The sequence below is a fragment of the Dermacentor albipictus genome, unplaced genomic scaffold (assembly GCF_038994185.2).
Source record: "Dermacentor albipictus isolate Rhodes 1998 colony unplaced genomic scaffold, USDA_Dalb.pri_finalv2 scaffold_22, whole genome shotgun sequence".
In the NCBI taxonomy this organism is placed as follows: domain Eukaryota; kingdom Metazoa; phylum Arthropoda; class Arachnida; order Ixodida; family Ixodidae; genus Dermacentor; species Dermacentor albipictus.
The window spans coordinates 1,344,086-1,412,896 of NW_027225576.1; the positions used below are offsets into that span (position 1 = coordinate 1,344,086).

The 68,811-nt window shown below is 45.5% G+C and overlaps 1 protein-coding gene and 1 long non-coding RNA gene across 2 annotated transcripts; one reads left to right on the forward strand and one right to left on the reverse strand.

Moving 5' to 3' along the window:
* The first annotated feature begins 48,950 nt into the window (after positions 1-48,950).
* Positions 48,951-52,269, forward strand: LOC139052406 (uncharacterized). The gene is made up of 2 exons (XR_011509895.1): positions 48,951-49,071; positions 52,099-52,269. It is a non-coding gene; the product is annotated as an uncharacterized lncRNA (long non-coding RNA).
* Positions 52,270-56,205: 3,936 nt separating this feature from the next.
* Positions 56,206-57,284, reverse strand: LOC139052415 (putative nuclease HARBI1). The gene is made up of 2 exons (XM_070529509.1): positions 57,158-57,284; positions 56,206-56,696 (listed from the first exon to the last, which is right to left on the reverse strand). Exons 1-2 carry the CDS (start codon positions 57,282-57,284, stop codon positions 56,206-56,208), a joined length of 618 nt encoding a protein of 205 aa, XP_070385610.1.
* Between the last annotated feature and the right edge of the window lie 11,527 nt (positions 57,285-68,811).

Consider the following 68,811-nt stretch of genomic DNA (forward strand, 5'->3'; position numbering starts at 1 on the left):
AGATCACGCCGTTCAAGCTGGTTTAGGGCAGTCACCCGACGATGACCCTCGACTCCATGTCTGCCGGACGTCACCAACGAATACATATGCTTGACGTCGCCACATATCACCAGCGCGCCGAAGGAGCCCAACAGCTCGCCCGCCTGCACATCAAATACTATCAGAGGACCGACAGCCGACGCTATAACCTTCGACGACGCAACGTCAATTACCAACCAGGCGACTGTGTTTGCGTTTGGACCCCGATACGCCAACGAGGACTCAGTGAGAAACTATTACGCCGCTATTTCGGACCTTACAAGATCATCCGGTGCATTGGCTCACTCGACTATGAGGTCATGCCAGACAGCATTTCGCTATCACAGAGGCGCTGCTCACGACCTGAAATGGTCCATGTTGTCCGGCTTAAGCCGTTCTACCAGTTCTAATGAACTTTAGGACTTAACATAGCTGTAAGGGGGGGGGGGGGACTTTGCACTTTTTTTTAACTGTTTTACTTTGGACTTCACTTTGTTGTTTTATTGGTTTTACCTGCCGTGGTTGCTCAGTGCCTGTGGTGTTGGGCAGCTGAGCACGAGGTAGCGGGATCGAATCGCGGCCACGGCGGCCGCGTTTCGATGGGGGTGTAACGCGAAAACACCCGTGGTACTTGGATTTAGGTGCACGTTAAATAACCCCAGGTGGTCGAAATTTCCGTAGTCCTCCACTACGGCGTGCCTCATAATCAGAAAGTGGTTTTGGCACGCAAAACCCCGTAATCTGGTTTATTGGTTTTGTTTATTAAGTGTCCTTCTTGTTTTTAGGTCTCCTGTGTTCTTTGCAGCATCAGGACTATTATTTTTGAGAAGGGGGCATTCACACGTGTACTTGTCTTTTCCGGGTAACCGATTTTCAATGTCTAACAAATGTCGCACAGCGCAGGACGCGCCTGCATGTATTGGAAGTTTCTCGAATGTTACCGATAGTTCATTTTACTGTTTGGTGTCACTGAACCTTGTGTAATCTGATTTCATGTGCGCGCGACGCGAATGGTGTAGAACTTTCTGGAAGACGCTCGGGCACCAGCGATTACTCTAGAACTTTCGACGACTCATTATTAAAAGCCGACGCGCTTGATCCGCAGATCAGATTTTCCACGATCGCCGACTCTGTTCGTCGCTTTCTTAGAGCTTTGAGTGTAGCCTGTTTTTTGGTCGCAGGTTCGCCGAATAAAGTTAGTTTCGCCGTTCACAGTTTTATTGCTGTGTCCTCGACCGTCACTACTACGTGAAAATTTATTCTGAAAAATCAGGAAATAATGTCAAAGTCATGTCACTTTCGTTGTTGCGAGAAGCCTAAGTGATTCTATAGACCTAGGTTACAAAACTACGAAGCCAGTAAGTGGTGACAGTCTCTTCGAACTGCAGTATAAAAAGCCCTGTGAAAAGCAAACGAACCTTGTCTCTTCTGTAGGACATTCCAGCTCCCGTGACGCCACACTGAACTACGAACGCCATCAGAGCCGTTATTTTAGATGACGATCTGGTGGGGGTGACAGATTCCGAACTACTGGACGGTTCGAAAGATGAAAATGTGGTCAATGTGAAACGAAGTAGGGGGGGGGGGGGAGGATGAGGCGCGATGGGAAATAAATCCAGACAAAGGACCTTATTCTCACCTTCGGCTCAAGTGTGTTCCCCGATACAATCGAGGCCAGGTACGTCAAGATCCGGGTCAGAACGTATGTTTAGAACCCTCTGCCATGCTTTAGGTGCCAGTGACTGGACCGCAGATCACAGAACTAGCGAGGCCGCCAAACGTTTGAGCAATGCAGTACTAACGAACACTCCTCTAAAAATCGTGAAAACACACTCCACTGTATGAACTGTGATGGGGAAGACGCCGCATAGTCGCGGTGTATATATGTGAACTATCAAAGAGAAAGACACTTTTTCATTTCACGAGGCACGAAGGCGGTTGTCATAACTGCTGAAGAACCGCTTTGCCGAAGTGGTGGTGCATCACAACGGCTACCGGCGGCTTTCCGGCCCACACGCAGTGTGAGCCGGTGGTGATTCCATTGGCCTCCTCGGCGGCCGCAGCTAACGGTGCTCCGCCATCCAAGAGAGACCCAGCAACCTCCGGGCTGGTCGCTTCTAGCGCTTCGTCTGTCGACAAGAGGTATTCACCGCAAATGCCAGCCTAACGGCGCAGCTAGCGCATATCGAGCGGGGCGAATCTTTCCAGCGCTCCAAAACCGACCAACCTCGCATCGCGGCGCCCGGAAAGGACACTGTGAGCTAACTCCTCTCTCTCAAAGAACACGAAATCAACCGTGGACATGGATACAAAAATATAACAGTGGAATGTCAGAGGTCTCCTCCACACTCTCGATGACGGAAAAGAACGCCTACATGAGTATAATCCAAAGTTGCTGTGTTTTCATGATATACATTCAAAAACCACGCAAAGAAACGTTTTCCGGCAATAGGCCATTTTCCGAAAATATCGTGATAATGCTAACGCCCGGTCAGGCTGCATGGGAATAACTTTGGACAGCAGCTTGTCAGCCATTAGCCCTGCAGATGCCCCTCGACGTGGTATCAGTACGAGCAATGCTATTCAGTAAATGGGTTACTGCGCCCTTTACCTGCATTCCACCAGATTATCACCTCAGCACGACAGAATTGTACAGTCTATCTATACAGTTCCGTGAACTTTACGTTGTCATTGGCGACTTCAGTGCCTACAACAGTCTTTTAGGAGACTTCCGGTATGACTCGAAGGGTCGACTAATGGAAAACTTTCTAGTGGCTTCTGGTGTTCGCCTATTCAGTTAGAACGAGCAAGCTTACTACACCATCTAATTCCTATTCTCCGATAGCCTTAGCGATTGGCTCGCCGGTTCTTTTCATCCACTTGGAGTGGAGCGTCATTAACAATCATTTTGGAAGTGACCACTTCCCTGTGATGCTAAACTGCTTAAAATAAACAAACCGTCCTGCGCCCCAGTCAAGAAACCCAACAGGCTCTCGGCTATACGTTACTTTGGTCTGTTGGCTTGTAAGCCTGTCGGTATGTAGGCCTGTCGGTTTGTGGGGCTGCCGGCCTGTAAGTCTGTCGGCCTGTAAGCCTGTCGGTTTGTGAGTCTGTTAGTACATATTATTGGCTGCTGCCGCCGCCTGGGGCAACCTTTTCCGACGATCACATTAAGCGATAGCTTCACTTTCGTGAGATTTCAAGACTCAGCCGTCAAGATTCTCGCATTTGCCCGACGCTTGTGTGCAGCTGTCCAGTGTTGATGCTCGCGAAAATGAAACTACCTCTGAAAGTGATCTTTTCAGAATACATCCCTATAGTGGTCTGCGTACCAAGCATGGTTGACTACGCTGACAGTTGCTGTATAGAAAATAGACCTTCGATTGATCGCTTAAAAGTTTTATTACACTGTTATACACCCGGCCATAATAGAACTACCGTATTCATATATATATATATATATATATATATATATATATATATATATATATATATATATATATATATATATGTATATATATATATATATATATATATATATATATATAATACAGTTGAATCCCACCGCAACGAATACCGCTACACCGAAATTTCAGGGACAACGCATAATTCTTATTTCCCCGTCAGTATCCCATAGAAATTAATGCCCTAAGTTTCTCTGCACAACGAGCCATTTTTGGTGAGCGTTTCCGCTTCAACGAAATTTTTGCAGCTAAAATGGAAACCACAAGTGTTATTGGCAAAAAGGTAAGTTCAAGTCAAATCCAAAAACCATAGTAAGCATGAAGTCATGAGAATACAGTTTCGTTATTTTGGCTTTCTTTAGTGGTCGCGTCACCCGCAGCGTGCCTCTTTGAGGACGACGAGCTTTCATTCGTGCGTGGGACAAGATGTCAACGCAAGTGAAGAAACGCAAAACCCTTTCCCTCGAGCAGAAAGCTGAAATCATCGCCCAAGCTGACAGTGGAAGGAAGAAAGCGACAATCGCTGAAGACTTTGGGATTCCGGCCAGTTCGCTCTCTACGATTCTAGGAAATAAGGACAGCGTAAAAAAGGCACTTGCTTCAGGCACATCTTCTAAGCAGGAAAAGGTGACGCGGTCCCTCCATGATGAGCAGGACGAAGCGGTGCATGCGTGGTTTGTTGAAGTACGAGCCAAAAACGTACCCTTCACCGTAAGCATCGTCCAGCAAAAAGCCTTGAACTATGCGTGCCTACTCGGCATTGACGATTTTAAAGCCAGCGTTGGCTGGCTGAACCGTTTCAAGGCCCGCGCCATAACATCATCGGAAAAGTGTTGTGGGGCGAATCGATGTGCGCAGACGTTGACAGAGCAACTGCTTCGACGGTGAGCAACGTGGCCGGCACTTTAGGTAACTTTGCGCCGGCAGATATCTACAACGCCGATGAGACCGGGCTATTCTACGAGATGTTGCCGGCCAGGACGCTCTACTTCAAGGGGCAGCGCTGTCACGGCGGCAAACACAGCAAAAAACGTGTGACTGTGCTGCTTTCCACCAACATGGATGGCTCTGACAAGCGTGCGCCATTAGTCCCTGGAAAAAGTGCCAAGCCGCGCTGTTTCAAGGGATCCCGTAGCCTACCTGTGCAGTACAAGGCGAACAACAAGTCATGGATGACCCGTGCTATTTTCACAAAGCGGATGGTGGCATTCGACCGCGACATGAAGTGGCAGGACTGTAAAGTTTGCTTGCTTCTGTACAATTGTTCAGCCCATCACTCCGAAGAAGCTAAACCCACTAACACGTAGCTGAGGTTTTTCCCTCCAAAGTTCACATCTGTCCCACGGCCTCTCAACCAAGGTGTGATTCTGAGCCTGAAGCGCACTTACCGCGGGAGGTTAATTCAGCGGCTGCTCTTCAACAGTGAAACTGGCCGAGACACGAAGGTGGACATGTACGTGGCGCTGCAAATTATGTCTGCTGCCTGGAACACACTAGGTCACTCGATAATTGCGAACTGCTTCAGGCACGCCGGATTTACCGAAGATATATCTGTAGACTCTGCTGGCGCAACACCGACGAAGAGCCGTCAGCGGCATCGGGGATCACGGCCGCCTGGAAAACGCTGGAAAAAATGGGAAACGCGCCGCCTAATCTCGAGCATGACGAATACGTATGTGCTGACGATTGTGTTTTAGTTCATGAAGAGGTGAGTGATGAGCAGGTTATCAAAGCCGCCCGGAATGATGTGGACTCTTCCGATGTCGAACATGACGTACAGGACGTGCCTGCTGAGGCAACTGCCTCACAGGTGATGGACGCTTTCGATGTAATCAGGAATTTGTTTCTCTCCGTGATGACGATGTCGCGGTGGGTCTGCTGACTGAATGTGAAAATCGCGTGACGGCGTTGCTCGCCGTGAAGCGCAAGCAAGCCCAAGCTTACAGAGTTTTGGCATGAAAAGTTTTTGCTACTGCTTGAGCAATTATTTCTGCGTTTGATATCAAATTTTTGTAATGAAGTTCCGCGAGAACGAATTTTTTTTCGGGCACCGTGAATTTCGTTGTAGCGGGATTTAACTGTATATATAAGTCCCCCCCCCCCTTTTTTTTGATGCGGTTGCAAGTACGGGCTCTCACGTACCAAGGTGTGAAATAAGCTTTACTTCGCTGGCTGCAGAAAGCAAACGCAGCCCACCTTCCCGTCAATGGAACTATACTGCGGGAGAAGGCCAACGACTTCGCTCTACAACTTCGGCATGCAGAGTTCAAGTGCAGCAATGGATAGTTTAGCCGTTTTGAAGAGCCCAATAATTTGACCTCCGTACCAGTCTGTGGCGAGAGCGGCAGCGCAAACGAGAGGGTCATCCACGCCTGGAAGAAACACACGTTGGCTACATTGCTTAGCGTGTACGGTGCAGACGATATGTACGACCTTGACGAGGGAGCCCTTTTTTACAAAATGGTGCCCAAAAAACGTTCGCAGCGAAGGACACTGCGGTCAAGGGTCAAAAGCAGGGCAAGGAAAGAATTACTGTTCTGTTCGGCGCAAACGTGTGGTAAACACAAGCTGATGATGATGATGTGTGGTGTTTTATGGCGCAAGGGCCAGGTTTGGCCAAAGAGCGCCATGTTAAGTGGTAATGTTGACGATGTATTATGGATTGCGTGCACATTGAACTCCTCATGGTAGATGTGACATGGCTGTAAGAGGGCCTAAAACCTGTAGCTGTAAGTGGCGTAGAATATACAGGTGCTAAAATAATGACGGTGACTAGGCTGATGTAAGCTATGGCAATGGGCTCTCGTTAAAACATGATGCAATGAAACATAACACTGACACCAGAGTTTCAAGAGAGCCCTTGAATGCGGGGCTGTTAGTCATGTACTAAAAGTGGCCTGGCCAATGATTTTTAGGGTGTCAGTTTCGGCTAAAAAATCGAAGACTGTTTGAAGATAAAAAATCGGTTCATCGCTAAGAAAAAATGCAGGGTGAAGGGGTATATTCTCGCGATATGCAGCAGGGAAATACTTTTTCCTCTCTGTTTGTATGGCAGGGCACTGAATAAGATCATGGTTGACTGCGAGACTATTGCCGCACTTAATACATGTTGGAAGATCGCTCCCTGTCAAGAGATAAGAGTGAGTACCGTATGTGTGGCCTGTGCTTAATCGGCTGTGAAGTACTTCCTTGTACCATGCTGTTTTTCCGCTTATCCAGTTCTCAAGTTTTGGTTTTACAATGTGAAGCTTACTCATTGCTTGTGTATCCCACTCGCCTTGCCAATGATTCCTCAATTTACGGCGCAGAAAAGGCTTTAGGTATGCGGCAGGGATGGGGTTATTTCCATCTTTGTCGCTAAAACTCACTGACGTAGTCATTTCGTCAGCAGCCGCATTGCCTTCTATACCCCTGTGGCCAGGTACCCAGCATAAGACGATCACTTGATTGCACATATTTGCAGAGCACAACACGGTATATAGTTCATTCAAAACCGAGTTCTTATGTTTTCGTAGGCTAATTAGGGCTCTCACTACACTTAATGAGTGTGTGAAGAGAAACAGCCTTAGCGACGTTTGTGAGCCTTATGTGCTTAATGGCATGGAGTATAGCGAATGCTTCCGCTGTAAAGATGCTTGTGTGTGGGTTTAGTGCCCCAGATGTGGAAAATGAGCGTCCGAGAGCTGCATAAGCAAAAACGCCAGCAGACTTCGAAGCATCTGTCTAAAATTCAGCACAGGAACGCTTCTCTTTAAGTTCAAGAAAATGTGATCATATGTGAGCCTCAGGCGGTCGTTTCGATATTTTTAAGAACGAGATGTCACATTGGAAAGTTTGCCACTCCCAAGGCGGTGGAAGCCGAGTAGGAGCCATTAGGACATTCTCTGAAACAGGGATGCCTGTTTCTTCTGACAGTGCTTCCAAACGGAGAGACAGAGAAGGCCTGGTGGCTGGGTGGTTACGGAATAGCCTGGCAGTGGACAAGTCGCTAATTGTAAAATGACATGGATGCTGAATATCTGATTTACCTTTTGGGGCGTAAGAGAAAGTTAAATATGGTTTTTGTAGATGCAGATACCATTCGTTGGATTCAACGTACAGGCTCTACAGGACTAGTCCTGAAAGCACCTGTAACAAGACGGATACCCAAGTGGTGAATCGAATCTAGCATCTTCAAGGCACTAGGCCTAGCAGAGTTCTACATTACAGCACCGTAATCTGTAGCACCATAAACTTTTATACAAGCTCAAAAGGCACTTTCTGTCACTTCCCCAGGATGTACGGGACAAGAGTTTCAGAAGATTCATTGTCTTCATGCACTTCGCTTTCAGATATCTCAAGTGGGGGAAAAATGTTTATTTATAGTCTAAAATGAGGCCCAAAAAATTTTGTTCATGGCTCACAGGGAGCTGTTGTCGATAAGGTAAATAGCGGGTTCAGGTACTATACCTCTCTTGTTCGAGAAGAGAACACACGTGCTTTTTTGCGGTTTTAACTTAAACCCATTCTCGTCAGCCCACTTTGACAATTTGTTTAGCCCAAGCTGTGCATGTCGCTCACAGATGGAAATACATGATTTAAAACCTATTAGTGCGTCATCTACGTAAACTCAATAAAACATTGTACGTGGTATGATGGTATCAAGCGAGTTCATTTTTACAACGAATAGAGTGGTGCTCAGCACGCCACCTTGTGGTACACCTGTTTCTTGTGTAAATAGACGAGATAGCGCATTACCAACTCTGACGCGGAACGTGCGGTTAGATAAGTAACTCTGGATGACATTCAGCAAATTGCCTCGTACTCCCATTTAAGCCATGTCACGGAGAATTCCGAAACGCCACGTGGTGTCATACGCCTTCTCCATGTCAATAAATACTGACAAAAAGAACTGCTTATGCACAAAAGCATCGCGAATATTTGTCTCAATGCGGACAAGGTGATCGATTGTGGATCTAGCTTCCCTGAAGCCACACTGTAGGGGATCTAATAGTTTGTTACTTTCAAGAAAATGAAGGAGACGCCGGTTAACCATTTTCTCAAACAGTTTGCATAGGCAACTTGTCAACGCTATAGGCCTATAGCTGTTGACCGAAGTTGGATCCTTGCCGTCTTTTAGTATTGGAATGATTATTGCTTCCTTCCAGGCGCATGAAATGCAGCCGGCAGAAAAAAACAGAGTTGAAAAATGACAGTAGTGTTTTGTGAGTTTCAGGGTGTAGGTGTTTGATCATTTCATACAATATTCTGTCACTTCCTGGAGCGGACATGTTACAGCCATTTAGTGCAGCTTGGAATTCCGCCATGTTAAATGGACGGTTGTAAGGTTGTTTACTATTTCCTTTCCGACCCAGAGGCAGTCGTTCCGCTTGTTGCCGGTATCTGAGAAATGTATCTGAGTAGTGGGATGAACTAGAAATCTGTTCAAAATGTACCCCTAGAGAAGCAGCTCGGTCAATAAGTGTGTCTCCTTGTGTATTTACCAAGGGTAGATGATGAGTTTCGCAGCCTTTTATTTTGTTTACGCTGTTCCAGGTTTTTCTTTCATCTGTACATAAATTAATATTAGAGATGTATTTTTGCCAGCTTTCCCTTTTGGCTAGGCGGCGCGTTTTTCTACCTTCGGACTTTGTTTTCTTGAAGCTAATCAAGTTCTCAGTAGTTGGACAGTCGCGAACGCGACTCCAAGCCTTATTTTGATTTTTGCGAGCTTCCTTACACTGCTCATTCCACCAAGGAATACGCCGTTTAGAGGGTGATCCATTCGTTTGAGGGATACATATTGATGCAGCATCAGTTATAAATGCCGTCAAATATGATACTCTATCATCGATTGAGAGGGTACAGATGTCATCCCAGGTCAAATGTGACAGCTCTCTGTATCGTTTTCAGTCAGCACAGTCGACCTTCCAACGTGGCAGATGTGGGGAACACTTATCGCCTTTTGATTTCAAGACAATTGCGAAATGGTCACTCCCATATGGATTTTTGATCACATTCGACTCCAGGTATGGCACTAGTGTAGTTGATGCTATACTTGAGTCAATAGATGAGAACATTTCGTTCGCCACGCTGTGGAATGTGGGTTCTTGCATATTTCGGAAGCATGCATCGGAAGGTAAAAGGAAGTTTTCTAATAGGTGCCCTCTCGTGTCACAACGAGAACCTCCCCAGAGGGTGTTGTGTGCATTTAAATCGCCTACTACAATGTAAGTTTCGGGGAGTTCTACCATAAAGCTCTCGAGTTCTGTTCTGGAAAGTTGATGGCTCAGAGGGATGTAGAGAGAGCTAACTGTAAGCAGCTTATCAAATAGCATGGCTCTAATTACCACTGCCTCAGGGGGCGTTTGCAGATGTAAATGCTTGCAGGCGATACCCTTATCAACTATAATAGCAGCACCACCTGACGAGGCGTACGCGTCACTGCGATATTTGCGGTAAATGGCATATTGTTTGAGAAAGTTAGTACGTGAAGGATTGAGGTGTGTCTCTTGCACACACAGCACCCTTGGATTAAACTTGCGAAGGAGTTCCTTATTGTCAAGATTGCTTATTAGACCTCTCACATTCGATGCATTATCTGTGTGGCTATATTACAAGTGTTTTATGGTGTGCGTCAAGAGATATCAATTAGGTTGGCTCCAGAGGCTTTCCAGGCCCCTTAATGCGGGGTACTTCTTTTGTGTTGGCGCACACCAGGAAGCAACGCCGTTCCTACGGCGTCTGAGACGCCGGCGAAGTTTTTGTTACATCCATCGCCTCGTCAGAGGCGCTGGATGACGCCCGCTCAGCGGGCACTCTCGGGAGTTTGTCGGGCCTGTCTGCACGAGCAGTGGTTCTGGGACCGGCAGGCTCAGAGGTCTGCTGGTCCTTCGTGGTAGGGGGCAGAAGAGCAGTGGCTGCTCCCGCCAGGGGGACTAATGGTGTAACCGCCGTCAAACTGTGTGTGACTTGCGCGGCCGCCAGGAGATGTGGCACTGCCCCCCGGCGCGTCACATCACTGTAGGACGGATTCCATTGGTTGTGGACCCTGAAACGCTTGCGCGCTTCGGGAAAAGAAATGTTTAGTTTGACAATTCAGTTCGATTATTTGTTTTTCTTTCGTCCATGACGGGCACGATCGCGAATAGGCAGGGTGGTCTCCGTCACAGTTAGCGCAATAGGTTGTGGAATAACAGTTGTCTGATGTGTGGTCTTTAGATGCACATTTTGCACAAGTAGCACGCCCTCGGCAGCTCTGAGACCCATGCCCAAAACGCTGACACTTAAAGCATTGGCGCGGATTGGGAACGTACAATCGTACGCGTAGTTTACAATATCCCGTCTCTAATGAATCAGGTAGTTCACTTGTTCCAAATGTTATTATTAGATGCTTGGTTGGAATTTCCTTGTCGTCGCGCCTTAACTTATTTCGTTGCACCTTTACCACGTTTTGGTCTTGCCATCCTTCGAACAGCTCGCTCTCACTAAGTTCAAGGAGGTCGTCATCAGAAATGACACCACGCACAGTGTTCAAAGACCGGTGGGGGCCCACAGAGACAGGAGTGTCACCAAACGTAACACGTTTAGTTCATTTGCTGTATTGAAACTTGTCACGCACTTCGAGAAGAAGGTCGCCACTTCCCATTTTAGTTACTTTGTAGCCAGGGCCGATTGCTTCTGTCAAATATTTTCCGACAACAACTGGGGATATTGTGCGGAGTGTCTTGGGTTCATGCTATTTATTTCATGGTATTTAGGAAAAATTTCTTTCGGTTCAAAGAGAAAGTTAAAGGTTGCATCGGTGTGCCCCCTCTTCAGGGAGCGATCAGGGAGTGGGGGGAAACTAGAAGCCATATATGTGATTACTGTATTCGGCAGGAATGCCAGCCACCCACCTCGGAGCCCAACCTGGGGACGTCACAGGATTAGAAATATTCCATTCTGCATACGCCAGCGGTACATTCCTACTATAACGTAATATATATATACCCAAGACTGGATATATTACACAAGGTTAACCCTTGCCGCCTAGAAAATAGGAAATTAAAAGAAATGAATAGAAGACAGGAAAGGTGAAAAAGGCGAAATAGAAAGACGAAGATCGGAGAGGAGGACAGGAAACGGCGACTACCGATTTACCCTGGGTGGGTCAGATCGAGGGTGCCGCCTACGTGAAGCCCAGGCCAAAGGGGTGTGTTGCCGCCACCGAGGGGCCTTAAAGGTCCGAACACCCAGCATTGGCTCAACCCCCAGGATCCCCTTTTCCCCGGACACGGCTAATACCTGTGTCACACGGGCACATTTGGAAGGCCTTCCAGTCAACGGCCTTTGAAACGCCACAACTCTATCGACTCAAAAAGAGTTGTCGCGCTGCTACAAAGCACTTTTGAAAGGCCGTTGAGTGGTTCAGACGTTTCTCGCAAAATTGTGTGGCGCTGCGGATCTTGATTTTCGTTTTCATGTCACGAAACGTTAAACAACATTTAAGCCATTTAAAAGCACTATAATTTTTTATGTTTGTTTATACATAAAAAATTTGTTTATACATTGCCATACATATGTGTATAGTTTTTAAGTTGTTGAGTACCGAAACTGCGGCAACGTTTGCGCCACTCGATGCGGCTGCCGTTGTGGTGTATTCGCACATGTCAAGTGGCTAAAACACTTTATTGAATAATGAATAACACTCATATATGGTATTTTTATAGCATTTGGTTTGATTTGTTCTTTCTAACCGTGAGTACGAGCACACTGTGAACGAAAGGGCATGTTCACGCTGTTTCCGCTTCCGTTGCTCAAAGGCCATCGAGATATCGATAGAGTTGTAGGGTGCTCCGTTGACTCGATAGACTATTGACTCGGCGGCCTTCGAAACCCCCCGTGTAGCAGCTCGAACTTGACCTTTGAGTCAACTGACTATCGGTTGGAAGGCCTTCCAAACGCCCGTGTGACACGGGTCTAAGCCACGCACGGTTACACGCGGGAGGGTCCAACCCTCGTGTGCTCGGGTACGTGGTGTCGCAACACATCAAACGCCTGCTGACGCAGACGCCCCTGCGGGGTGGTAAACACAAGCTGCCGCTACTCGTAGTTGGAAAGAGTGCGAAGCCTCGCTGCACTAAAAATGCACGGCTGCCACCAAGGGTGAGCTTATCTACAGGCACAACGAGAAAGCCTGGGTCACAGGCGCAATATTTGAAGATTACGTTCGGCAGCTTGACGGCAAGCTCCCGGCCACAGGCAGGAATGTACTCTTCTTTGTTGATAATTGCCCGGCGCATGGCGACATCCCAGACCTGAAAGTAATGCGGATGGTATTTCTTCCTCCGAACACCACGTCGATCTCGCTGCCAATGGACCAAGGCTTCATTCACCACATGAGGAAGATTTACCGCCACCACCTTCTCAAGCGCATGGGCCTTTGCTACGATAACGGCAAGGAGTACTCCATCGACCTCCTCGGGGCCATACGTCTTATTGTGTATGCATGGAAGCAAGTGGAACCCGCTTTGGTCATGCGATGCTTTGAACACGCTGGTTTCTCGAAGGAAAGCACCGTCGATGCTGATGCTGACTGTTGATGTGCACTTGATGAAGAAGGAGCCGAATATTGCGACCGCATCAATGCACTCTGCGCAGAGGATACCGAATCCGGTGCAGTTGGCTTCGCCGAGAATGTGAACTTTGAAAAGGATCAACAAACATGCTACTCAGACTTGAAGTGTGAAGCTACCACTGATGCGGCCATGTGCGATCACAGCGACGACGACGGCGCTAACGAGCCCTTCCGAGCACCCGCTCTTGGGGAAGTTATCGGATTGCTGAACGTTATCCGCAGTTTTGTTGAGTGCTAGAGTGGAGAGAGAGAGAGAGAGAGCAAATGATAAATGAAAGGTAGGGAGGTTAACCAGGACTGAGCCCGGTTGGCTACCCTACACTGGGGAAAGGGAAATGGGGACGGAAAGATTAAAGAAAGAAGAGAAAGTCCACCGGGGATATCGTCCAGTCACTCAGTCCGGATTACAGACGCTCACTCAATCCTGTATCTTTCAAATATCGCAGCAGCGCTTTTGTGGCCTTTTGTAGCTGCGATATACGAGGCCATGGTCCCAAGATCTTGTTCAAGGTGAACGGTTTGCTATCTAACTTGTTGAGAGCTGTGCAGAGATCTTGTCTTTCATTTTCAAATGATGGGCAGTAGCACAGTAGATGGTCGATAGTTTCTTCGACACCGCAGGCATTGCACTCGGCGCTATCAGCCATGCCAATCAAAAACGTATATGCATTCGTGAATGCGACGCCCAAGCGTAAGCGGCACAACATTGTTTCCTCATTACGCGGAAGCCCTGGTAACAGCCGCAGTTGCATAGATGGATCGAGGGAATGCAATCGATGTTGAGTGAAATCAGGTGTGTGCCACTTCTCCAATGTCATACGGTGCGCTAGCTTGCCTAAGTGTTGGGCTGCGTCAGTACGCGATAAAGGTATAGAAACAAGGGTTGCTCCTTCGTGTGCTTTCTTAGCAGCGTCGTCAGCGAGGTCGTTGCCGGACATACCGCAATGGCCAGGCAGCCACTGAAACACGACGTCGTGCCCTTTAGCAATCATGTGATGGTGAAGTTCTCGTATCTCCGATACGAGTTGTTCACAGGACCCGCGACGAAGAGATGACAGAAGACATTGTAAGGCCGCCTTTGAATCACAGAATATTGCCCACCGATTAGCCGGTTGGTTGCTAATATAATCAACGGCACTTCGGAGGGCAACAAGCTCCGAACCGGTCGATGTTGTCATGTGAGAAATCTTGTATCGGATGCTTAGTGATCGTGATGGTATAACCACTGCCCCGGTGGAGCTGGTCTGGGTGGAAGAGCCATCCGTATATATGTGGACTCGGTCAAAGTAGGAAGTGTGCAAACAATCCAGAGCTGCTTGCTTCAAGGCCAAGGTAGATAGGTCGGTCTTCTTTCTTATTCCTGGAACCGTAAGACGCACTTGAGGTTGTTTTAAACACCACAAAGCTGAGGTTGAACGTGCTGATGGTGTAAACCCCGATGGTAGGGAGGCACGATACTTGCTGACCTCGTTGGAGAAGGATGCCTGTGGTCGTCGTTCTGGCAGACAGGCAAGAAAGCTTGATTGAATCCGTGAAATATGACGAACATGGGCCCTGAGCGAGTCGGTGCTGATGTAAGTCGTGATCGGATGGTCTTGAGCCATTATAATGGTTCCTGCTGTTGAGGCGCTCCGCGGAAGGCCTAGGCAAACACGTAGTGCCTGTGCTTGCACGCTCTGAAGTTCTCTAAGATTGGACTTGCATATTTTAGCAAGCACGGGAGAACTATAACGTAGAAATCCGATAAAAAGTGCTCGATATAACTGTAGCATGGAGCCTATTGACGATCCCCATGTTTTGCCGGCGATGAACTTGAAGATGTGAACAATAGATGTGAGCCTCTTCTTCAAGTGGGCAACCTGAGGGCTCCAAGAGAGGTCCCGGTCAACAATGACACCCAAAAACCGATGAGTGCTAGAGTGGAAATTCTCAAGTGCTGCATGTAGCTGGCCAACTAGAAAACATGACCCTTGGAGCCTCGAACAACAGGACGCGGCAAACTGAATTCGAAGATTTTTTCGCGGTCGCAATGACTTCGAATTAACGAGGCTCACCATTATCATTGAAAACGGAGGTATAAAATCGGTGCATTTTATCGGTGATGACATATGGGGCAGAGACTTGCAGACTGACAAAGAAGCTTGAGAAGAAGTTAAGGACTGCACAAAGAGCGATAGAATGAAGAATGCTAGGCATAACTTTAAGAGACAGAAAGAAAGCAGTTTGGATCAGAGAGCAAACGGGTATAGACGACATTCTAATTGACATGAAGAGAAAAAATGGCGCTGGGCAGGTCATGTAATGCGTAAAGCAGATAACCGTTCGACTATTAAGGTGACGGAATGGGTACCAAGAAAAGGGAAGTGCAGTAGAGGACGACAGAAGGCTAGGTAGTGCGACAAAATGAGGAAATTTGCGGGTGCTCGTTCGAATCGGTTGACGCAGGACAGGGGTAATTGCAGATCGCGGAGAGAGGCCTTCGTCCTGGAGTGGACAAACAATAGGCTGATGATGACTGTACAAGGTCTGCCCCAAAAGTTTGGGCAGTTCATGCAACCACACCCTCTGCTGCATTTTTGCTGAATGCACAAGAGGGTGTGGTGGCATGAATTGCACAACCTTTTGGAACAGGCTTTGTAGGTGTATCAGCGGCACTACTTTGTGCATCAGCAAGTTTTTGTGCCAGGTGCCTGCGTACACTCTTCATTCTTTTTTTCTCGTGTTCTGGCGTCACATCGCTGCCCATGAAGATCCGGAGGAGGCCTGCACAAGAAAAGCAATCACGGCTATAAAAGTAGTGAAAGCAGCTAAACATATTTCTCGCATGACACTGCAAGTTCCCAACAGTATAACCAAGGTTCAACGAAATATTTTATCATGGCTATGTTTTCAATATAGCAACAAAATTACAGGCTAATTCTTGCCTGTTCATTTGCATGCCTCAAATTCTTTTTAGAGCTTCAACATAAAATATTTCAGTAGCAGGTTATCACAACACAGTGCTTTAGCACAACACCTTCGCTGTTACTGTGGTCTTTCGTGTTTGCCATCTATAAATGAGCAGAACAATTAGCTAATGCATACAGCTGGCACCCGTCAGAGCCAGTAAGGAGAAAGGTTAATGATAGGCTAAAGTATTCTGCAGTATTCTGATCAGCATTTCAGCTCTCAATTGTGAACACTTAGGCTTGTTGGTTTATCGTCTTCCAGAAAGTAGCGAAATCACACAAAAGTAGCACTCCTATATATATGCATTCTCCTTTGCCGATGTAATTTCACTGCACTTATAAAGCTGTCAATATCAAGCACACTGGATAGTGCTGCTATGTTTGTGCTCATAGCACTACATCCAGACACCATAAAATTCTAATTTATTCAGAATGAAACAGAAACTACCACAACTGAGTGTGGAATAATAGTAGACATGTTTTTAATGTCTCTGTTACGTGAAATTTCAATCGAAATGAGTCACTAGTTACTGTGTTTTCTGTATCAATATCATTTTTAACAGCAAGAAGCTCACTACTATGAGGAGTTGTTAAGGATTTTAGTTTGTTTATTATAGGATGGCACATCAATGCAGGTTAAGCGCACTGATTTGCGAAGCACTGCACCACCTGCAGTGGCTCTATCAAAAGATACTGCTGCTACCTTTTGTTGTCATTGGAATAGTATGTTCAATTGTGCATACTTTTTAAGGATGATAGCTTCTGCGATGTTACAGCTCGTCTGGCCTCCGTCCTTCCCATAGACCGCGACTTGTTGGACAAGGTTCCAGTGACACTTCTGTTTCGGAGTTCATCCGGCGTCCAGTAAATAGTAGAGGCCATACGACAAAACACGGAGTCGGACGTAGCCCGGAACAATGTCCCTCATGCTACCTTGTCAATCTATTTCCCGGATCCAGCATACATCTGCAATATCTCATACATACATAGCTAGGGATAAGAAAAGAGCAGATTGGGTGAGGGAACAAACGCGAGTTAAGGACATCTTAGTTGAAATCAAGAAAAAGAAATGGGCATGGGCAGGACATGTAATGAGGAGGGAGGATAACCGATGGTCATTAATGGTTACGGACTGGATCCCAAGGGAAGGGAAGCGTAGCAGGGGGCGGCAGAAAGTTAGGTGGGCGGATGAGATTAAGACGTTTGCAGGGACGGCATGGCCACAATTAGCACATGACCGGGGTTGTTGGAGAAGTATGGGAGAGGCCTTTGCCCTGCAGTGGGCGTAACCAGGCTGATGACGACATAGCTTGTAGCTGACAGGTTTGATACTGAACGGTATACACTGTATTTTCTCAACTATGCAGTTTTCTGGCATTTTTGGGACATTCATTTGTCATTTGGGCCGATACCTGCATGAGCGAAACTAAATTATCCAGTCAATTTTTTTTATAAATCTTTTAGACCCTCCTACATAAAAATCTCTTAGGCATCAGTGGCAAACACTAAACTTGGAAAACTGACAATTATCTGCAAGAACATTCACTGCTGCAGCTTGATTAAATCACTGAAATCTACGTAGACATTGGGTAGCCGAATTTCAAATATGTTCCATGTGATATCTGTACGACCACTCTTTTCCACAGGTTACTCTGGCGGTCACTAGATGCAATATAGAAATCTGCACCAGCACTGCGATCCAAGGACTCCATGATTATACAATTATGTTAATGTACACAAACAAAAAACTTCACGCGCACTGTGATGTTCATGTGAAAAGTGAATTAGGCCACTAATTAAGTTTTCGAGCCCTATTTTCGAGACCCTCTGTGGAACACAGTACACCATCTGACTTCTAGAAGTAGTTTCATTTTGCATACTTATTTCTTCGGTGTGGCGGCGATTTTTTAATGAGCTTGGAAGACGCAGGAGTTTGAAAGTGAAAATGGCTATCTCTACAAACATTGGGCACACTTTACGGCGGCCTACTTAAAGGAGCCATCAGGCTAGTCACGCACGCAGCTGTTTGTTTCTTTCTGCTCACTATTCCATTGCTGTCATTTTTGTACTCTCTAATTTCACAAGCACGAGCAAATCCAGGATGATCTGCAAACACTTCTCATACATTGGTACACATTGAGAGCAACCATTGTTGTGGTTTCATGGGACACTGTTCGACACAAGAAATTGTGGGAATAGTGCTAAGCACCAACCCAACAACAAAAATAAAGCATTTATATGAGACAAAAGTGCAGAGGTCAGCACATACCAAGGTCAGATATTTTACTTCGGCACTCGAGCCAACCAAAATTGGTTACAGTAGTGTGCTGTAACCTGACCCCTTTTCATTTATTTTGATATGCCTGTGGTGTGGCAAGCTGATCAGGATGGCGCTGAGAGTGTGACTGTGTTTGGCCGGGTGCGAATTTCGACCATGATGCCGTGCAGCCTAGCTGATCGACATAAGCTGCCTATGTACATAATTTATAAGGGGAAGACACTGCCTGCTAAGGAAGCCTTCCCCAGAGATGCTGACACGCAGTTGAAAAGTGCCATGATTGGCTAGTGGATAAGAATCATGTGGCAACAGCGTTCAAGAACTGTGTCTTCCTTTTCCTTGATCCATACTTGAACGTACATCGCTATCATTCCAAGTGGCATGATGGGCCAGCCTGAGCCACATGACGTCTGCATCAACAAGCGTTTTCAGGACTGCCTGCGGAAATACTTGTGGATGCGGCTGACTGATGAAGCGTGTAAGCTAACAGCAAAGGTTCTATCAAATGCACATCACTAGAGCAAGTGGCGAGCTGGGTCACTGCAGCATGGGACGACTTGCCACGAAGCTTGATTACATGTTTTCAAGGAGCGCTGCATCTAGAGTGCCCTAGATGGCACCAAATATGGTGTGCTCTATGTGCTGACAGTAATAAGGGAAACGACAAAGCTAGCAGCAATGACGACATCACACGAGCTGGGACAGATTCGCGGTAAATAAATGCTGTTTGCATTTTGTGTCTGTCGTCCTTTCTTTTGTCCGGCGTACATTCAAGAAAAGTGCTTTTTTTTTCTTTGGCTTTAGACCTTCAGGTGTTAACTTAGGAGCGGGAGTGGTGTAGATGCATAAGTATGGTAGATGCATAAATATGGTACTGGGCCATATATATAGTTCATGGATCATACACATTTACTTACATCCGGAAAGAAAAAACAAAAGCTGCATAACTAAATAAATTTATTCAGCATTCTGAAATGTATGAGCACATTTAGCACCTAAATGTAACACGGAGCCTTAAAGAAGAATTCTGTGAGTTTTAAAAATTACCTTTCCATCATGTCTCGAGGATCCGATTACCACATCGATGGCCTCTTCTTCGGTGAACAGGTCGATGTCAGCTGCAAAGGAAAATGTACAACTTTTCCCTTGAATTGCCAGGTTTGATACTTCAAATGCCATATAGAGGAGTTCCATGCTAATGAAAGATAAAAATGTAACCATTACACATTACAAGGAATAGAAACCAAAAATATCAGTTGCCAAGAACGTTGTGTGGGATATGCCACACACTGGTTTTGGAGGCTTTATAGCCTCCAAAATAGGGAGACGCATGCTTTCGACAGATAGCGCGTGAAATCCTCTGGTCTCACTGGCCATGCCCCCTATTTCTTCGCCGACAAAACGCTCCCAAGGACAGTATTACTCTTTTTTTTTCAGTCAGCACTATCATTATACTCATTCAGTGCAGGATAAACAGTTCTAAAGTTTCAGTTGCTTTGTGCACGTGGTGTGTACATATAGGTTTTCTGTGAGGTGTCTACAGAGCAGGTGTGTCTCGGAGACGTCATCGCATCTAATACGGGTGTCGTACGCGGCGCTCTTTTGATTGCAGTCAAGCCCAATGTGAATCGGATTTCCCAGTCGCGATTGGCTTCTTTGCTCAATCTGCGGAAGAAAACCAATCGCGGTCGAGAATTTCAATCCAAATCGCGGTCAGCCTCAATCGAATGTGGCCGTGTGACACCGGTATAAGTTTCAGTTGCTTTCTGCAAGCGGTCTCTACAGAGCAGGTGTGTCACAGGGACAATGTCGCATCTTTGTGTTGCTTCGCATTTGTGTGCACCACCTCGTGTGCCTTCGCAAGAGCCAAGTGGTGCGACGAAACGGCTCGTTTCTTCAATCTCCGTGGCGACCCTGGCAACGGAAATCACCAATACAGTGACGCTCTTACCAGATCTTATATGGAGATGATGTCACTCTTGCACAAATCCAAGCAAATCTGATTGCCTCCAAGCGTAGTATGAGGCAAGGCATTATTAGATTTCTTAAGCTGCTCTAAGCTTAATACATTTATTTAGGAATTTAATCAAAAAGCTAAAATTTAATAATTTGATTTTAGGGGGTGAACGAATTTTTCAGACTATTTTTCAGTCCCCGCGAGGCCCGGAACATCGGTCAGCAACTGGACAATGGTTAAACTGCCATCCTGGCAGCGAAGCAGAATCACATGTAAAACAAATAAAGGAATACTGTGGATCTGCTTTGCACAACCCCATTTATGTAATTATCTATAATATCACAAAAGTGTCGACACAGTGTCTGAGCTCTTCTGGTTGTCAACTATGAATATGGCATGTGGGCCATCAGAAGGCAATCCATTAATTTTAGGAGCAGATAGGGTCATGCACACTCTATATGTATTGCTACTGGGCACACATTGTATTTGCGACGTATTGCACACTTAAGGAAAGATATCTGGGTTCAGCATGTAACAAAAGTACTGTTCGTCCTCAAAAGAGCATTCAATAATTCAAACATAGGTCCTGATCCTGGTAAGCAGAAAAGATTATGCGGCTTGCAAACCATTATGTGCAAGGCAGTGTTTATATGGACGACTGACTTATTTCCGTGGAATTGCGCACGCTTTGAGCAATCAAAGCTGCAATGTCAGTATGTCTAAAAGCAAATGTACTTAAAGCCGAAGTGGCCGGCTCAAAGATCTGAAAGGGCTGCTTTTGTCAGAGGCACACTTCACCACTTTGAACCCTCACTACCCTGTAATATTCTTGCTAGGCTCACATCGTACTCGCAGATTGGACAGTTTCAACTAGCTAATTACCCGTAACATTAATAGCCTGACCGGAACCGTGACACCCTGCCAGGACTTCAGTGCACTCACCACACAGGAAAGCACAGCGGCATTGTACTGTCAGTTCCGTGTACATCATAGCATGCAGTGTAGTGAGAAACAGTACATTGTGAAGTGTTTAATAAACGCACAAGTGGAGCATTAGGAGCAAGGAAGTGCTGTCTTCGCATGCACAGGGCTCTCCAGAGTGAGCAAATGATCGCTGTATAGCCTGTAAAGTTTGGCTACCTAAGCGACGTAGCCTCCTCCACAATGAAATATGGGGGCGAAAATTTACAATACCTTGGCTCCAATTTTATGTTCAATCGGGCATAGTTGGCGTTTTCATTTATTCATAAAGTATTAGAAAAAAATGCGCATCTTAAATAGTGACTATTTAATTCGAAGACCGGATCGAAGGGACATTATTCATTCTTTGAAAGGTGCGAATATTCGCACACCCCTAACTACGATTATTGTGAAACAAAATATTTTCCTACCGAAGTCATTTGGCACCATGCCTGGCATCTCGCTGCATAAGCCATCTTCAGGCACTGAAAAATTAATGTTGAAATCACTTTTACAATATCATAAAATCTAGCATTTCTCGAACTTTATATGCCATCTTTCTCTAAAAACGTCAAACCATGCGACCCATTTCCTTTATATTATATACAGTACATAAAGATAATAATTGAATAATAACAGTTGCTTGTCATATTCTGTTTCTGTTGCTTCACAGATACCTTCAAATTTGAGAAAAAACACTCCGCATGAAAATGTAGCTTTTACCAGGTGGTCTGTGGGAGTGTTTTTCAGGTAAACGGCTAGGTTCTGTCAAAAACAGAATTCAGTTTCATCTGCCCACCACATCTAAATTATTTAGTCAAGAAAAGAAAAAAAGTGAAATATATAAGCCACTTCCATTCCGTGAAATTTTGGACATGACCGGGCATAATGTTGGCATGAGTCAGTCAGTAGCATCAGTGACACCATAAAAGCAAATGTGAAAAAGTCCAAATGCATGATGGGCGCCTGTAGACACAAATGAATTTGTAAGGCAGTGGCAGTGAGTAAGCACTGCTGAGCAAGAGTGAATATCAGTGATGTTGAATTCCGATGGCAGATCGCGAGCGCTTGGTCAGATCATGAACGGAGCGAGTCGTTCTGACTGAAATAGCCCTCGTGAAATTTGCAAATAGAATGCGTGCGCTCACATGGGGTACTTAGTACAAGGATATCAAGGGAGAGGGCGCTAACCTAACGGTGGATTGGTTAGGCCTCATCACCATCACCACCTGGATCATCCCGGCATTCCGTGCGCTTTTTCTTGCACAACAGAAGAATCATCACTGCACTTGGGAACCTATAGTGTCCGAGTCGGAGCTGTCACTATCCAGGAGCAGGAACAAAAACGCATAGCGCGACGTAGCATCCATATTTTAACGCACATAGCCACCCGCGAGCGGAAACAAGTGACCATGACAGGAAGCAGAGGTGGGTGAACGGAATACGTCACGTGAACTTCCGGTCAAATCTGCCGATTCCGGTGAAGCAAATACTTTTGCTCCACAGACCGATCGGGAATCGGTGGCTGGTCCCAATCTGCCATTGGAACGCACAACTCACGCTCTCATTCTGCCATTGGAATAGGATTACTCCATGCAAAGCAGAAAAACTTGATTTGGATCTACCATTTGAATTCAACATGTGTGAAGTACTGCACAACTAGAAAAAAATTGTGCTTCGAACTAAACAGTGCTGTATAAAGACATACAGTCTTACCATGCTATGGTGACAAAGCTGCAGCTATAATTTCTTTAAAAAAATGCACAATAAAATGAATGCAGACATGAAAGCGCAACTTGAAGAAGGAACCACAGAAGAATGTCTCATTACCTGGCTCCGGTGTCGAAGCGCTTGAAGTGCTCTGCACCTGTGTGCAACTTGTACCTGCAGCAGGAAATTTGTTTGGAGACAGAACTGCAGTGACTGCTGACATGTCCTGAAAGATGTAATGAACTGCCACAGAGAAAAATGATCCTTACTAGGCTCTGAGAAGCAGTCCACTGCATTTGGCTGGCCTGGAGCTGGGGCAACAGTTGTTCCTGATGACAAAAGTGCAATTACCACTCACATTATCTTCTGAAAGATTCATTGAACTGCCACAGAGAAAAATTACTCTTACTGGGCTCTGACAACTACCCAACTGATGGTGGCTTTACAATCGTAGCCGGGGCAGCAGTGGTTCCTGAAGGTGAAACTTTATGATCACTCACATATGTGATATTCTCAAAGGTTCAACAACACGACCACAAAGAAAATGTATCCTTACTGGGCTTTGCAGAAAAAATTTCATGGCGCGCCTGAAGCAGAGGTACGGGATCCGTGGTTCCAAGAGATAACAAAAATATCCAAATTTAGATGACAGATATGACTGAACGAGTCATGCACCAGATCGTAAAAATATTTAAAAATGCCAATGGCTAAAAACATAGTGGCACATTGTGCTAGTTGCATCAAATAAAAATGTGAAGTCAAACTTGTGGCCAAACAAGCAGTTCATGCCATCTGCCAGTTGCCATCAAAGACAGGAGCGCATATCATGGTGATAAAGCACGAATCAGGATAATCATTTTCTCTTATGCTCTTTTTTCCTCTCGCCCCCAGTACACCCGATGCCTTCTACGTGCCATTTGCATGAATAGCATACAGAACAGGGACGGTATAGAGGGTGTTTTTATGAAGACTTCTAGCATTATTTAAAAATCGCCATTATGAATAAACGGAAAGCTCTTATGAGGTTGTGATTTTTGGAGAAAGCCCAGTTGACAAAAGCCCGTAAAGATATGTTGTCATCCTTGAAATGGCTGTGGTAACTGAAAATAGCCTCTTAATGTATTGCACTTCTCGGCAGTCACAGTGCATTTTACAGACCCTAGAAAGTCACATTATGGAGTGTTTCACAAGAGTGAGCAGCCGTAAGAAGGAACATTTTTTTCAGCTAACTAGCTGAAAATATGAATTTTTTAAATGTTCGTACATACTGAAATAGAAGCCGCTCATAGTTTCAATTATATAATTTTTCCGAGACTTTATAAACAAAAGCCAAGAGTCAAGATTTTTGTATAATGACAGAAATATTATGCTAACAAAAACGACACGTTTCCACACTATACAATTTACCGTTGGCTCCTTGTCCTCCTCTTGGTTCTGGAGGACCTGCCACCACCGAAATACCCAATGAGATGGCATAGATAATCCTGCTCTCTGAAATTTTTGCAATACATCATGCTACAGATGACTGGATTGCTTCTACAGAATAGAATGTAATTTGGTACAGTTGGCAGTGACCTATGCTAGACAAGCACATGTAGCTACCAATTTGCTAATACAGCTTCACAATCATTCCAATCAGTATGCAAGAACAAAATTTTATTTAGGAATGGAACGTACACCTGCAGAGACACTAGAAAGCAAATAAAATTGCTCGTTGACTGAGGTTTCTCCACTATACGCATTAGCTTACAATAGTCTGAAATATTTCAAACATTGCAATATTAGAAGACAAAGGGGTTCAAAAAGTACACCTCACCTTCACAAATGTTTTTTGTTATTCTTCTCATGTTTTTTTTGCATACGCACTCAAATCATACCTAATGTGAAACAAACGTCACTGTTACTTTTGGCTAATACTGCGCAATACAGCTCCATCTCCTTTCATTAATCAATCAGAATACACTTCAGTTATCTGCTGAAACAAGCCCACAAATTTTACTTTTATACTGTGATGCCCTAGCAGTTATTTCAACACTGAAAAAGTACGAACTAATGGCATGAGGAACAGGTCAATGTGAATGTTGCCCAGGCCTTTTAAATATATGACTAATTCCCATCAGTAGATGAGTGAAAATACAGGCCTAGGTTAACTAACAACCAGACATAATTAAGTTGGTTAGGATACTAAAACTAAAGAGCTAGTGATGCGAGCACTACGAGCCAACTTACGGGCTCACTTGGGACGAACTTCTGCTTGGTGGAAACAAAACTAGCACAATCATCAAAATATCCATTTCTGCAATGGCACCATGTTATACATTTCATGAACGTTCTTGGACCTAGAAGATGGGTTACAGCAAACACATGTCCATGTGATGGCCATGCCACAGATTGCCATGCTGCAACGTGGCAAACCGAGTCAAGATAACGCTGGCATTCCCAAGCGTGTCAATGCACGGGCTGTCTTCCAGAGCATTGCTTCAGTTCAGTTACAGCTTTCCATGTACAGTCTTGGTGAAAAAACCTGAACCCGCTGTAAACGGCCGCGCAGCGGCTGCGCTCCGCTGCTCGCTTGCGTCGAGCATAAAGAGGGCGAGGGAAGCATGTCTCTTACTCTCAAGCATCCTTTGATAACAGCGCTGGCGAAAACCTAGTGCGGCGTTCGTTCTGCCAGCTACGAGGTCGTCGTGCGGCCGCTGTGGTAAGGCGCTTCGCGCGAGTAAATGTGGTCGCCGGGGCGAAACTGCCCGGCTTCCATGCAGCGCATTATTGTATAAAAAGTGTCCTAATCATCAAAACTTCCTATTACAATTTCATCCTACACATTCAAAGAAGAGGGCCTTCGCATTGTACTTTTAGATATACATTTCGAATGTATTTCTGAGTGCAATGAAAACAAAACATAAAATATAAACCTGACTATCAACCTCAGTGCTGTCTAGGGTTGTTCCAGGTTTCATTGTAATATGCGGGCAATTCACTCATTGTGCGTTTAAAAAGGACAAGATGCAGTAATTTCGACTGCAAGGGCTCTTCGGAAAGGGCCTGTAACCACTGTTGCAATATTTCAAATACGTAGACCGCACTTTCCCACTAAGGAGCGACCACGCGATTGCTTTCGGCGTTGAAGTTCTTTAAATAAACCCACGGTTAGATTATAAGAACTTTTCCAGACTAGAAGACGTTTGTCCTGCCTGAGTAGCGGATTGAGTTAGACCCATTTCTTTGGCATTTTGAGAAGTGCCCACTAAGTGGCCTTTTTGGTGTCTTCTCGCATACTGCCTGATTGTCGTTAGGGTTCACTTTCGAGCACACATGCGGCCAGCGCAAGTTCAACCCCTTTGCATTGGGCATTACGCGTTTGAATCGCGTAAAGTAGGCCATGGAACATTTTCTTGCAGTGAAGGCGTCACGCCGGCAGTGCTGTCGCTGTTGCGGTTTCACTGGAAGAAGTATTTTGAATATAGTGTACTGAGGTGTCGTTCGTCTCTACGAGAAAGGGCTTCCCAGGTAGTTGAAAAAAAGGGTTATACCTAGCGTCCTTTCAACCAGAGACCATGGCTAGTTTACAGTCAAACACAAGGGCAAGCTGCAATTCTTCGGAGCAGTCACAGACCGCACTTATTGCCTTGAAGGCATGCTCCCCCCTGTGATTTCGTCGAGAGATGAATCTGCCGCCCTGACGTTTATGCTTTCTTGGTGAATTTGCTACTTGTGACGACCATCATGGCAAATACGAGCTGCCATTGCGGCACATTATAATGATATAACATTCTGCTGCTGAGGTCAAATCTTAGCTACGATCCTCGCGAAGTGCCCATGTTCGAGCATGCACAGGACTATTCATAGCGTTGTCCCAAGGATAATCGGAATTGCGAAATTTCAGCATATCGTGTTTTACAGCGCCCACCAGAGACCTGCGGCCGCTCATCCAGCATACGCTGCAAACGGCATGATAGCCGGTCGGGTAGTTTCCGCTTCGCCATCGCCGCGTTCCACCGCACTGGTCGCGCCATTCTCAGGCGAAATGAACCACCGCTGCATTGCACGGACTGTAACAATGTCTCAAACCATGCTTGTCTACGTTCTGGTTCGCGGTCTTCGCTCTCTTCTCGTTGTTTCTGTTATTTCCGTATTTAGTCTGCCGTGTTCGCTCTCCTTTCATGGCTGCCCCGGCTCATTTTCCCAATTGGTTAAGCCGACGGTGATGGGAAGGGCGACGGCGGCGCTAAACCCACGAACGGGCAACACAGAGCTGCGCTGTAAAATGGCTTGCTCATATCAGTGAAGCGGCAAATTCGTAGTTGTCTGTAGTGTGCGGTTGTGGTTCATCGTCTGGGAATAAAATCACCGGGCGCGCATGTGCAGCAGCTCCGTATAAACGACATCAAAAACATGTCGCGGTGTTTCTCCCCTATCGTTCCTTTTTTTTTGCGCGCCTGAGTGCGATAAGTTCTTTTCTGCAAGTGAGAGGCAACCTGTTCACGCATCAGTTGGCTAGCTGCCGTCCAAAGCGAAATGGTAAGAATTGACCATGACAAAAGGCTGAAAATAATTGGCCTTGCTATTGGAGGAATGAGCCAACGGAATATCGTTAGGACTGTTGGTTGTAGGAAACGCTCTGTAGACCGCATTGTCTGTGCCTATCGAGATGAGGGCCGCATTGAAGACGCGCCACAAGAAGGGAGGCCTCCTGTCATGAGAGCTGCAGAAGACCTCCTGATCGTGGCAACAGTAAGCTGCGACCCGACGCTTACCCTCCAGGAGCTTCGACGAGAGCTAGGATTGGCAGCGTCTATCCCAACCATTTGCCGCAGGCTACACGCAGCGGGGCTTCGTAGTCGTATTGCGTGTCAAAGGCCTCGACTCCTCGAGAGGCAAGCAGCAGCCCGTCCACAGTTCGCGCGTGAGCACCAGGCGTGGGCTGCAGACGAGTGGAAATCCGTCGTTTTCAGCGACGAGGCGACGTTCGTCACCCGCTGGGATCAGCAACAACGCGTGTCGACAATTGCCGGTTCAAGGTAAAATCACTTCATTAACAAATTACAGAATGACTGTTAAAATGTATCGGAGGAATTAAATTTATATTGAGCTTGAAGTAATATACGATGACTCCGGTCGTCGAATAAATTCAGTTTAGGCATTTTTTTGCCCATACTTTGAGAATGCATTTTAACTGGTGTAAGCGTTCGAGAAAATATTCATATTGAAACAAATGCTGACAACAGATACAAAAAGCGTGAGCCTTTCCTACCATGGAGAACGTGCCAATTTAGTGAATCTTGACGGGAATAACTGTCGTGATCATTCTGGAGTTTCACTCTGTTGTTTGAGTTTAAAGCCTGCTGTTCTAAAGTCATTTTAACAATTGATTTCTTCCAGATATGAGCCAAGTTATACCCAGCAAGCTGCTGCCAGTGGACGCTGTGGAATCAGCGTATGGGGAGCTATTGCACATGATGGACTTGGACCACTCCATCGCATCGACGGTATCCCGACATCAAATAAATACGTAGACATACTTCAGCATGTGTTACTGCCATTTGTTCTCGAAGGACCATTTCCCGACGGCCTCTTTGTCTTTCAGCATGACAGGAGCCCTGTTCACACATCATAGTAAGTACACCAGTGGCTGGCTACCTTCGGATGCTACGCTCTATGACGTCGCAACCGAAGTGAAAAAAAAAAGAAAGGATGCGTATACGAAGTGTTTTTTCGTTAAAGATTTATGTTTCAAATGCAGTGAGAGATAGGCCATTGTGATTTTTGCAGCCACACTATACAACAGGGTGGACATTTTTGTATGCAATACAACCTAAATAAATGTTAACTAAATATAACCAATCAAATGTTCACTTTTTTCTTTAGGAGCCAACATCAAAATGAAAACTTGATGTTATGAAAGGGGAGCCCCCTTTTCTGGTATTAAGAATCTTCATTGTAGTTCAAAGCATGCAAACTCAAAAGTACGCGTTTTTGAACCACTAAAGTTATTTTTCTGCATTGTAGTTATTTAATCTGCAAACATGTTTTATTAGTGCAATCTTTGTTCCTCCATTTTCATTCCATGCCCTCACCTCCCTCTATTTTAGGTTGGTCCGCTCTACTTTGGATGATCTTGGCATCCAGACAATAAAATGGCCACCCAAGGGAGCGGATATTAATTTAATCGAGAATATCGGGCCTGATGAAGCGCCGCATCTCGCGGCGTACTATTAAGACTGAAACTAAGGAAGCCCTTTGGTTTGTCATCCATGAAGTGTGGGAAGAACTCAAGGGTGCCAGGAGCCTCATGTCACGTTTATATGCCTCGCTGCCAGGACGCATTCAGGACATAGTTGAGGCGCAAAGTGCCTTCACACGTCATTAGTGCCGCCTTTCTTTCTAAAAGTATACACTCGAGAGATTCTATTTTTCTCCCGAACTTTCCTTTATGTCGCCGAACAAACCAACAGTGATGTTTGTTGTTTTTATATTGTTTGTGCAAAAAATAAAAGCACTTACTCGTCATCTCTGCCACCATCTTTTAAACATTTCTTAAAGCCGTAAGAGCAGGAAAATAAGTTTGGAAAACCTACTACCTAGGTATGCAGCAAAACAGTTGGGTACTCATGCCACGGAATCAATTTTGGTTTATTGGCATGTTTAAACAAAAAGTTGTTTTCCTAATATACAGCAATAATAATAATAATTGGGGTTTTACGTGCCAAAACCACTTTCTGATTATGAGGCACGCCGTAGTGGAGGACTCCGGAAATTTTGACCACCTGGGGTTCTTTAACGTGCACCTAAATATAAGCACACGGGTGTTTTCGCATTTCGCCCCCATAGAAATGCGGCCGCCGTGGAAATATACAGCAAGGCGAAGCTAAGGACTGATCTGGACATAAAGGTACGCCACCCCGTAGCCCTTCGGTGAGCTCTCTGTGAACGTGTCCCTGTTGAGGAAGCAATTTTCAGCCTAGCTACTTTCACTAGAATGCCTTTGCGCATACTCCGCCACTTAACCTTCACTTAAGCTTGCCAACTGTGGACAATTTCCTTTTGCATACTTCCTAATCTCGTCTGCCTTCCTGCCGTTCTTTCGCCCCTTGCTACGCTTCACTTCCATTGAAACCCACCCCGTTACCTTAATCGACCACCATCATACTGCCTTCTCATAATTTGTGCTGTCCCTGCTCATTTCTTCTTGATGCAGTCATCCGAAAAGTTTTTCGTCTGTTCTACACAAGAAAGTGCGTCAAAGTAGACGAATTTAATAAAGTAATAAGAGAAAAATTAACCCCTCCCCCACCCCCCCCCCACCACGCTTTCATGCCATATCGCGTTGGGTGAACTTTCACGACTGCTCAGGAAGCACCTTGCCCAGGCGACGGCATTTACTCGCATGAAGGGCCGAACCATGGCGTCTACCAGACGGCCTCGCAGCTGGCATAACGAACGCCGCACTAGTTTTTCACGAGCGCTGTTATCAAAGGATGCTTGAGAAAAAGAGACATGCTTCCCTCGCCCTCTTTATCCTCGACGCAAGCGAGCAGCGGCGCACGCCGGCGGTGGCAGCGCCGCGATGGCGGAGCGCAGCTGCTCCCCGGCCGTTCACAGCGGGTTCAAGTTTTTTGACCAAGACTGTACATTTTAGACGAGCTACCCTATCCCAGCTAATGGCAGCTGATGCTGGGGAGCATACATGGCAGAGACTGGTTGAGGACTATTACTTGGCAACACATTGTGCAGTTCATTGTGCAACAGAAGTTGCAGTGCTTTAGCGAGAGTGCTTCGTTATGTTGCATTAAGGTATTTTTAAGGTGCCTAGCACGATTTCCATGCAGAAGTGTGGAATTGCACCACACATATCTTTATTTCGCATATTTAATTCCCCCAATCGCATATTTAATTCCACCTACAGCAATCATAAGCACTTACTCACCACTTGCGAAGACTTTGCGTCTTGCAGACGTGCCTTCTGACTCTGCAAGCTGAGCACCTTATCATTCAAACTTCTCAACACCTCAGCGGCGTCTTTTTTGCATCGTCGAGCTGCTTGCTGAGTTCTGCACTTTATTTTTTGCGCTTCACAAGTTCTTCGAGCACAACACATCCTTGGTCACAGCACGTGCACTGCACATGCTGTTTCGGGCATGGAGCTTCGATTTCTGAATGTTCCGTTTCAACACTTTGCTGAACTTCTACTCTCAAATTCATGGTTTCCTGTGTGGTCTGCAGTTGTAAACAAAATCAGTTTGAAGAACATGGCAAGAAGACAACAGATCTTAAGATCCCTTCAGTGCAATCTCGCAAATGTAAAACACACAGTACATGCACAAAACATGCTTATATGATAATTTAAGACAAAACATTGCAGTTGAAGGAAAATTTGTCCACCTCCCAGATTCAAATCCCAAACCAAGACATATCTTTAGGGCACAGCTCTTAGGCGCTTGTTCCTGCAGCAAGCGTGAGCATTGTCACTTGTAACCAAGTGAACGAGCACAGCAAAGATTGAAAGCGGGAATGCGCAACGCCGCAGGGCATGAAAGAGGCGACGAGCAAAGCAGAGAGGAGGGTGCAGCAGAACCATGGGGCAGAAAGCGGAGGAGGGTATGGTGAAAGCAGGAGAAGCGCAGTTTGGCGTCGATAGCCACAAAATGGTGCCAGAGTAGCATGCGTCATCTGGGAGGTCCGGCGGCGGCGGCTGTGAATCGCACCCACGCGCTGACTCTCATGATCTGCAGATTGGCGAAGTTCTGCCACTCTTCGCCCCATTTGCAACATGCCACAAGAAACAGATTGTGTTAGCCAATATATTGCAAAATGAAAACACGTACAGAGTTGGGCTCAAATTTCGCATTAGGGAGCATCGCAATCGGTGAATTTTTTTTCAGCTGCAAATTTTCGTTTTTAAATTATCATTTAAGAACAATGAAGCCTTCTCTCTGTGTTCCTGTTGGCGGTTTCTGCAATGAGGGGTGTTTTAAGATCATTCATACATGTGCAAAGCATGGCTTCCGTCAAGCTGTCATTGAATTTGCTCTTGAGCTTCCGCATGCTAGCTACCTGTTTCGCTCGGTTGAGCAATCACCCCGGGAAAGCGCTGGTTGTTTGTTTAACCCTGGGCAAGGACTACTTTCCTTCTCCTGTGAAGCCTCATTTGAATCTACAGAATGCATGACAGCACAGAAATTCACGTTCATACGTCACAAATAAAAAGATCTACTGAAACTCAAGTATGCTTCAATCTTATTGAACAAATTTACCGCACGCCAAGCCAGCACATCATGGCCGTAACCCAGCGAGCCGGCAACGGCGAGCGGAGACCCGCGCCGAGTAACGGCAACTTCGAGGATGAAGTAGGCCCTCGTCGGGGCGCGCGAGCACCCAACTGCAGGCATAAATAAAGTTTCTCTAATCAAATCAAATCCCTCAAAACGCAATGCAGTGAAGCACAGTGGTACCTCAGTTTATAAGTCTAATTTCATAGCTCCGGTAGCGTCTGAACTGATCACTTATTGAATCAGTTACCCACAAGAAACGATGTAAATGTGGTCTATGTATTCACACTCAAGGGATCTTTAAAGAATTGCAGACTTCTAACACCATCCAGCACAGTCAAGAATTGTACTATTCATTTTCATAAGCATTTTATCATTTTCTAAGTTTATTGCCATATGGTGGCAATATTAAGCACACAGAGGTATACGCAGCATATACAGTACTGAACAGAAAGATATATTTTGAATTTGGGTTCTATGAGGTAAACTGCTCAGAATGCTGGTGCTGTTATGCCGGACCGCTAGCATAGAGCAACGGTCTCTTGAACACGTACTGCCATTGTAATTTATTGACACAGCATAGCCAACCCACCATGTCAATAATTTGTTTATTCCAATAATGTACTACAAGAAAACAATATCAAACACTAGTCAAGATATGTGTGCACTGGTGAGAGAAACATTAATGATAGGCGAGAGGTTAGCCACATAAAGGGCTTAGCATGCTACTACACGTTTAATATATAATGAGATCAAAGAATGCGAGAAAAGAAAAATGCACACGCATTCATCACACAAACTCTGAAGGGAGCAGCAGTGAGCCCCTTGATGTCAACTGTTATGTACTGGGAATTACTTTATTCCGCACATAGAACACATAAAAAACCTAGGCCAGTTGACTGATGGGCAGTGGTATGCTGCCGAAACAAAAAAACGTGACAAGCGAACACTGAGCGAACCGGATGGTTCTCTGGCGAGTGCCCTCTTCAGTCCTCCAACATAACGTTCCGCTTGTCCATTTGTAGCAGGGCGGTAAGGGGCTGACGTTACGCTTCGAATGCCATTTCTCTGGTAGAAGTCTTGTATCTGCAGGCAGCCTTGTAGAAGTCTTGTATCTGAATGCAGCCCCATTGTCCCACACAACCTTGCGTGGTATGCCAAATATGGCAAACAAAGAGCCCAGCACACTAATGATTGCTGTTGATGTCGGGCTGTTCATTGGTTGCACCTCCAGCCACTTGGTGAAAGCGCCGACAACAACCTAAAAAGGTATGTCCTTCTACCGGACCTGCAAAGTCCACGTGCAATGTGTGCCTTGGTGTCGTTGGCTGCGTCCAATTTGGAACTGCAGCCTTTTTTGGATCGCTCTGGGTGCGCTGGCACTGGTCGCATTACTTGACAGTTGTTTCGATCTCGGCGTCCAAGCCAGGCCACCAAAGATAATTGCGAGCACAAGCTTTCATGGCTACAATTCCACGATGGCCTGCGTGAACTAATGAAATGGCCTGTTCTCGTGCTCCTGCCGGTATGACAATTCTTGAGCCCCAGCTGATGCATCCTCGATGGATAGGAAGTTCGGTGGCTCTTCTGAGGTATGAGGTGAAACTGTCTCCCTGCAGACGGTGCACGGTGCCATTCTGTACTGCTGAAAAGACCTCTGCTAGAATTGGATCCTCTTGCGTTAGTGTGGCCACAACCTCAGCTGTCAACGGTGGTCGTGGTAACGCCTCGAACATGAGCACGTCTCCAAGTGGGTTAGGCTCTTCAATGCGGTCTGGCAGAGGCAGTCTACTCAGCGTATCTGCATTCTGATGATGACTGCCGGCACGATACTAGAGGTCGTAGTTGTATGCTGACAGTTTAAGGCACCACCTTTTCATTCGAGGCGAAAGCATTTCCGGCACCGGCTTCCGTGGTCCGAGAATCCCCAGTAACGGCTGGTGGTCAGTCACGAACGTGACTTCTCGACCCACAATGTACATGTGGAAGTGGGTGGCTGCAAAAACTACAGCAAGTCCTTCACGGTCAAGTTGTGCATAGTTACGTTTGGCAGCACCCAATGTCCGGAATGAAACGCAATCGGTGCCTCTCTGCCTTGGCTGTCCAGCTGAGCAAGCACAGCACCTATACCATAAGGTGAAGCATCACATGAAATCAAAAGGGGCTTGTTTTCGTCATAGTGTGACAGGACAGTCCCCGACAACAAGCACCGTTTGAGTTCATCTCATCAAACGCCTTTTGATGCCGTTGCTCCCACTTCCAAGTCTTGTCCTTTGCCAGAAGTTCATACAGTGTTGCTGCCACTCTAGCACGGCGCTCAAGAAATCGATCATAGAAGGCCAACATGCCTAAAAATGTCTGCAGTGTCTGCTTATTTGTGGGTGCTGGTGCCTTCATGATAGCTTCCACTTTTTCCTCAGATGTGTGAATCCCTGCTCCATCAATCTTGTGACCCAGGAATTTAACCTCCGCCACACCAAACTGACACTTGGATTTGCACAATCGTAGGTTTACCCCAGCCAGCCGCTGGAGAACTGACGCTAGGCGGTCCTTGTGCTCTTTTGCTGTTACCCCACTCACGATGATATCGTCCAGGTAAACACAAACTCCCGGCAAGCCGCTCAAAGAGATCTCCATAAACCGCTGCAAAGATGCTGGGGCGGCTAAAAGACCATCTGGAAGCCTGTTTACCTTGTACAGCCCTTTTGTAGTGTTTACTGTGAGAATGCTGTTGCTGGAGTCACATGAAGTTGAGTGTATGCTTGAGCCAAGCCCAATGTGCTGAAAACCCGGCCACCTTTAAAAGTGCTAAACACTTCCCCTGTTGTGGGCAGGGGGTATGAAGCCTTTTTCGCAGCTTCATTCACTGTACAGTGGTAGTCACCGCAGGCGCGAGCTTCCATCTTTTTTCCGCATCCCTACTAGCGGTGTAGCCCAGTCTGAGTGTTGGGCTGGCTCCCAAATACCGGCTTCTACGTACTTGCCAATCTGTGCCTCTGTTGATGCGCGCATGGCAAAGGGCACAGGCCGTGCCTTCAAAAACTTGGGGCTTGCCCCCTCCTTCAGTTCCAGATTCACTGGCGCACCCGTGTATCCGGTGGTGCCTTCACAAAAAACGTCTTCATCCTTCTGTAGCAACTCGGTCAAACTGCCTTCCTCCGTTGTCTGCTGAATGCCGTGAAGCTCGATGCCCAGCCTATCAAACGAATTGCGTCCCAACAAGCTGCATCCAGTGCCCTCGACAACGAGAAGTGGTACATTGCAAGCTGTGTTCTTGTGACGAACCATTACTGTCACCGTTCCGACAACCTGCAGTTGCTGACCTGACCAGGTGCGCAGATGTATGTTGTCCTGCCTCAGAGTAAATGGGTGTGCATGCCATACGGTTTGAAATTTATTTATTTATTTCTCAAAGGTCTCCGTTGAGACATTACATGAGGGAGTGGGGAGTTAGTGACAAAGATAGATACTACAAATTAAAAAGGGATATTTCCGATGAGTCGCTTGAATGCAAGTGGGTCGATGATAGTGGCAACTTCGGCGGGAAGGCCATTCTAGTCTCGTGTTGTGCGCAGAAAAAAATGATTGCTGAAAAGTAACGGTATGGTCTTGGGGGGGATATACTGTGTTAGAGTGACTGGTGCGGGCAATACCATGTGCTCTTTTTATGTACGGGCTGTCAAATGGCAAAGAATGAAAAAAAAAATATGAAAAAAGGTTAAGACGTGCTATTCTACGGCGTGAGGCTAGAGATGGTAGGTTTATTTGGGTTTTTAGTGCTGAGATGCTTGAATTATACGAATAAGTTGACAGGAGAAGTCCTGTCGCGCGGTTTTGAACCGACACGAGGGCATTAATAAGGTTATTGTGGTGAGGGTCAAAAATAGCATCGGCATACTCCAGCTTAGCCCGCACAAAGGTTAGAAAAGCAAGTTGTTTAATAGGGGGAGGAGCGAGGAAAACGTTACGGCGTAGATAACCTAGAGTACGATTAGCAGAGTTTATTATGTGGTTAACATGACAGGTCCAAGTTAAGTCACGCGAGATGAATACACCAAGATATTTGAATCAATCAGTTGTTGCAATCTGCGTGTTATTGATGCTATAATTAGGCGTATCGTAATTACGACTACGATGAACAGACATTAACACGGTTTTAGCTACATTTAATGACATAAGCGAAGTGGTACACCAGTTTTGTATCCGCGATAGGTCTTTTTGTAACGCCAAATGGTCGCTGGGGTTAGTAACTGCTCGGTAAACCACACAATCATCAGCGAAGATACGGATATGAGAAGAAATATTACAAGGTAGGTCATTGATGTATATTGACTCGTGTACTTATCTTTATCGGCAACCACGTTTCGCCGCCTAACAAATGTAATCGCACAGCGTGGGACGCGCCTGCATGTATCCGAAGTTTCTGGAAAGTTATCGATGCTTCTACCCGGCTGTCTGTTGTCGCCGAACCTTGTGTTATCTGGGGCGCGATAACGTAACTCTATTCCAAACAAAAAGTGTTCCAAACTCCGGACGTCAAAATGACGCGACAGTTTCTGCGTATGGGGGCGGGAACCAGCGACGTTTTTCAATCTGCCCAATCAGCAGCCTCCATCGTTGCCGGAAGCATGTTTTGCTTGTTTTTTATTTGCAAAGGGACTGTATAGGAAGTGACATTTAGATATAAACGTCTGATAAAAGAACAATTCTATGTCGCTGAGAGTAAAAGTGTTTTGTAATCTTTTAACTCAAGAGAAGTTGAAGCGCACTTGAATGTAAACAGAAATATTTTGATTTTTCGAGTCATAGCCACACACGTGCCGATTCCGCATCCAATCCATTTTGCTACGCACACTTAAGATGGCGGCTGCGTGAAAACAGCTGATCGGTTCTGTGGGCCGCTCTTGGTGTATTTTTGTGCATAACGCGATTAGATGAAATCTCGCCGTACGAGGTACTTTCGCCCGAGAAGAATTCTGGAAGCTGTGAACATCATGAAGACTGTGAAAGCGTAGTGCTCGGTGAGTAAACACATCATTCTTTCTTGTGCTTAGTGACTGAGCAGTAGCATCTGAACATCTGGGTGATGGCATGGTGTTCACTTGTGCTTTTATTCGCATAGGATACGGAAGAATCGATGAAGGTTGGAAGGCATCACAACAGATAGCTGGTAAGAAAACGTTTTCTATAAACGATCGCAACTATCTCCGAATGTAGGTCCTGATTTAAATCGAGGGTGGTCTGTAACAGAGGCTCATTTTTTTTTCTTTGCCACACACTGCTGCGCAGTGATCCATTCCCCCGTGCGGGCGGTACAGATACTTCTGCTGGATATAACTTGCACGAGAAAAGTTTTTTTGTTGTTGTTATTCACTTGTGTTAAATTTAACGTGACATTTATGGCGTGATAAAATAACAACACATTAAATGAATGTAACCGTTATGTTTTAACGACGTAGTGATATCTGAAACGGTACGATTTGTTGGTATTAATTCGCTGCGGTCCGGCCAAAATTGAGCGCGAGAAAGAAATGGCGGATGCAAGAAAAAGCCCGCGCGTTTCCGCCGCGCAGGCCGCTATGATAGTTCAGTTTATGGAGCAGCATCCATACTTGGCGAGAAGCTCCACAAGCCTCTCGCCAAGTATGAGTGCTGCTCAAAAAAGAAAACTGTGGGAGGAGATTGCCGCCGCCCTAAACGCCGTCGGACCGGCAGCAAAGGCAGCCCGGCGCTGGCGCCTCTATTGGGCCCGGCTGTGTTACGACTGTAAGAAGGTCGCGGCGCAGGTCGGCGCCGAGAAGAGGTGAGCCCGCGACTAGCAACATCTTCGGAACGTATAAGCTGACGGTGTTCATGCATTTGAAGGAAGACGGGAGTCGGGAAGTTGGGCGGCCTGGAGGGTCGCGTGCTCGGCCGTATCGGCCCAGCTTCCGCCCCGGTGGAGTTTTTTCCCTGGCGACTCCGAGGTGAGTAGCAATGTTCGTTGCTATGTGTACCGATGTCGGGCAGTTACACCGTGCTGAATATTGTGCCGTTGTGTGCTTGTGTGTGTTTTCTTACAATTCAACACACATGCCAGCACGTGATATCCGTACTTTGCAAGAACGGAAATGCTGCCCCACTGCTGTTAAGAAACACCTTGTGGTGGATTTCATGGCTCGTTAATCCGAAAAGCATTAGCAACGAGTTGTCAAAGCTCCAAGTCACTAGTATGTCGCATGCTGGATTAAGAATTTTCTGATTTAAAAACTAGAAGTGAAATAGACATTGCAACCAGTTGATGGAACTTAATCACACTATGTCCTGTACTTTACTGTTCGAGCAGGACACCTCCAGTGAGGAGGAGCCGGATGCCGAAGTGCCCCCTGCCCCACCAGCAGCTGCCCGCGTTTCTGTAGGCACGGAGCCGGGGACTAGTGGCACTGCACGTAAGGCACTTCAGCAGCTATTGCAATACGAACACATCACTCCAAGCAGTATCTATTAAGACCTTTGAAACAGAAATTGTGTATTTATATTATTTACATGGCAAAGAAAAAGTGCCTGCCTAAAGGTCGCTGCAAAATGGAACAATAATCTGACTGTTAACACCATTTGTAATGCAGCGTACAAGCTGAAAGTATTATCAGTGTAGTATTTTATGATGGTGTAGTGCCTTTTTGTTTATGCAAATTTACTGTTCATTTTGTGAACGGTGTGTTGCCGGAATTATTTTTCTGGGCTTCCACCTGATAATGAACCAGTAAAATGTCTATGCAGGATGGAGCGAAATTAGTTTTCTTAACCGCTGTTTACTGATTTTATTTTTACGGACCATCAGCTCGGCAACAGCCCCGCAGGCCACCCCGACTTCAGGTCCTTGAGGACGCTGCATCACGGACGGCCGCAGACTATGCCCGACAGAGCCGGCTAGCTGAGGCGGCAAACGCGGAGGCCGCAAGCTTCCACCAGCTGTTGCTGCAGCAACATCGGCAGGTGCGTACAACTTGGCCGGGTCATTTTTTGAAGAGGTGATTAGTGCACATGGTAATAATGTACATTACAACCATGTTACACATGAGAGGCATCTGTTGTCATTTGGCTCATTGGCTCATGCACGTTTATACATCTCCTTTGAGGTGTTCTTTAACACATGGCTACTTACAAAACATTTCCATGGTTGCAGGTATCGCCACAGCATGATCATTTGTTTAACAATTCAACCAGTCACCAATACTGCCTTCTGACAGGCAGAGGCAGCTTGGTAGGATTAGCTACGTTTCACACGTTTTTAACATAACAGACCATGTATGTTTACACGGACATTTGTCATGTCATATGTAAATGATCTCGAACCTTGCTGAAACTGCAACACTTGCAAACAGTGCAAATCGAGCATTTACATTGCATAAGCTGTAGCTAACTAAGTGAATTTGTTTCGCAGCTGGTGGAAGAACAGAGGGTGACGCGGCAAGTCCTGGAGCAGCTGGTGGCCGAGATGCGTGGTTCGCGAGAGGCCACTACTCTCATCGCAACCACGCTGCGCCAGCTGCTGGCTGCCCTCGCTCACCTCCGCGAGCCGCCTCAGCCATAAGGGACAGCTTTTTTTTTTTCCCATATCATCCTTTAGTGCTGTGCAGGTACAAGTGTTGCCTATCTTTCCGTTCAAATCACCGCTGCAGCATTTGGTGGTGGTGCCCATACATCCTCACAAGCTGTTGTGCTGCCAAGTTGTAGCCAGTCTTGTGAACTGATGTGCAGGTCATGCGTGACCATGGCAGCGAAGACTGACAGGGCTGTGATGTCACTTGAAACATGAATGCATGTTTTTTTTTTGTGTGTGTGTAGCACTAAAGGATGATATGGCAGTTTTCCGTACATTTCTTTCCCTCATCATATTTTTTTTTGCAAGGTAATTTCTCTTATGTTTATTCTCATTCGTAGTGCAAGTTTGCCCAAGTGAGGAAATATATAACTTATATGTAGAACTTTTGCGTTTCTGTTCGTAACCGTGTTTTTTCTCCAAGTTCATTTCTTTTCGTGTGTATTTTTATTTGACCAAGTGAGACGGTATCACTGATATGTACAATTTTTGCCATATTTTTGCGTTTCTGTTCCTAACCGTATTTTTTCCCCAAGTTCATTTCTTTTCGTGTGCATTTTATTTGACCAAGTGAGACGGTATAACTGATATGTACAATTTTTTGCCATATTTTTGCGTTTCTGTTGCTAACCGTATTTATTCCCCAAGTTCATTCCTTTTCGTGTGTATTATTATTTGAGCAAGTAAGACGGCATAACTAATATTTACAATTTTTGCCATATTTTCGTTAGGTGTTGTTCACTTTTGTTTTGCTGTTACTGATATGTTTCAATGTGCGCCGTTCTTCCACGGAAGATACACTATGCAATCACTTTTACGGCAACTATGACATTGTCTCGCACACATACAGGTGCACTTAATAAGTACAATACTGTGATAACTGGAAATCAATTTTCATGCCATATGTATGTCATGTTTGCAATGTATAACCATTCGTGCCTACGCAAAGTAGCCGAATTGGTATTTTTATTAACACCAAGTGTAGACACCCGAGCAGCAGGAAACGAAAGAGCGCTTTATTGCGAGAAGCATGCGTGTTTATACACAGGCAGGCCAGGCTTGCGCATGCGTATCAAGATATTCTTGATGACGTAGCCACTGGTCACATCTTCCTTCCTTTGAGAAAAAAAGAAAAAAAAACAGGATTGTACGAAAGATTGCACAACTAACTAATAGGTCAATTTGCACAGCTTCCACTGAACTGTCTCTGTGTGGCGTTATGGGAGAGGATACCGTTGCGGCTCTCTACGCTGTCGTGTGCTCCTACGGAGCGCCTCTTGAGGTGCTTGCTGCTCGGTGTTGCTCGGCTGAGGGGAGGACTGAGGAGTCCTTGTTGTACACTCGTTCTGCGGGGGGAAAGCTTGTCCTTCTGGTGATCTCAGGTGCTCCCTCAAGCGTCGTAGATGCTGCCCATTCTCTGTTGCAACAACATAAGAGCGCGGTGTACTTGCCGGGCCTATGACAACTGCTGGTGCCCATATCCTGTGTGTCGTATCATAAACAGTCACCGTGGAGGCCCTGTGAATATCCGGTAGACTTCGCCTAGTTCTGTTGTAGAATACACGTTGTTTGCGCCTTATTTCGTCGAGTCGCTTTTGGACAATTTCGGTTGGCACGGTGTGCAGTTCGAGGTGGTAGTGAAGTACTGGCAGTTTAGTCCTCGTCTTACGTCCCATGAGTCGTTGTGCGGGCGACTTCAGGCGGTCGTCCCTTGGCATGTTCCTCCATTCTAGCAAGGCGCTGTAGAACTCCAGCGTTCCATACCGGCACTTCTTGAGCAGTTTCTTTGCTTCTCGGACGGCCCTTTCAGCCATGCCGTTACCGCGAGGGTAATGCGGACTGGAAGTGTCGTGAACGATGCCCAACTGTGTGGAACAAACGCGGAAACACACACTATTGAAGGGGGGGGGGGGGCATTACCACTGCATATTTTTGCTGGGATGCCATGAGTGACGAAAATCTGCATGCACACGTTTGTCACTGCTTCTGCTGTTCGACGCATCTGCTTGATCTCGAAAAAAGAATAGAAATCTACCGTAACAAGGTACTCATCGCCCTTACAAAAATGACTTTAGACTGTCTATAGAAAGTCTATAGACTTCTTATAGACGACCTTTCCTTTCTATAGATTTGGCCTTTTGTTGATACAAAGTCTGTAGACTGTCTATAGACGAAAGTCGATAAAGTTTCTATTTCTTTTTGTCTATACGCAGTCTATAGACGGTCTATAGAAAAAAGTCGATAAGGTGTTTGCTCTTTTTTGCCTACTTCCCCTCTATGGACTACTTATAGACGAAAGTCGATACAGCTTCTATCTATTTTTGTCCATACTTTGTCTATAGACTTTCTATAGACGAAAGTCGATAAGGTTTCTGTTTCTTTTGTCTACTCGCAGTCTATAGACAGTTTATAGAAAAAAGTCGATAAGGAGTTTGTTTCTTTATTGTATCCTTCCCCTCTATGGACTACCTATAGACAAAAGTGGATTACGGTCTCTATCTATTTTTGTCCATACTTTGTCTATAAAATTAAATTAAACTATGGGGTTTTACGTGCCAAAACCACTTTCTGATTATGAGGCACGCCGTAGTGGAGGATTGCGGAAATTTCGACCACCTGGGGTTCTTTAACGTGCACCTAAATCTAAGTACACCGGTGTTTTCGCATTTCGCCCCCATCGAAATGCGGCCGCCGTGGCCGGGATTCGATCCCGCGACCTCGTGCTCAGCAGCCTAACACCATAGCCACTGAGCAGTGGCGTAGCCAGAAATTTTGTTCGGGGGGGGCTACGCCACTGGCCCAATATATATATATATATATATATATATATATATATATATATATATATATATATATATATATATATATATAGCTGCACGTTGCCGCTCAGCCTCCTCCTTAAGAGAAAGCTTTAGCTCGGGTGCTCCTATTTAAGTACACGTAGAAGGGGAATTTGTTTTTCCCTCCAACCACTTCACCAAATTTGAGGAGGTTTGTTGCATTTAAAAGAAGAGTTTATTTCTAGTGACTACTGGCTTGGAATTTTTCATTTAGGTGGCCAATTATTTATGAAAAATTGGCCAAAATTGAACATTTTCAGAAAACGAAACTATCAAGTTGAAAACTCCATGACTCAACAATGAAAAATTATATCACAATTCTGTGAATTGCATCTAATAGTACATCTACAGCGGACAAAATAGATATGTTACACATGAATCTCAAAAAAATTTAGTATTGTGGAAATACGGCTTTTGGAGGACCCTTGTACACAACGTAACCAATTCACGTAAGATACAAATTGACACAGCAAACTTGTCCGCTTTGACTGTTATAATAAATGCCGTTTACAGAACCACAATATCTGTTCTTCATGCATAGCTATTAGTTTGTAAACGTCGTGCTTCTATTTTTTCAAACTTTCGAATTTTCCAAAATATTTTAGACAAAATTCAGGCCCTAAATCGAAGTTCTGTTTCCAACAGACACTAGGATTTAACTTTCTCAAATGCAACTAATTTCACTAAAAGCGATTAGCAGGATTATCTCACAAAAGCGTTTCTGCGTTTTACAAGTATTTGAATAGGCCGCGTCGGATTGGGCCCGAACTAAAGCTTCCTCTTAAACAATTTATCGAGGGATCGAATACATGAATAATAACTGCATTGTCATTGCTAAAGATGCTGCAAACGAATTCTTGAAAGCTACGCACTGTAAATACAAGTAAAATATGTATTTTTTCATAAAATATTATACTCGTATGTGCCAAAACTTGTGCCCAACATAACTGACGTCAATGCTTCCATGTTTTTTGTCTATTTATTAAGTAAAGAAAATATCACATGAACTTTAGAACTATATGAGTTCTAAACCAGGAAAGCAGTGCATGCCGCTGATATGAAAAATTAAAAGGCAATGAACTGAACAAGTTGAGGACAAATATGTTAATGAAACTTTGTCATTCAAGAACCGTGCTTACATTCTTGTATATATGCAATGGCCAGTGAAAAATCTCAATGACGCTGTCGTTTGTTCCAATGTATTATGCAGGAGCAGCTGTCCCTTGTCGTGTATCGTAGTAATTGCACCGAAGTTATAGTCGCGACAGAGAGCACGTATAAAAAGCAGGAGTTCTGCAAGATATATGAGGGCAAGTCAAATGAATCAGCCAACAACGGGGTACTTTATTTAAAAGTGGTCTTCATGAGAATTTAGACATTTGTCCTACTGACTAACGAGTTGCGTGATTCCCGTCTTATAAAACTCCTTGGGTTGCTGCTTCAAAAAGTCTGTATCTGGTTCCCTTGAGCTGTTTTTTCGGTTGCCCCAAAATGTAGAAGTCGCAAGGTGACAGACCTGAGCTGTATGGCGGATGTTGCAGCATTTCCCACTTGAACTTTGCCATTTTTGTATTAACCACATAAGCGACGTGGGGACAGGCATTGTCGTGGAACAAGATGACCCCATTCGTCCATTTTCCACGTTGTTCGTTCTTGATTGCGACACGCTGCCGTTCTGGCGTTTTACAATATCGGAAACAGTTGATAGCCTCTCAAGATTTAGCAAATTCTATCAGTAGTGGACCCTGTCGATCGAAAAAGAAAAGTCAACAACACCTTTCCAGTGGAAATGATGGCCTTTACGTTCTTTGGGCGAGGTAAATTCGAATGTTTCCACTGTAAGCTTTGCCGTCGTGTTTCAGGCTCGTAGTAGTGGCGCCAAGGTTCGTCCCCGATCACAGTTGCAAACAAGAAGTCGTCATGCTCATTGTGATACCCGATCAGATGAGTCAAGGCAGCGCGAAACTTCTCCGTCTTCTCGCGATGGATAACAATCTTGGGGATCCATTGCGCACCAAAGAGCCGATAACCAAGAAGCTCATGAATTATGGCGTGAACCGAACCGTGACTGATGTTCAGATGGTCTGCCAGTTCATCGATGCTTATCCTCCGTTCTTGTTTCAGCAGCTCATGAACCTTTGAAATTGTGTGGGGGGTGATTGCACGATGGTTTTCGCCCGGTCTTGCAATGTCTTTGCAACGTCCTTTGAACCGTTTGCTCCAACGCTTCACAGTGTTCAATGAAATGCAGTGTTCAACGTACACGGCAGTCATATGGTGATTAATTTCTGTTTTGGAAACACCTTCAGCTGTCAAAAAAATTCGCGACACCGAGCTGTTCAACTTTTGAAGTATCCATTATGTGACGCAACCATATTCAACCCAGTGTATGAGAACATCAAAGAACATTTATCTTCACACCTGCGTGTCACTTTTGTAAATGAGACATGCCGTTCTCCTGCGCGCATGCCTCGCAGATAATGAACCGAACCATTAATGCGCGGTTAGGGTAGGTTCACTTTCATTTGACTCGCCCTCGTACATTAGAAATGCAAAGATACAATGGGATATGCAAATGCGAAAATACGGCTTGATAAAGGACAAAAAAGTGTCGCTGGAAACAAACTTCACTGCATGTATAAACAAAACCTCGCAACAAGATATGTAACTATACGTATAAGTCTCCAATGAGTCTATGTATGTAAGAAGAAGTAACTGTATATAATGCGTCAAACAAGGCAAATAAACATATTGCACAATCACAGATTCACAGAATCCTAGATTCCGCCCCCATTCCATCCACTCCCCCCGATGTATTGCGCCCGACGGAAGGCGGCGCGCTTGCTCCCCGCTTTTCTCCTTTGCGCACACAAGACTGAGCCACCATCGTCGGCTCACCCATTCCACCTCCCCTCCTACGCTTTCACTCGCACATACAGCATGCAGCGCGTGGTCACGATGTTATCACCCTTGGACTTTATACGAAACATGAGGGCGATGGCAGGAATGCGCCATGAGTGTCCATATACTTGCTTTCGCAATAATATAATAAACGTATCCTGCAACTGAAGCATCCCGTCACCCATTACTTTCCGCAAAAGAAGTATCAAAATCGAACTTTCACCTTGCGACAATTCGCTGCACCGCAACAACGTATTTTTTTTCTGTGAGGCGGAGGCACCAACATGAATAAAAAAACGCATAGGAAAGTATGTTGGCCAGAATCTAATGCCTACTTCGGGCACCTAATGGGGCTACGGAAGGAATACCGAAGAAAACATGAGACGCTTGGTCCACTGAGAACCATACGCATACTGCTCAGTATTCTACAGCGGCGAAACAAGACTTTCCAGAAAGGTTCCGCTCAAGGAATGCGGTACAATCCTTCGAGTCCCCACAGTGATGGCGGCGAGCGACCATTGTTTTTTTTTCTCGTCTGCTAGCCAGAAAGCGTCCAAAACCCTGTCCGGTGAAAATCCACTCGGCCAGAGCAAACCGAACGCGCACCGAAGTGCACCGCACGGTGGTCGGGGCCATACGAGAAAAACGTTTGCGCTCTGGCTGGCTCTGGCAGCCCGCGGGTAGGGTAGCGAGAACAAAAAAAAAAAATTGAAGAGGCTCAATGTGTCCTCGCGAATAAAAGTCAAAGTAGAAAAAATAAATAAGAACGTAGTTACTTTGGCTGGCTTTAGTGTCTTGACATGGATGTTCTGGCGTAGGTTAAAAAAATATTGTTATTTATTTATGTGACATGACGTCACAAATGAACCACCCCAACGCTTCGTCTCATTGGACCTCGCTGCCTGCTTTGTCAACTCGTCTGCTATAGTGCGTTGATTTGGCTTGTCTCGTTGTATGTTCCGATGTAAGACTTTAGAAAAGTCAATAGACCTTTGGCGTCAAATGTTTATAACAACATTAAACCCACAAAGTTCCGCAATCGAAAATCCAAAAGACAACTTTGGAAATGTTAATGCACCTTTCACATCAAGAGCTTATGAGATTTATACCCATAAAGTTTCGCAATTGATATCCATGCGCTCCATAGATTCCGTGGCCTCAGTGAGATGCCGCGGCGAGCCCGCTCACCATCAAAGCGCCCTTGAAACTTTGTGCTCGGATGGGACTGCTTGGCGTTATGTGACTCCCGGTGTATGGGCGTTGCCACGAAATCCAGCCCGAGTTTGCAATCTTCGTGGTTAAATGTCTTTTCGAGCGTCAAAAAGACATTCTAGACAAAATCGAGAGTGATTTCCGGCGCCGGGGGTCGCGTTGGTCGGCGGTGCATGGACAGCACGAAAAAATTTCGGGGGGGGCTGAAGCCCCATAAGCCCCCCCCCTGGCTACGCCCCTGCCACTGAGCAACCACGGCGGCTATACTTTGTCTATAGACTTTCTATAGACGAAAGTCGATAAGGTTTCTATTTCTTTTTGTCTACTCGCAGTCTATAGACAGTCTATAGAAAAAAGTCGATAAGGTGTTTTTTTTTATCCTTCCCCTCTATGGACTACCTATAGACGAAAATGGATACGGTCTCTATCTATTTTTGTCCATACTTTGTCTACAGACTTTCTAAAGACGAAAGTCGATAAGGTTTCTATTTGTTTTCGTCTACTCGTAGATTATGGACGGTCTATAGAAAAAAGTCGATAAGGTGTTTGTTTCTTTTTTGTCTGCTTCCCCTCTATATAGACTACCTATAGACGAAAGCCGATACAGTCTCTATTTATTTTTGTCCATACTCTGTCTATAGACTCTCTATATTAGACAGTTAATAATAATAGTCGGCTAAGGTTTCTATTTCTTTTTCTCTCCTGGTGTATTGAATGTCTATATAAGAAAGTCGATAATATGTAATGCCGAGTTCCCATACTCCCCGCCCTCTGCGAAGGCGATGATATGGCACTGGTTCATGCACGACCGGCACCGCGTGCAACCCCGGCGCGGCGGGCAAACCGTGCAGACTGCTAGTCGTCATTCGGTGCAGCTGCACCGAACGAGGATCGCGGCGGAACAGGCAACGTCCGAGTCACAAAGGTCTTCCAGGCACCCGAAGGCCCTAATCCTGGCTGCTTCCCGGACGTACACTTCGCGAGACCAGCTGGTGAAGTTCATATGGTGATGATGTGGCAAAGGTGGTGAATAAGTCGCGAAAGCCGGCAGACCAGGTAGTGAATTCACCACCTGGTCTGCCTCTGAGTTGTCGTGGTATTGCATGTCTATAGATTAACAATAGACAAACATCGTTAATCTGGGCCCAACCCGTGTACGCTGTAACCAAGCGCAGGTACCGGAGGATAATACGTAGCTGCGTTTGATATAAGCCACTGAAGTTGTATACTGCTGAGATTGCTGTAGAGCCTATTTGTAGACATTAGTATACACATAGTGTATACCTCCGCATTTGTTGACCACATGATATGATCTACGTAGTCGGTCTCGGCAATCCCAAGACAGTCTTCACAGTTGTCGCATCACTTTTGCGGCAGTAGAATAAAGAAAGCAAAACGCCGATCCAATTGTTATAATAGTTGTTATGAACGCCAGCTTCAACTACAAGTGGATTCCAAACAGGCATCGAGCTAACAGCAAGGACACTCGTAATGTTTGTAGCTGACAACGCGGACTTTGTGAATGTGCGATGAACCGATGTCGCGCATGTGGTGTTCGCGTTGTGTGTCGTCCGATTCTCGGATACTTTTCACATTTTCTTCATACCTCGGCTGCGTCACTAACATAGGGCGGTTTTTTGTTGACTGATATCCTGCACTATAAACCCATCAAAGTTTCTCATTCACTTAAAATAGGTGCCAAATTATCAGAGCCCACCCAGTATTTCGCCGGCGGTATGCCTGGGCAGCCACGCATATGAGTACCTCAATGCTGTACTGATTGCTTTGACCTATCACCGGAACAGAAAATTAGCACTAACATACACGTGCGGGCATCACATTTGGTGGTACGCTGGAAGATATGCTACAAGTACGCTGTATTACTAATCGACGCTGGCAATAATGCGTCTGAAACCTTTGAAGGGCCCTGTAATGGCTTTTACAAACAGCGCATTCAAGTTAGCGTTCCAGTCTCATACGATAGCCCACAGCGTTTGTCATACAACCTGCCAGCGCATTTCCTTCGTCCACGAAAAAAGATGAATAATGGTGATAAAGATGAATAAGCCACCCGTTCCGGCGCGCATGGCGCGCAGAGAGAGAGCGAAAAAAAAATGAAGGAGGAAAAGGCGCTCACACTCCTCCGAGCGCGCGCGCTCTTGCACGCGGAGCTCCTGCGCATGCGCGGAGATCTTGCGCATGCGCGGCGGTGCGCCATCTCAACGAGTGCGCCAGGCACGTATACGGTTGTACCGGTGTGCGGTGTCCGCCTGAACGTTGGTGTCTGTGTATGCGTGTCATCTTTGTGGCATCACACGTCAACTACACTGAACGGTAAGCTTTAGCAAAGATGTTTTGCGTCAATAGCTCATGATTATGTGAGCGCATTTCGTAGCGCGAAGCGGCTGCATGTAGCGCAGGCGACTCGGGTATAGTGTCGGTTTGTCGTTGACATGGTTTCATAACGCGCTCTTGTTCTCGCTTCTACTATACGGAATGTTTTACGGCGAGTGATCGCTCGGGCTTGTTGATTTTCGCATAATAGTTTAGGTGCGTAAAGAAGGAAGCTACACCATGTTTTAACTTGATATTGAGCTACCACTAAGCGGATTGTGTATGTTGGGCAGCCAGTGTGGTAGATCTCATTTCGTGGCGCTTGATCTGGCCGCGATGAATGCTGCGCCGCATGTGTAGTGAAATTCTCGTGACACGCTTTACGTATATATCTCGAAATTGTGTTAGCATCAAGAATGTTCTGACAGACACGTATAGTTAAATAACTGCTAACGTACTCGGATGAAAGGCCGTGTTTGCGGGGCATGCATCAGCAGTGTGTGCACTGCCGTTTTCGCATTGTTTTTAAGGTAGCAGTATTTTTAAGGTTTCTGGCAACCAATCTAAATAATTTTGGGAAGTTACCGCAAGCAAAACACGAGACTTGAAGAAATGTCAAGCGAAAATCTCTAGATCCACCCAATCTATTTATATGCAACCACAAACGCTTTTGGAGCATGAAACCTGCGATAAGCTCAGTCACTCGCAGCTTCGCAACTTAGCCGAAAAAATTGGAGCACAATAAATTAGTCGCTCCGGGAAGCACCTTTACACGTTTCAGACTGAAGGCATTGCGTTTGACGGTAGTTGGAAGATTTGTTTTTTGTCTCTTTTTTAAACAGTTTAGCAGCAGAAGTTATCTTTCGAGCTATATGAAAAGCGTTAAGCGCCTTTCGATGCTTTGGGGTTATGCAGTTTACGTGCTCTTAATCTCTAGGCAGCTGCTGGCGCAGATTCGCATTGTGCCAGTCGTGCACGGTATGAAGCCCTTGCCGTGCGCAATAAGTGTTCCGGTTTTCATTACTGTTGCATGTAGTGCCGTCGTCTTGGACAGACTGCATACTATATGCGCTGTACAAAAGAAAAAAGAGCCAGATTATCAATTTGGTGGTCTTTTCTTAGTAGATAACGCACAGATTATTCAAATAATTCAGTGGACATTGCATTTGTTCTACCCTTATTAACACACCTAAGAGATCGTAACATGTTTTAGTTGATAAGTGACCTGATCAGTACGCCCCCATTCATGCGCATTCTACTGAAAGTGTGGCAAATGTATTCATCTCGAAGTATGAGAAAAGAGACAATGCAGACTGTTCTAAGCGGAAATAAATTGCAAATGTTAACGTGATTGTTCAAAACTGCAGTCAGTATGCTGAGCATGTTCGATCGGCACGGGCACATTGCATTAACACCTGAAAAATGTGCACAGTCCAGTAGGGTATCTTTGTTTCAACAATTATTATAGGAATCGTTTGGGATTCTCACATTTCTTTCATTTTTATGAGTACACTGTGTGTCACATGAACCTATCTTGAAACGAAACGTACCGTTGCTAACACCGGCTACCATTATGGTTGTCTAACTGCTTATCATACTATATTATAACGAAACATCATAATGGTACTGATTAATATTGCCATGTAGTCTTTAGTCATAGGTAAACAAAGTCAACTAGAGGCATAAGTGGTGAGAGCAAATTATATAGAAAACTACTATTGAACCGTAAAAATAACTCATTGTATAGTTTTCCCTCACATTGTTGCATTTGTTTTACGCGTGTCTCTGTGTCTTCCGTGCTGTACTCGTGTGGCCATCAATTACGAACTTGCCGAAGCCCTTGTCAGCTTTATTAAACAAGGGATTCAAGTCAGTTGCATCTAATACTACATGTTAAGTGACTGACGTGTTATTCGTTTTATCTAAATATTATGGACTGGCACTACTTGGCAAGCATTAAACCATAGTATTTTTTATTGCACTTAAGCTGCAGGCGTCATAGATTGCCAGAAAATTTTCATGAAAACAGCCAGGAAAGGCTTGGAAAAAGATCGGGAAACTTTAAATTGGCCACATAGGTATGCTGTCTTGTTACATGTCAAAGTTTCCAGAAAGTCTCTGTGTTAAATATATTTTTAAAACGTTTCACTTCATAAAAATTGAAGGAAATTGGTTCTATTTATTGAAAAAAAAAGAAAGTCAAGCAGACTGACAAGGCATTTCTTACTCAATACGTTTTTTTTTGCGTTAACTAAACGTCCTGAACCTCGATAGCCTAGAAAAAAATTTCATCTTTCAAAGCACCTTAAATAATTTACTGTGATAGAATTCATTCGAACTATACTATCAGTTCTGTTTCCTAGGAGGTGCATATCTGTCGTGCCATGACACAAAGTGCTCGTGTGGTATTTCGGGTGCTCATGTGGTATACCTAACTTGGAAACCTGTTAGCATGCCCAAGAGGCCTCATTACCTGCAAGAAATTAAGGTACCATATCAATACAATCAACCCATCCGCCATCTGTTGAAGTTATGGCCAATGACCCATTCATTTAAAAGTATGAGAAATACATTTCAATGTGTACTAAGCAAAATAAATTACAATCTTAGGCATGATACTGGGAATATTCCAGTCACGTCTCCTGAAAACATCCCTCTGCACGGGCATACTTAACTACCAGCCAAAAAAACTGTACAGACAGCCCAACTGGGTAACGTTTCCGCAATAAATATAGGGACCATTTGGGATAAGTACATTAATGCATCATATATGAACTTGTCATAAAAGGGAACATACTGTTGCTGACACGAGCAGCAGTTGTGACTGTTTAATTGTTCACCATACCATGCAATAGAACATTGCATAAAGGTACTGATTTGTATTGACAAGCAGCCATTAGTCATAGTTAAACCGCATTAAGTATTGACTTAGATGGTTTGAGTAAATATATTCAGCTGCTTAATGAACACACAAAGAATACACATCTGTTATTTTTGCCTCATATTGCTGCATGTACTTACTTGCAGCATACACCTGCAGCACCTTTGGGACTAATGACACAAAGGTCAAGGCCAGCCTGGCGACCATGCTTGCCAAGGAGTAGTGTAAATATTTAATCTGTTTCCATAATAGCATAAGACAAGAATTTAAGGAATTCATGTATTATATCGAGCAATAAAAACGGTTAATGTATTGCCGGTGCATTTGTTTTATTTTTTGCACTGCATGATTCAGCACTATATAAATTCTTTCTGTTTATGCAACATATATGAAAGTACAGCTGGTTCAGGAGCTTTATTAATCTACTATTGGTAATGCATAAGTGCAGATGAAAAGTAACAGGTGCACATGCATAATATCTGCATTCCATGCATTTCATATCTATAAAATGAAATGAAATACATTCAAAACGTTTTGCTACCGCATGTAATAAAAAATGTAAACTAACTTATAGATAGCCGCTATGGAGTTATGGCCTTATACACTCTTTGTAGACTTGTCTATAAAATGTCCATAAAAAGTGTATGGCCATAAGTCTATAGACGGTCTATAGACAGTCTATAGACTTAGACTTCTTATAGACTAGTCTATAAAAAGGGTATGGCCATAAGTCTATCGAAAGTCTATAGACAATCTATAGACTCAGACTTTTTATAGACTAGTCTATAAAAAGTGTATGGCCATAAGTCTACAGACAGTCTATAGACAGTGTATAGACAGTCTATAGACTCAGACTTTTTAGACTAGTCTATAAAAAGTGTGCGGCCATAAGTCTATAGACTGTCTATAGACTAGTCTAAAGAAATGTCTATAGACAGTCTATAAACTCAGACTTTTTATAGACCAGTCTATAAAAAGTGTGCGGCCATAAATCTATAGACTGTCTATAGACCAGTCTAAAGAAATGTCTATAGACAGTCTATAGACTTCATAGACAAATGTCTATGGACTGTCTATGGATTTTCTATAAAAAATTTTGTAAGGGCGCTCTCGTGGTAGAAAAGGTCGACTCCGACTACTTGCCACGGCAGAGTAGGTGTGTCGTGGCTAAGCATGGGTAACCTGGCGTTCCTGTTCTTGTACCTTTGACGAAGTAAGCACGTCTTTGCGAGAGCTGCAATATCCGCCGACATGCCAGGCCAGTACATGACTTCTTTGGCTCTTGCCTTCATTTTTTCTTCACCCCCCCTGTGCCGCGTGGAGTAGACGAAGTACCTCTTGTCGTTTTCTGGGGGGAACGACGAGTTTGTTGCTTCTTAGGAGGAGACCGTCTTCGACATGTAGTTTGTCGCGGTAAATCCAGTATGCGCGTACGGCCTCGGATACCTGTTGCTTGCTCTCGGGCCATTCGTTGCTTGCGTAGCTACACAATTCAGTCATTGTTGCATCTTTCAGTAGATCTTCACAGATTCCCTGCAGTTGCCGATCGGAGACTGGAAGCTAAGAAAGAGCGTGTACCTGAATATCCATCGATTCTTCCTTCAGCTCCGTCTTGTTCGGAAAGTGTGACAGCGCATCCGCTAGGAACAGTTCTTTTCCTGGCTTGTAGGTCACTCTTATGGGGAACCTCTGAAGAGAGTCTCATATGCTGCAAGTGTAACGGGCACTCGCACAGCTGTTTCTTAAATATTGACTCTACGGGGCGATGATCAGATTCGATGATGACCTCTGGCTGCCCTAGCAAGTAGTCTTCAAACCTTGCGCACCCGTGAACAATGGCTAGCATTTCTTCCTCGATTTGCGCATGTTTCTTTTGCGCTTTGGTAAGTGACCGTGATGAGTACGCGATTGGGTGTCCGTTTTGCAAAAGAAGTGCCCCCACCCCTTTCTGGCTTGCATCTACTGACAACGTCAGCGGTATTTCTTTCTCGAAATAGGCGAGAACAGGTGCCTTTGATAGACAGGCACGAAGGCTTTGGAAGCTTTGCTCAGTCTCTTCTGTCCAGAGCCATGCCGTGTTCTTTTTCAATAGTTCGCAGAGGGGCACGGACAGGGAAGACATGTTGGGGATGAAGCGCGCCACAAAGTTAATCATCCGAAGAAAAACTTGCAGCTCCTTACAATTTTTCGGTGGCGGTACTTGCAAAATGTCTTCCACTCTCCCGGGATCCAGGGAAAGTCCTTCTTGTGTGAGGATATGTACCATGTAACGAACTTGCGGCTGCAAAAAATGGCACTTTTTTATGTAGCTTTACATTGTGTTCCCTGCAGCGCACAAGTAAAGCTGCTGGGTTATTGTCATGCTCTTCTTGAGACGTTCTCCAGACTAGAATGTCATCCATTACAACGGCGACGCCACTTAAGCCTTCTACTACTTGGTGCATTGCCCGTTGAAAAACTTCCGGGGCAGAGGCAATCCCAAAGGGCATGCGCAGAAATTTGTAGCGGTCGTAGGGAGTGCTCATAGTGCATATTAATGAACTTTCTTTGTCAAGCCTAATTTGCCAAAACCCTGGTGACGCATCTACAGTTGAAAAGTATTTTGCCCATGCAGGCGCGGAACAACATCTTCTAATGTTGGCATATGATAGTGCTCTCTCAGCAAGGCCTTGTTCAAATCCGAAGGATCTAAACAAATGCGTACTTTGTCGTTTCTAACCACTACGACCATGTGACTTGACCAGACAGTAGGTTCAGTTACCTTTGCAATGACGAGGTCGCGCTCCATTTTATCGAGTTCCTGTTTCACGCGTCCTTGAAGAGCGACCGCCACCCTTCGGGCTGGCTTGACGCTGCCTCGTGCTCCTGGCTTGAGCTGAAGAAAGAAACTGTGCGGTGGCTGTGCGATGAAGTGGCGGAGTGTGTTTATACACAGACAGACCAGGCTTGCGCATGCGTATCAAAATATTCTTGATGACGTAGCCACTGGTGACACCAAGCACCTGTTACTTGTGGTGGTTGCTGTGATATTTCAGGTGTCCTTACCTATGATAGCAATACAACCTAGTCCCCATTGTAGTTGAGCACAGTTTGCGACATACGTAACGAAGCCATCGATGTGGCCGCTATTTTGACATTCGCTGCCAGGCTGGTCTTGCAGCCGTTATATGAAATACCGTTTTAGTGCCAAGCATTTTCTCACTTGTCGTTCCTTAAAAGCATGTCATGGCTGTTTTATATTGTGATCTTATTACGGCACTAGTCATTGAAAAGAAAGTGTTTTGTGCTACAAACATGTCAACTACATAATAGACAAGACATCTTTCTTGCTGTTAAGTTGCTGGATGAAGTTAAATGGTTGTCTGCGAGTTCAAAAAAAAAAAACATCATTATGCTCGTGTCATATTTATGCAATGAAACATCTGCCAACGGCCCATTGGTAGTGTACTGGGTCCCATGTAGTGAACATCACACGGCTATTTTGGCGCCATAAAGCCATTCTCTGTGTACTTGTCTGTCATTTGCTTTGATAAAAGATGGCATTCAAGATGGATCACATGGTTTTATTTACAATGCAGATATAAATAAACGATTTTAAACAATGCCAGTTGCACTTGAAATGAATATTTACAATTTGTGTTCCTTCAATTTCAGAACTATTTACATATGTACACTATCCCAAGGGAGAATACCGCGCTCAACATGCCAGGCGATCGTTTTCGGCATAACTTGGCCTCATGTCAAGGAACTGTGCGGTGGCTGTGTGGCAAAACAGCGCAAGGCCTACAAGGTGCGTGAGAACAGACACATGGTGGAGCAAGAAGTGTTGTGCTTGGCAGCAGCCCAAATAGGAAGCGAGGAGACGAAGACCAATATCCTCCCATGCACAGTGCAGATAGCGGTGACAGTGTCGGTGATGACAGAAGCAACAGCAGCAGCAGCAAATCATTTGGCAAACCCCAGCTGGCCAGAGAAGTGGCTACAACATTCTGGTGATGAACACAAAGTGTACCATCCACAGGTACTAAATGAAAGGCTCTCGTGTAGTGTCACAGTGGAATGACGCAATCATCTCCGGTAGTGACAGCTCACTGGCAGAGGACACGTGAAAACGCTGGTTATGATTGAGCAGATTCTATAAAAAAACAGCACGCTATCCACTAATTGTACACATTTCTCTACATTGGTTCCTGCTGTCTATTAGGTGTGTAGACAGCAGTAATAAACATCTGCCTGCAGTGTCGGGCACGCGGTTATTGCTGCTGTCGGTGCTGCTGTCGACGCAGCTGCCTTCGCACCCTTTGCAGGTATCGCTGGTGCTGCTGCCGTGTCATGCCAAATGAGCTAATAACATTATCCCGGGCAGCACAGCCTCTCAGGTACATCATGCGTGCTGCCCTCACTCGGGGAACTCTCTGTGGGGAGGGGTTGCCACTTTCATCGTCACTGCTGCTGTTGCTGCTGTCATCACTAACATCATCTAACAACACGTCACCTTCGTCAAGACACAAGTTGTGCAACACTGCACATGCTGCAACGATGTTGGCAGTGCGGTCTGGCTCGTAGTGGAGGGCGCGGTACCGCTGAAAGCAGCGAAAGCGACTCTTCAGAAGCCCAATGCACCGCTCCACTACGGACCGCATGGCAGCATGTGCAGTGTTGTACCTGCCTTCTGCAGTGCGTATGGGAGGGTAGCCTGTGACTGGGGTCAGGAGCCATGGTTCCAGGGGGTAGCCCCTGTCACCTGCAGGATCATAAAACATGGTATGAACTCTGCACAAAGTTTAGTAGGCGAAGCATGGGTCATGTAAAATGCACCTACTACAGAAAGGCTGCAATAAAGAAATATACAGGCTGAGCACCTGACGCAGCTGTGATCGCAGATAACAATAGCTGGGACATACCATCCCTATTTGCAGCAAGGCAGCTCTTTGTGTAGTCTCCATTCACAAATGACTGTCAGTGTAAAAAAATGTGACAACGCGAGCACTGTACACTCACATTAAAAATTAGTTTAAAGTACAACGCAGGTGTATTGTCACTTTGTTTCGTGCAGATACCATTGGAAAATTTCTACATCTCGCCTATACTTAATAACCTGACTATGACATAAGGGGTTCGGGCTTCAATATTCTCCTACGGCGTGAGCACGCTTTGCTGCATGCTGCCAGAATTGCAACTGTACAAAATTTTCCCGCGGCTCACCGAGGACGTGTTCGCCGGCCTTGGCAATATGGCCCTCCAGGAACCGACGACGCAACCACGTAGTTCTGCAGACGTGGCCGTCGTGGTCTGACCCCGGTCGCAGAAGGTCGACGGCGAGGATCCGCATGCCTGCGTCGCAGATCTGACGAGAGCGCGCACAGCAGCATAAGCCACGCGTTGCTATGACGCACAAATTAGACAAAAAATTAAGATACTTACGAACATTGTGTTGAGGGCGTAGTAGCCTTTGCGGCACATGAACGGCGCCTTCTGCTCGCCCTTCGGTGCGATGATGGCTGGCGTCCATGCATCCGATGACGCCGGGAATGGAGCCGCGTCGAAGGAACCCTTCCTTCACGGCCGCCTTCTCCTCCGACGTCCTCTGGAAATGGACCCACGTGTTGCGGGCCCCGGCGTGGACGATTGCCTCCGCCACGCGTCGCACACACTTGCTGACCGCAGGCTGGGTCACGCCGATCGTCTCCTCGCTCCCTACCGAGGCTTGAAAGCTGCCCGTTGCGAAGAATCGCAACGCGCACAACACTTGCCGCTCCACCGACAGCGCTGAAGTTCTCACGCCTCCGAGTTCCTCCGCCACTTGGTCGCACAGCCACCGCACAGTTTTTCTTTAGGCGAAAGTGCCGCCGAAACTGATCGTCTGGCATGTCAAACCAGGCACGTACCCAGGAATTTTTTTCGGGGGGGGCCCACCACCTCCATCATCATCATCATCATCATCATCATGTTTTATGTCCAGCGCAGGACGAAGGCCTCTCCCTGCGATCTCCATTTACCCCTGTCCTGCGCCAACCGATTCCAACTAGCGCCCGCGAATTTCCCGATTTCATCGCTCCACATAGTGTTTTGTCGTCCTCGATTGCGCTTTCCTTCTCCGGCGCATTACATGACCTGCCCAGCTACATTTTTTCCTTTTGATGTCAATTAGAATATCGGCCATACCCTTTCGCTCTCTGATACAAACCGCTCTCTTTCTCTCTCTTAACGTTATGTCTAGCAATCTTCGTTCGATCGCTCTTTGCGCGGTCCTTAACTTGTTCTCAAGTCTCTGCCCCATACGTCAGCACTGGCAAAATGCACTGATTGCACACCTTACTTTTCAATAATAATGGTAAGCTTCCAGTCAGGAGCTGGCAATGTCTGCCGTATGCGATCCAACCTATTTTTATTCTTCTGTGAATTTCCTTCTCATGATCAGGGTTCCCTGTGATTAATTGACCTAGGTAAACGCACTCCTTCACAGTCTCTAGTGGCCGACTGGTGATTTTGATCTCTTGTTCCTTTGCCCGGCTATTTATCATTATGTTCATCTTCTGCATATTAATATTCAACCCCACTCTTACACTCTCTCTGTTAAGGTCTCCAATCAATTGTTGTAACTCGTCTGCATTGTTGTTGAATAGAACAACGTCATCGGCAAACCGAAGGTTGCTCAGATATTTGCCGTCGATCTTTACTCCTAAGCCTTCCTAGTTTAATAGCTTGAACTCTTCTAAGCACGCAGTGAATAGCTTTGGAGAAATTGTGTCTCCCTGTCTGACCCCTTTCTCTCTAGGTATGTATGTCCCTGCTTTTCTCGTGTAGAATGAAGGTAGCTGTAGAACCTCTGTAGATATTCTTACGCGAAGGACGAGTCAGTAAGACGAGAAACTATTTACAGATTATATTTACAACAACGGTTGCAGCGCTGACCGGTTAGATTCACAGCGCGAGCCCAGTTCGTTCTTCCTCCTTTTTTCTGGAGTGATGGCGCCCACGTGCCTCGTTCAAACAAACAAATACCACACGCATGCAGCAACATTTTTCAAGCTTTTTACGTAAGCGTTCTGTAGTCCTTGATTACGTAGTGCCTCTATGACTACTGGTATCTCTACTGAATCAAATGCATTTTCATAGTCTATATAAGCCACATAGAGAGGCTTATTGTACTCTGCAGATTTCGCAATAACCTGATTGATGACATGGATGTGATCCATTGTAAGGTATCTCTTCCTGAAGCCAGCCTGTTCCCTTGGTTGACAAAATCCAGTGTTGCCCTTATTCTATGGGAGATTATTTCGGTAAATATTTTATATAATACTGGGATCAAGCTAATGGTCCTATAATTTTTCAATTCTTTGACGTCTCCTTTTTTGTGGATTAGTATAATGTCCGTATTCTTCCAGTTTTCTGGGACCCTTGCAGTCGATAGACACTTCGTATAAAGAGCCGCCAGTTTTCCAAGCATTATGTCTCCTCCATCTTTGATTAAATCGACTGTTATCAGTGGCGTAGCAACAAGGGGGGGGGGGGGGGGGCGTGAGCCCCGGGTGCAAGGGGCCAGTGGGGGGGGGGGTGTCATATACGTCTGAAGACACCCCTCTTACTGCCGGCTACACCCCTGCGGGGGAGGGGGGGTAACAGAAGACCTGCGGGCCCCGGGTGCCAGACGACCTAGCTACGCCACTGACTGTTATTCTGACACTGTTACGCTGACTGCCCTTCTGACCTCATTGCTAGTTATAGGAGAGTTTCTGTATCCTGTTCATTACTGTTTCTAAGTAAGGTATCGTGACTCCTCTGGGTACTGTATACCGGTCAGCTTAGAATTTTTCCGCTGCTTTTACTATATCTTCTAGATTGCTTATGATATTATCCTTCTTATATATTAGTGAATACATCATGGTTTGTCCTATGCCAGGCTTCTTATTTACTGATTTCAGGCGGCGTTCATTTTTTTACGGCTTCTTATTCAGTCTTTCTCATGTTATAGTTTCGAATATCAGTTATTTTCGCCTTGTGGATCAGTTTTGACAGTTCCGCGAATTGCGTAACGCTGTGCGACCGCCAGTCCCATACAACCGCGTAGAGCGCAGGACTCTGCAATTCTAGACGTACTGCGCTCACCCCGAAAGGTTAGAAAAACACCCACATAAGCACAGCAGAGAAGTGGCTACGTGAGGCGGTTCGACAGATAACTGTAGAAGCGTCATTCAAAACAAGTATCTTCCGGCGGCGTTTTCTCTACTTACTTTTTAAATAAAATAACGTTGATCCATAAATATTCTCATAAACAACGGTTAACTTTTTTATTATTTGCTTTTGCTTGCAGTTTGGTTGTTGCCTTGGCTCTCTCCCTTAGTAGATCGCTTAATTTCTCAACTCCTTGCGATTTTTGTTTCCAGTTGCCAATTTTGCACGAAAAGTGCTATACAATTAGGGAAAAACAGACAAGGTAACGGGCGACAGTCATCTTGCTTATGGGTTTGAGGGTTATTGCAGGGTTTCATGATTGACGCTCATTCACATTATTTTATTTCCCACCTTATCTAACCCATATCACGTGTATATTGTTCCGGGCATCTGCCAGCGTCGCGGCGAGCCGTAATTCAAGGAAATAATGAAGCAAAGGCAAAAGTTAAACGCAATTGGCGTTTTCTCCGGCCGTAACTCGTTCCATGAGAGTACAGGCCAGCTGAGTAACAGTTGCATCCCTCTCCTGGTCCTTAGGTTGAACTAACAAAAGCAACAGCTATGCTCGTGATGGTTGAATAGATGGTGACAACTGAACGCATCTCGAGTTAATCGCGCGGGTGCGGAATCTATGAAAAAACTTTCCTTCACATTACAAGAGATGCCGATAACTACCGCCATCTAAAAGGAGTGAAAAAGGCAGCATAATGCTGACCGATGAACAGCTGCGAATTCTCAACATTGATCTGGCGGCGCTTTAGGAATGTGTGAGGAGCGGTGGCGTGCGCGGGGAGGGGGGTATGCCACATGATTTCGGGGGGGGGGGGGGCCGGGCCCCCCCGGGCCCCCCCCTGGGTACGTGCCTGTGTCAAACGCATCCTCGGGCTCCCTCCTCCCGCGCCCGGACTGAAGAGCCGCCGCCGCCGCCGCCGCCGCCGCCAACGCAATCACGAAGGCCGCCATTTTTTCTATTCCAAACGGAACGGGGCACTCACCGGTTATTCCACGAACTTGCCGGGTGTGTTCGGCATAATTTAGCATAATGAGTGCGTAAACGTCACTTTGACGTGGCAGTTTTTGTGCATTCCTGACGTCGCTTGACAGGCAGGAAAAATGGGCGCGGCCTAAAAACATTCCACCAATGAGCGAGCGGTGTCGGCCATGTTGTAATAGAAACAGAACGGAATAGTTTTGCGTTATACCGACCCTGTTCATCACCTGATGCGAATGGTGTAGAACTTTGTGGAAGGTACGCGGGTCCAAACGATTAGTCTGGAACATTCGACGACTGCTCTATAAAAGCCGACGCGCTTGACCCGCTGATCAGATTCCCGACGATCGCCGACTGTGTTCGCCGCTATCCTTGTGCTATAATTGTAGCCTGTTTTTGTGGGCACAGGTTCGCCCAATAAAAGCTAGTTTTGTATTCCACCGTATTGCTGTTTTCTCCTCCGTCACTAGCACGTGACAATATTAAGAAAAGGAGGGGACCAAGTGCGGTGCCTTGAGGTACGCCTGAAAGCACGGGTGTTAAGGATGAAAAGAGTGAGTTAGCGTATACGAACTGCTGACGGTTAGTTATACACTGTCGAATCCAGCTTAGAACACACAGATGAATGTTAAGACGCGATAACTTTATTAAGAAACAAACATGAGGGACCTTATCGAATGCTTTTTTCGAAATCTAAAATTATTGTGTCAGTGGGGATGTTACGATCTAGGTTTAAGTGTAAGTCGTGCAAGAAAAGAGCAAGTTGAGTGTCCCAGGAATAATTTTTGCGGAAACCGTGTTGACTTGGGTGAAAAAAATTGATGGATGTTAGGAAGTTAGCAATATGCGAGTATAAAATATGTTCCATTATTTTACAAGACACGCTTGCTATAGAAATAGGGCGGTAGTTACTCGGTGAGGATCGGCTTCCTTTATCGAAGACTGGAATGTCCTTGCCCACCATCCAGTCATATGGAATCGAAGCGCTGTTAAGCGATTCCTGGAATATGAGTGATGAAAACAGGCTACACACATGTTTAGTATTTTTAGCACTTTGGCATTGATATCGTCTACTGGTGTAGATGACGAGTTCTTCAAATTTTCAATTACTTTGACAATGCCGATGGGATTGAATGTGATATTTTGCATGAGCGGATATGCGAAGTATGGTTCGGGCAAGCCGTCAAGTAATCCATTAGTAAAAACCGAACTAAATGTTGTGTTAAGATCTGCAACCTCAGTCACAGGCATCGGACGTCCGGAGCTATTGATAAGTGCTATCACATTCCGTTGATTAGGATTAATAGTTTTCCAAAATCGCTTCGGGTTAGCTTGTAGCATAGCTGGTAAAGTGGTAGAAAGAAACTTGTTTAATTTGAGAGGTTAGCTTCTCATATTCTTTCTCGACGGCGTAATACTTCTGCCATGTGCAAGAAGAATTAGATCGTTTGGCTGATCGAAACAGCCGTTTTTTTATTATTTAGTCGTTCGAGGGATACATTAAACCATGGTGTTGTTCTTTCTGTTATTGTAATCGTGGGGTAGTAAAGATGCATCTCTGCTTTGAAAAGTAGCCAGTTCGACTTGAGAGAACTTAGTTAAAAGTTAGCGACGAACGTATCGAAGTACTCAGATAATTCTCAGTTCATGCTGACATAGTCCCCTTTATCATAGAGTGTAAGTGTTTTTCGATTTTTTGTTTTGTTTCTTTAGTACGTTGCAACGAAACAAAATATGTGCTGTCAGGTGCTCGCTCAAACCGCGCAATAAGGTGACAGAGGTAAAGTTATCAGGGTGAGTTAATACTAGATCTAAAACGTTGGACGAGTGAGCGGTAACGCGTGTTGGGTCAGTGACGAGCTGTGTTAAGCCGAATGTTATACACGTGTTTAAGAAGTCGCTAGCGGCGTTGCTTTTAGATAATGTAGAGGCAGGATCGGACCAATCAATGAACAATCAATCAACAGAAGGACAGGACTGTTAGGATATGTTTTGTTAACGTATTTAAGGCTTCATGAAGTGAAGGCGTGAAAGAACTGTCGGCATTAGGAGACCGATAACAAATACCAATCAGAATGTGCGGGTGTGTAGCAATGCATCGAACCCAAATCATTCCCAGTTCTGAAGAGAGGTTTACAAGTGAACAATGTAGCTTACGCTTAATGGCGATTAATACACCCCCACCGCGTGAATTAGCGGGTCTATCTTTCCTAAAAATGTCAAAATGCGAGGTAAGGGAGAATTTCGGTATCATCGATTGATGTGTTAAGCCACGTTTCTGTTAGTAGTAATACACTGCAAGACGATGGGCCTATTAGACTGCACAGTGCATCACGCTTGGGAACAACACTTCGAATGTTAGCGAGCAGGAATGACAAAGGCTGAAAGTTATGTGGATGCGGTGTACGATTTGGTCTCTATGATTTCTAAAGGTGTTCCTCAACAACCTGGTTAGTAGTGGGGCCGAAGTAGCAGGTTGTTTCACCCACTATAAGCTTTTCATGTCGCAACTTGAATCCCAGTTTACGGGCCCTTCCAAACTCGATGAGGCGTTTCTGGACAAGGCGCGTGCTTCGGGCGAGATCTTGTGCAACGGCATAGCACGTATCTTTGAACTTACGAGCCGAAGAAAGGACAAGGTCTTTGCTTTTACAGTGAGCGAACCTCACAATTATAGGCGTACACTTTGCAGTTTGGAAAGACCCAATGCGATGTGCACGCTCAATATCACGCGGTTCTATTTGTACATCTAGATATTGTTTGCAACGTGCAATAATGATTTTCTCAGAATCAGGCCATGATTCTTTAGGTTTATTGGCGATGCTGTAAAAAACAAGATTATTTCTCCTGGATCTATTTTCAGCGTCGTTTATCCGGGCAGACAGTACACCTGTCTGTGCCGTATTTTCAGTGTTTATCTCATGAAGTCTGCCTAATTCAATTTGCACGTCGTCGATACCAGCACAGGCTGTCTCAATTTTGTCTGGCCGTGCTTTAATTTCACTGAACGTTTTATCTTGATCAACTAGTTTTTTTTCACTAGCCTTTACCTGTTCCAGCATTACCGTCGGCCCTGATTTCAGTTCTTTCAATACATTCAGAATCTCTTTGTCGGGGCCGGGGTTAGATTCGATATCGCCAGCTAGCATGAGAAGTTTTAACAGCATATGCGCACAATCACACACAATGGAACAAAAGCGCCGTGAGCACGGCAGCACAAAAAAGTGCACGGTGGCTACTAGGCTTTGCGCAAAGGCAATAAGAGTTCGTTACCTGCACCAGGAAGAAGCGTGGAACGTTAGCGCGGACCATCGCTAGCTTGCTGCCGGGCCCACTGAAGGGCGCGTTGCTCGGGCGTAGCTTTTTAACAAAATTCCACGCATGCGCAGAATGCACAGGGGGGGGGGGTTCCGGTGTTCAGATGACTGAATTAATGCCACGATACTTGCAGATATAGTCGGCGGCCGTGTACAAAGTGCGCGGACCGCGATGTATACTGTCGGTGAGCCGTTGAATTGGCGTGCGTCTATTGGTCGTACAAAAATCCCTCACGTGACCTGATCCTAGGTGCCTAGAGACAGCATCGTTTAGGGATTTTTGAGAAGGCGCGATGCTGGCACCGAGAGACGCCGTGGCGTGTTCGTCCTCGGCGTGATCGTTCTCTGCATCGCGCGTTGTTCGACATTGCTCATGTGATTGTGCGTGCGTTGCTTGTGTGTTGGTTGTAGCATAGAGAAAGGGATAGAACAAGAGCGGACACTCGGCGAAAATTGGAAACAGGAAACACGTCACGCTATAGTATTAACATCGCCGAATTGGGGCCGCGAGCATCGAAAAAAAGAAGTATGTGAAATGAGATTAACAGAAATTGTTTTATTTTTTATTCTTTCTCGGAAAAATTAATAATATCTCCGTATAAATTAAATTAAACTTTGCGGCTTACTTCCGTTGCCTAGCGACAGGCGAACCGGCGAATCACGAGCCAGATGTTTGCGTCATTCGTCAGACACACCGCCGAAGCGAGAGAGACCGGCCGCGCATCTGAGCGTTGGACTGTTCGGGCAACCCTCTGCCTGTTTTTCTATTTTATGATTTAGCCTGGTTTGGTGGCCTCCCGGCGAATTATTGCGTCCTTTCGGAACTTCGACGTGGCAGCACTGCACTATTGGACTACGTCAAGGTGAGAAACTTTGTTGGACAGTCTGCGACGCACTTCAGGCAATTAGGCTTACTGCCCGGCACCTAGGCTAGACTTGTGACGCAGTTAACGAAAAACAGCGTGGCCGTCGTGGAACACTTAATTTGAATTAAAGAATCGTACTGGGAGATGTTTGCAACGCTTCCTATAAGCCCCAATATCATTTTAACTAATTTCGGTAATTTTTGGGCACGCTAGTCGCACAGGGGTGCTGTGACGCAATTGCGCGTGTACTGAATTTTACTGCGACAAGTTCGGGCGCTTTCTCTGACTGGCAACATTATTCAAACTAATTTCATGACTTTTTGGGCTACCTTTCGAGCACACTGGGCTCGCCTGGCACTGTGACTCGGTTAAAGAAAATCAGCTCGGCCGTGGTGCGCGGTTTCGCGCTTTAATGCACTGACAAGTTCATGACGCTTTTCTTTCTCTGACGCCCAACATTGTTGAAAATTATTTTCGATACTTTTATGTTATGAGGCCGCTCGCCGCGCCTGTTGTGACGCAGCGAAAATCAGCTCGGCCATGGTGACAGTTTGGCGCGTACTGAATCTTACTGCGACAAGTTTGGGGCAATTTTTATGTCCCCGCAACAATTTAAGCCTTCTTTCGGTACCCACGCTTGTCGAAAACGCGACGAGCAATCGTCAAGAGTGATAATACGGGAGTGCGTTGCTTGCGCCTGCAGAACGCACAAGTGATAAGCCAAGGTATTCAAACGCCAGGAACTAGTAACTCGAAAATTCTCTCCTGAACGGCACCCCCGCATTTTGTCTCGGGTGCGAGTAGAAGGAATTTTGGGAGCGTCCAGCATGCTCTCTTTGAGAGCCTGTGTTGTGGCCACCTCTGTGTATTCGTAGCGTACTATCGCGTCGGTTGTAACAAAGTTCGCGAAACGCGCCGTTGCCCGCGCATTCGTGCTATTAAAGTGCAGGAAATAAGTATTGGGAAGAGGGGAATGGTTGGAATTAGAATGTGTTTGTGGTATGTACGGTAGTATTGCTTGGGATGAGTCGGGTATTTTCTACGCCGTGTGTGTAAATACGAACTGCTTTTGTTTGTAATGCCGCCCACTCACCACTTTCGCACACTTCGCCTCTACAGGCATTATTCTTAGATGTTAATACCAAAATAACGCTTGTAATTTTTTCAGCTCACGTCGTCTGGTGGAGCTTCATGCGGAAACTACTGCTGCTTACCTGGTGCCACAACGCTGGATCTATGCACAAAAAGCCCGCGACGAGCATTTACAAAGAATAAAATAAGCGTTAATTTTTCCACATTTCACAAGGTGTCTTGCGTCTTAATGAAATTGCACGTGGCACATATTCAATAGAGGCTTGTGAAGATCGTTCGCAATCAATTTTACTTAATAAAATAATTTGCAAATAAATATTAAATAAATAAAAAATAAATATTTGCTGCAAAAGCAAAAAAAGAAAAAATACGGACCCGGCGTGACGCGCACCAGCTAGTATTCAAAACGCGCGCGCACGAAACCGAAACCGGAAGTGTGCTTCAGGTGTAACTTCCACGGCTTGGTGCGCTGCAGTCAATTCGGCCGCTGGGCTCTATTGGCGGCGAGAATTAGGAGTGGCACCCTCTCGTGAGTGACGTCACGGACAAGACGCCGCTCGCTCCGGCCCGCTCGGCTGCCGCGCGCGCTCGCTCCCTTCATGTATGCTTGGGTATATGCTTGGCTCGAGTCGTACGTATTGAAGGATACGTCGGCTTCTTTCAGCTGCCATGCCTTAACCACAGTTTCTTCTTCAAAAGCGCGTGAGTCGAGAAACTTTGCGGCTTGGATATCGCAAGCTATGTAGCGTTAAAGGGGTCTACTGGTTTTGCAATGCACATATGCGCAGTGTCTATCCGTAAATTTAGCGTAAAAAGAATGTCTGCAAATTCAACACGCGAGGTTGTGTATGATGCCTCGCAAAACATTTAACATTCCCTTAGTATTTAGCTATGAGAGACATTGCATTTTACATGGAAGAAAAATCTTGGTAATTGGCGTCAGCACGTTATCCGATGCACACTGCCCAGCGAAGCTGTCATCATGATTCTTATTACTCTGGTGTGTTGTTCTATTCAAATATGGCCATTCATTAGTGAGTAAAAAAATAGGCGCGCATTTCTTATGAAAACGTTTGCTGCTACTTTCATCCTCCTCTGAAACAGGCCTCCAAAAAAACGAATTGTTCATGGCTGCTAACACGACGGCGCGTCATGTAGAGTATTTACATAGTTAATTCACAAACACAATAGTCGCAATCACCCGAGAGAAAAGTTTCGTTGTTAAGATCGAGAGCGAATCAATTGAAAATGACAAAATGTTTCATAGTGGCCCTCAGTAGCCTTTATCGACAATATGGCACACCCCTTATCACGTAACGGTAGCAATCGACTGTCGGTATGGCGAAGCACGCTATGTTCGCGAAACCCATCAGTTCACTACAACTTCGAATTGAAACCATAAAGCATTTTTTTTAGCGCCAACTGGAATGGCTAAAGTATTCTCGAGCTACTACAGCGCAGCTTGGATTGCCTAGAAAAGGAAACTTCAAGCACCTTCTGTCTCACCATGTCTCCATCCAGCGTTCTTTACTTATACAAATGGATAGCTATTCGCTTCGTCGGTACAGAAAAGAGAACCTTGCCCAACTGCAGGGTAAATAAAGTTTGCTCCAATCCAATCGCAAACATTCATAAAGAAAGCACCACAAGCCTTGCATATACTTTCACTTGATTTCTGACCCTCCACCGGGGAGAATTTCGATGTCTTCAATATGTCCCATACTACTCATGATTGACGCTTAGACTTCTTTTTGGCGGCAGCCATGCGGTCCAACAGGCATACTTCACTGAAAAAAAATTGGGCCGAGCAGCCTGTGTCAGTTCGCCAAACAGATTCGTCATGTATATTCCTCAAGCAACAAGCACCAGTAAATTTCTCAAGTGAGTTGAACGTGTATCACAGAAAAGGAAATATATGTTGGTACATTCTTATTTGTATTCTGTAAATAGCTGTAAGGCTTCATTAACTTTACTTCAAATTTCCGCCGCCTAAAATAAACACGGGAAGAACCGCCTAATGTTGACAAGCAGTTAAAGAAGCAAGTGGTGCTTGTAGAATCTAAACTCCAGTATTATTTAAGTCCCCGTGTTACTGCCGAGCATTTCTGTGAAGAAATGCAAAAATTCGATATTATAGCATGAACTACTCGTCGTGAGCAAACCTGTTTTAAGGGTATAAAATCAACGTAACTGTTGTAGAAATCATATGCAGCAGCGTTTGTGACATACTTGTTGCATCGCGGCAGGTTTGGTATAATAACTGGATTCCTGTATGTTATGTTTTTGCAATTGTCCATCCGTGCATGAAAAACCCGCAATGGGCTCTTTTGCGCTTCTTCGGCTGGCACTTTAGCATTGCCTTTGAGAGCTGCATTGTTGTCTAAGACATTAGCTCTTTGAATCAATGTTCGCAAAGGA

What these genes read in the sequence shown, in the direction of transcription:
- LOC139052415 (XM_070529509.1), bottom strand. Translation starts at nt 57,284, where the DNA reads ATGCGGATCCTCGCCGTCGACCTTCTGCGACCGGGGTCAGACCACGAC. An exon ending in GGCCGGCGAACACGTCCTCG is followed by an intron (nt 56,697 to 57,157) that starts GTGAGCCGCGGG and finishes ATGATCCTGCAG; the next exon opens with GTGACAGGGGCTACCCCCTG.